The sequence below is a fragment of the Aethalodelphis obliquidens genome, unplaced genomic scaffold (assembly GCF_003676395.1).
Source record: "Aethalodelphis obliquidens isolate GAN/ISIS:26980383/991018 unplaced genomic scaffold, ASM367639v1 scaffold41, whole genome shotgun sequence".
NCBI lineage: Eukaryota > Metazoa > Chordata > Mammalia > Artiodactyla > Delphinidae > Aethalodelphis > Aethalodelphis obliquidens.
Window position 1 is genome coordinate 16509179 of NW_020837985.1, and position 64092 is coordinate 16573270.

The 64092-nt window shown below is 57.3% G+C and overlaps 4 protein-coding genes across 8 annotated transcripts; 3 read left to right on the forward strand and 1 right to left on the reverse strand.

Annotated features, from left to right (window-relative positions):
* Positions 1-2839: 2839 nt before the first annotated feature.
* LY6H (lymphocyte antigen 6 family member H) lies at positions 2840-5305 on the reverse strand. Its single transcript, XM_027132352.1, has 4 exons — positions 5154-5305; positions 4546-4673; positions 3708-3827; positions 2840-3379 (listed from the first exon to the last, which is right to left on the reverse strand). Exons 2-4 carry the CDS (start codon positions 4610-4612, stop codon positions 3144-3146), a joined length of 423 nt encoding a protein of 140 aa, XP_026988153.1. The 5' UTR covers positions 4613-4673; positions 5154-5305; the 3' UTR covers positions 2840-3143.
* A 14234-nt stretch (positions 5306-19539) lies between these two features.
* Positions 19540-22280, forward strand: GPIHBP1 (glycosylphosphatidylinositol anchored high density lipoprotein binding protein 1). 2 transcript variants are annotated; one of them, XM_027078020.1, is made up of 5 exons: positions 19540-20370; positions 20660-20767; positions 20954-21073; positions 21664-21777; positions 21890-22280. In XM_027078020.1, the coding sequence occupies exons 1-5, from the start codon at positions 20319-20321 to the stop codon at positions 22123-22125; spliced, it is 630 nt and encodes a 209-aa protein (XP_026933821.1). In that variant the 5' UTR covers positions 19540-20318; the 3' UTR covers positions 22126-22280. The 2 variants fall into 2 exon arrangements, with proteins under 2 accessions (XP_026933821.1, XP_026933822.1); XM_027078021.1 differs by having other exon boundaries at positions 19541-20370; positions 20690-20767.
* Positions 22281-40052: 17772 nt separating this feature from the next.
* ZFP41 (ZFP41 zinc finger protein) lies at positions 40053-50597 on the forward strand. Its single transcript, XM_027132332.1, has 2 exons — positions 40053-42073; positions 48437-50597. Exon 1 carries the CDS (start codon positions 40671-40673, stop codon positions 41265-41267), a length of 597 nt encoding a protein of 198 aa, XP_026988133.1. The 5' UTR covers positions 40053-40670; the 3' UTR covers positions 41268-42073; positions 48437-50597.
* GLI4 (GLI family zinc finger 4) lies at positions 49902-60106 on the forward strand. Of its 4 annotated transcripts, none has more exons than XM_027132270.1 (4): positions 49902-50015; positions 53605-53763; positions 54454-54555; positions 55238-58737. In XM_027132270.1, the coding sequence occupies exons 2-4, from the start codon at positions 53637-53639 to the stop codon at positions 56167-56169; spliced, it is 1161 nt and encodes a 386-aa protein (XP_026988071.1). In that variant the 5' UTR covers positions 49902-50015; positions 53605-53636; the 3' UTR covers positions 56170-58737. The 4 variants fall into 4 exon arrangements, with proteins under 4 accessions (XP_026988071.1, XP_026988075.1, XP_026988073.1 ...); XM_027132274.1 differs by lacking the exon at positions 49902-50015 and adding an exon at positions 50722-52259; XM_027132272.1 differs by lacking the exon at positions 49902-50015 and adding an exon at positions 50722-51752.
* The last annotated feature ends 3986 nt before the right edge of the window (positions 60107-64092 follow it).

Consider the following 64092-nt stretch of genomic DNA (forward strand, 5'->3'; position numbering starts at 1 on the left):
TCTGCAAAACATACACCGCGGGAAAGACTGTTTCCGTAACACACAAAGGGGTCTTGCAAATCATAAGGAAAGACAAACGCCACAATAGAAGGATGGGCTAAGGATGCCATTGGACAATCACAGAAGAAACGCAAGTGGCTGACAAACACTTGGGACATCTAACCTCATTAATCACTTCTTAAGTAGCCCTCAGAGTAAGATTCTACTGGCCAGACTGGCAAAGAGTCCTAAAGCTGAATAACACCCTCTGGGAGTGATGTGGACGGAGCTGGTGTGACTGCAACTTGACGCGGCCTTTTTTTTTTTAATTTATTTTTGGCTGCGTTGGGTCTTTGTTGCTGCGCGGGCTTTCTCTAGCTGCGGTGAGCGGGGACTACTCTTCGCTGCGGGGTGCAGGTTTTTTATTGCGGTGGCTTCTCTTGTTGCGGAGCACGGGTTCTAGGCACGCGGGCTTCAGTAGTTGTGGCACATGGGCTCAGTAGTTGTGGCTCACAGGCTCTAGGCGCGCGGGCTCGGTAGCTGTGGTGCATGGGCTTAGTTGCTCCGCGGCATGTGGGATCTTCCCAGACCAGGGCTCGAACCCGTGTCCCTTGCATTGGCAGGCGGATTCTTAACCATTGCGCCACCGGGGAAGCCCAACACGGCCTTTTCTGAGCACCTATTTCATTGTTAAGTCTATGTCCTCTCTGGCTCAGCTGCCCCTGTCTCAGAATCGATGTGACAGATAATTGCCTGACCCCATAACCATATGAGGACCAGGACGGTCACGGCAGGACTGCTGATGAAAACCACTGAAGGCACCTCCGCGCCCACTGACAAGGGGAAGCTGAATGAGTCCTGGTCCAAAAGATACTCAGCAGCTGACACTGAAAGGTCCGTCTAGACGCCCTGACCCAGGAAAGTGTCCTTGATGAATGGTTCAGAAAAGGAGGCCATGGCACCCTGGCCTATCAGAGCTATGTGTGTGCCTAGGAGCCGAGCACGTCACACGGACCGTGGGCTTCGATCCTTCTGCAGCAGCTCGCGAAGGCCAGGGCACCCATTCAGCTCTGGCTGCTTGGAAACGGGAGCTGAGGTGTCGAGGCCGGGTTATCTGGGCCATGCTGCCGTAAGCCCCTCCGTCCAATCCTAATCGTGTATCTTAAAAGACCTGGGAGAGGGCTTCCCCGGTGGCGCAGTGGTTGAGAGTCCGCCTGCCAGCGCAGGAGACACGGGTTCATGCCCCGGTCCGGGAAGATCCCACATGCCGTGGAGCGGCTGGACCCGTGAGCCATGGCCGCTGAGCCTGTGTGTCCGGAGCCTGTGCTCCGCAGCGGGAGAGGCCACAACACTGAGAGGCCCGCGTACAGCAAAAAAAAAAAAAAAAAGACCTGGGAGAACTTCACGTCTTTTTGTGTTTTAAACACTTCCCTCAAATAACAAATTTAGCAAAGACTGACGTAAAAGTTGGTTTGAACCCCATGCCCCTGGGGTGGCCCGTCCACATCCTCCCAACACCTCCAGGCCTCCCATTGCTCCCGATCTCCTGGCTCCCGGCCTCCTCCGAATCCCCAAGGTTCTCTGCACGGGTCTTCCAGGTCATCCGCCAGCAGCACCCGGTCCCACGGTCCAAAAGCAGCAGACGCACACTGTGGATAGCACGCTTTACTGAGGTTTGGGTGGGGGGCGGGGGGGTACATCGCAGAGCAGCAGAGCAAACTTAAAATGGAGTGGGAGACCACCCTCCGACAAGTCCCTCGGCCATTTCCACCAGCAGGAAGTTGATACCAGTCTCCAGTGACCCCACTCTCCCCACTGGTTCACTCGCCCAGGACCTCCAGACCCCTCTCCATCACTCCGTAAGAGGAGCCCAGGGAGGAATACCAAGGCTGGCTCTGAGAGGAAGTATCGTTCATTCCAGGGAGTCCAGGACCCAGGAGTGACCTCGGGCTGGGTCAGCCACAGAGGGATGAAGAAGAACTGGCCGAGAAAGCCTGGAGTGGCTGCCGAGCGCCCGTGGTGAGCCTAGGCCACAAGATGAGCCTCGTGGCCAGTGCGTGTGGAGGCTGGGCTGGACTCAGGGGTGCAGGGGCTAACGGAGGGCTCCCTGCTGGAGCAGGAAGGGCCAGGAAAGCAGCAGCAGCCTCAGGTTGACCTCCACAGTCAGCCTCCTCCCACGGGAAGCACCCAGGCCATCTGTGCCATACCATCGCCTGGTCAGGGGACTGGCCCTCAAGACCCTACCCACGGCGGCGCCCAGCTCAGGGTGGAGGCGGGGGCGCGCCTGCTTCTGGGTCTGGGCCCTCGAGGTCCGCGCGTGAGCCTGAAGGGGCCCCGACAGCTCTCAGGGCAGCTGATCACCACCCAGCGGGGAGAGAGCTCTGGAGGCCTACACACGGGCGTGTCTGTATGTTCCCGTGCGCACGCACACGTGGACCTGTGCGGAGCTGCCTGCGCTGGGGCACACCGCTTCAGGGTCTGCTGTGATGCGAACGTGTCAGTGGGGGCATGTGGGGCACCTGTGGGCATGAGCACGTGACGACGTGAGAGCGTGGTGTGGGTGAGAAGTGTGCCCTCTGCGGGCGTAGGTGTGAGTCTGGGCACGGCCCCGTCCCCGGTGTGTGCACACACCGTTGCAAGGCCTCGCCCTCAGGCCCACCCTGTGACTTTGCTCATCTCAACTCTCACCGCCCCTCAGGCTGTTCCCAAACTTTACCAGGCCCACGGTCCCCTGGCAGCTCCATACCACAGCCCCCAGGGGACGAACGCTGCCCTCCCTGCCCCCGCCCCCTGCCCTTTCTCTGCCAGGACCCCCCCCCCCAAAAAAATCCCCACCCAGGCTCAGGCCCGGGTCTCTGGACTCAGAAGTGACTTTACTTCTCCGTAGAGGATGCCCTCACAGCCAGGCCATCGGGCGGGGCCTGGCTCAGCCTGGCTTCCCCTCCGAGGCCCGGGGTCCCAGCCTCCTGCTGGACGCCTGATTCCTGGAGATGTCCTGCTGGCTGGGACTTGGAGCTGGTGGAGAGACAGGGAGGGGCGGGGGCCACAGACTGTGGACAGGCCAAGGCTGCCCCCAGCTTCAGCCAGGCCAGGCTGGGGAGGGGGCAGCCACAGGCTCAGGTCTGGCGGGACGAGTTCAGAAGCTCTGCGGGAGGGAGGGGACCTCAGGGCCCAGCCCAGAGGAGGGTGGGCCCCAGGCCGAGCAGGAGTCCCCCCGCCAGGGCCCAGGAGCTGCGCCCCGCCAGCGCCACCCCGTTGCACAAATCCTTCTCACAGCAGTCCACATCTACTTTCAAGATCCCAGAGTTAATGAAGCCCATCAGATAGTCTGAGAAAAAGTGCCGCTTCACGAAGGCGCAGGACGAGGCACACATCTTGTTCACAGAATGATCCTTCCTGCCTGGGGAGGGGGGAGGGGAGCCTGGGGTTCGAGCCCCACAGGGCCCTTTCTGCCTGGTGCCCAGGACCCAAGCCAGGGACCCTCCAGGTCAGTTCAAGACCCCAGAACAACAGAACTGAGGCTTCGATCTGTCCCCAGCTACATGAAAAGGGCCACTGTCCCCAGCTACATGAAAAGGGCCACAGAAGGGCCAGAGAGGGTCAGGCACCTGCTGACTGTCACACAGCAGGGCAGTGCCCTGCCCCCAGACCCATGCTCTCGTCCGAGGCCAGAGGGACTCTGATGACAGCGCCGACCCCTCCCCACCCCAGGCTGGAGCCTGACTTACTGCTGCTGGGATCTGTGATCCGGACGCTGGCGCACACCGTGTCTGCCGGCGGGCACTGCTTCGGGGTGCAATGACTGGAGTTGGTGGTCAGCGTGCAGTCCTGGCACCACAGGCCATGAGCTGGGCAGGGCACAGAGAGGAGGATGACCAGAGGGACAGGGGTCCAAGCCAGCCAGCCCCTTGCGTCCTCCCCACCTGCCTCGCTGCATGTCCTAGGAGAACCATGCAGCTGTAGGAGGCCGGCACTCCTTGAGCAGGAGTGACCAGGCCAAACTAGCACCCGGAGGACAGGCTGGGACGACCTGTGTGCCTTTGGGCAGGGTGGGGTGAGGGTGCCACCACTGGGACTCCGGAAACCCCTATGCACCCCCCCCGGCCCCACACACACGCACGGTGCGTGCACACACAGCCACAAGTATCACACCTATGGTGCCCTCCTGCACACTCCTACCCCCTCACACACATCCCCCCAGAATCTAGTTGGTTCCGGTGGAGGAAGAACCAAACAGGACTTGATGGGAGGCCAGGTGGGGCTCTGAGAAGAGATGGAACACAAGCAAGCCGGCACTAAGCCGGGAGCAGCCGCTGGACCCGGGCCCAGGAGGAAAAGGACCCCTGCCCTCAGGAGCCAGGAGAGACCCGCGCCGCTGGAGCTGGGGCAGCGCCAGCAGGGGCCACACAGGCGAGCGCTGGGCTGGGGTCGCTGGGCTCCGGAGCGGGTGTGTGTCTGATGGGCATCGTCAGAGAATGGCCGCCCCACACCTGGTTCTCTCCGGAGCTGCCTCATACAGGCTCTCAGGCGACCTGGCCTACCCCCGCCAGCCGCCCCCAGACTCACCGGGGCCAGAGCACAGCAGAGCGGCCAGCAGCACCAGGCCGAGGCCCTTCATGGCCGCAGGCAACATGCTCCAGGCGGGCCTCAGGAAGGCGCGGGGGCTGCAGGCTGGGGTCGTCTGGGGCACAGGCCTGGCAGGGAGAAGCCTCGATCAGGAGACCAAGTCCCGTCCCAGCTCGAAGGACCCTCCCCTTTTCTGGCATCCTAACGCAACCTCCTCCCCGGAATCCAGGGCCAGGGGTCGTCCGGGAGCTCTCAAAGCCCCACCCCCAGCCCATCCCCCAGAGCATCCACCATCACTGCACCCCCCCCCCCCCCACCCCGGGGAAAATAGGTCTGCCCTCTCCGGCAGGGTGACAGCTCGAAAGGCCCGCACCCCACGCTCCGCACCTGTGGGTAGGAGGGTGGGTCGGGAGGCGCGTCTTATCCCTGGGGAGCGATAGGTGCGTCCGGAGAGGAAAAGGCAGGACAAGATGCGAGTGGACAGTACCTGCCAATGGGGGGAAGGGCGGGCGCCTCGCCCCCACCCCACCCCGGGCGGGGGCGGGGGGACCGGGAACCCGGCGCGGAGCCTCCTCCCCTCGTCTCCCCGTGCGAGCCTCAGCTCTCACCGCGGATCTAAGCGTGGAGCGCGGGCCTCAGGTCGGGGGCGCACTCACATCCCTGGGGTGTCGCGACTCCGGGGCTCCGGGAAGCGCGGGCGGCGCGGGGAGAGGTGCCCTTAGGTCTCCCTGTGGAAGGGAAGCCGGGTGCAGCCTTGTCTTTCGGGGAACGCAGCCGCAGACACGGACCCCGCGCGAGGGGCGGGGCGGAGCCGGGGCGGGGGCCGCGCGGGGGGGCGGGGGAGGCTGGAGACTCAAGGACTCAGGCGTCTGGGGCTCAGGGCCAGCGCCGGGTCGCCGTCCCGGGCCGTCCTGGGCCCCTCTGGCCAGCCGGCGCCCGGCTCGCCAGCGCGCGCCAGCCCTCTCCGGCTCGGGCTCCCTCCACCCGTTCCCGGGCGCTCCCTCCACCTCTACCTCCCCCCCCAGGCGTGGGCAGGATCCCTCCCCCCTCTGCTTGGCTGAGAGCCCCTTGGAATTTCTCGGAAGAAGAACGTTTACTGCGAAAGGAAAGGACACGGCACAAAGACGCAGAGAGGGAGGGAGGGAGTAACGGGTGGCAGGTGCTAGCACAGGGCCCTGTTCACAGCCCTTGGGCCCTCCGCTCCCCAGCCCCATCACGGTCTCGATTGTTCGAGGCTATTCTCCTCCCCGGAGCACCCGTGACGACCCCACCAGCAGCGGCAGCCCCAGGGACTGCTGCCTTCAGCCACGCCCACACTCAAGCGGGCGAGTCCCAAATCCTGGTCTGGGCATTCAAGGTCCTCCACTGCCTGCTCTGGCCAGTTTCTCAGCTTTGTCTCTCGTCTTCCGGTCCCACCAGGCGTTAGTCGTGCTGTGCTTTTGCATCTGCTGTCCCCTGTGCCTGGAATCGGTCTCTGCTGGGTGCTGAGTAAACGAAAGCTACCCTGCAAGTGCTGGGGTTGTTCCTTCAGTCCTGCCCTCATTTGTCCAACAAATATTTATGCAGACAGCCCGGGACCACCCACTGGTGTGTGGCTTCAGGTATGCTGCGTGCCCCCCCCCCCCCCCCCCCGTGAACCTCAGTTCCTGCGTCTGTAAAATGAGGGTGTTGCTAGTAACCACGTGGAAGTGTGTGAGGGTTACACGAGACCCACAGGGAGAGAGCTCACCGTGCACCTGGCCCAAGGCGCGTGCCAGCGAGAGGGAAGGCAAGCAGGGGACAGCTGGGCAGCTTGACAGGGGCTACAGAATGGGGTGAGCGGTGAAGCGAGGGCCCTGGGGGTGTGGACAAGGCCTCTCTGATGGAGCCAGTGAGCGTGGAGGAGGAGAGCTGGCAAGCTTCAAGGTAAGAGCGAGCAGGAGTGTTGGGGGAGCAGGGAGGGGAGGGGGGCGGTGGGGATGGCTCAGGCCACAGCAGAGAAAAGGGCTGGATATTGTCCGAAAAGCTCTGGAGCCAGGCAAGGCCTGAGGCTGGGCAGAGTCCACAGCCAGTCATCCTTGTCAGAACTGACACATGCATTTCAGAGTTAACACACAGCCTCCCCATGGGACTGGGGGCAGGGCAGATATCCTGGATGCCCTGCCACGAGGCCAGCCTGTATCCCTTTTGGTCAGCTGGATTCTGACTCCTTGTGCAGGTATAGGGTGGATGTGGGTGGCACTTGGGCAGCGGGGAGGGGGTCCCTGCTGATCACAGCCAACTTACTCCTGGACTAGGAGTCTCTAGTTCTGTCCAAAGTTCTGTCCAGATACTTGGAAGATCCCTGCCAGACCTAAGGCAGGGCAGCCCACCCCAACATCTGGGACAGGTGGTGTGTGGGGCAGGCTCTCAGAGCCCCCAGCGACCCCCTGGTATTCTTGTCCTCGTGCATCCCTTTTTTATTTTATTTTATTTTTTTGCCACTCCGCACAGCTTGTGGGATCTTGGTTCTGCAACCAGGGATCAAACCTGGGCCTTCGGCAGTGAGAACGCAGAGTTTTAACCACCGGACTGCCAGGGAATCATCCCCTCTCCTTGAGCATGGCTGGACTCACTTGTAGTGAAAACAGTGTGGCACAGGTGACAGGATGTCACTTCTGAGGTTGGATTGTTAAGACCGTGGCTCTGATGCGGGCTCTGCCTCTCGCTCTCTCAGATTGCTCACCCTGGGGGAAGCCGGCTGCCGTGTTCGAAGGCAACCCTGTAAAGAGGGGCCGAGGCCTGCGAACAACCACCCAAGGGAGCTTGGAAGTGGACCCCCCACACACACCCAGCTGAGCCCTCAGATGAGATCACAGCCCCAGCCGACAGCTTGACAGCAACCTCGTGAGAGAATGTGAGCCCGAGGTCCCAGCACCTGGGTTCCTGACCCACAGACACTTCGAGAGCATGAACGGTGTTGTTTTAAGCCCCTAAGTTTGGGGGTAATTTGTTATGCAACAAAAGACAGCAGGTGAGTAGGGACTGGATTGGGCATGACAGGGGCAGAAGCCAGGTGTCCAAAGAGCCATGCCCGAGGAGTCTGGGGCCAACGCTGGGGAATGCAGCTCTGGGCCTGCTCCTCAGAGAGCAAAGACTCTGCTCTCCCCATGCTGGGCTTGGTTGCCAGGGGGACAGAGATCCCTAACCGGGCTTCTGAGCTACTCTGCCTTCCTCCCAGTGCACGTGGGATGGTGTCACCCTACCAGGATTTTTGCAAACAAGAATAACAATCAGTCTTGATTAGCAGAAGAAAGAGCAGAATGTGCCCACGTGTGGCCCTGGCCCTTTCAGTCTGGACAGCCCCCCCATGGAGCTGGTGACTGCTGGCCTTGACCTCCCTCCTCCCAGACTGACCTGGCCCAGATGCCCAGATGCTGGCAAGGGTCTCACCCTGCCCAGAGACCCTCTGACAAGTAACCACAGCCTGGGGTGACTATGTGGCTGTGGCCCATCTCATGCTCTCCTCAGGGTCGGGATGATTGCTGGCCAGCTGTCCCCACAGCAGAGCTGCTTCAGGTGGTCAGGACCACGGACAGCGTCAGAGGCTTGCGTTCTTCACCCACCGGCCGCTGCTGCGCATCTGGAGTTCTGAAGCGCACAGAAGCAGGGGACTGGCCTCTGGGTCAGGCCCTGGCAGGAGAGGGGCAAGGTTCAGGTAACACCTGAGCTGTGCTGCAGGGTTTTCTGCCTTGTATTTTGGCCGACGCCATCAGAATCCCTCCAAGCCGTCCAAGATTGTAGGTGTGGCTGTGACCCGACCACCCTCCCTCACAGAGAGGACCAGCCTAGGGTTGACAGGGACATTCACACAGCGAACACTTCCTGCAGTGCTGCTGAACTCGGGGAGAGAGAAAGCCTCTGGGCCCCGAGGACCCCCAGAATAGTGGGGAGAAGCCAACAGGCTGAGCGCTGGGAGCTAAATGGTGGCCCCAGAAAAGGTGTCCACCTCCTAACCCCTAGAATCTGTGAAGGTGACCCTGTTTGGAGAAGGGGTCTTTGAGGGTGGGACTAAGTTAGGGATCTCAAGATGAGGCCGTCCTGGATTTGGAAGGCAGGGCCCATCTCCAATGTCTGGTGTCCTTATAAGATAGAGGAGAGGGACAGACACAGAGAGAGGCCACATGATGGAGGCAGAGACCGCAGGGATGAGGCCACAGCCAGGGACACCTGAAGCCCGCAGAAGCTGGAAGGGGCAGGAAGGGTCCTCCCATGGAACCTCTTGGTTGTTTTAAGCCACAAGAGAGTGATTTGTTGCAGCAGCTGCAGGAAAGCAGTACAGAGTGCGATAGGCGCTGTGAGAGAAGAAGGTGCCCCTCCCCCAGCCCCGGCTGGCCATCCTGAGCTCCGAGTCCCCGGGGACGCCTCCTGGGCTGGGCAGACAGCAGGGCGCTCCTCTCCCACTCACACTCAGATCGTCCGGGAGGGACAGGCAGCTGCCCCCCACCCCGGGATCCAACCAGACCAGTGCAAGGAATGGTGAGCCGCTTGGCCTCATCCTCACACAAAAACACCCCAAGTCACAGGGAGTTGACCCCATGTGGACACTCCTGGGTGTCCCTGCCCTGGGCACTCTTTAGGGGGTCTGTTCTCATACATGCACTCAGGAGGTTTCATCCGTGGCCAGCCCCAGGGACCCCAGACCCCAGGCCCTGTGGCCAATATGACCAAACATCAGACTCAGATGAACCACAAATAGAGGTATGTAACACCTGATGAGCACTACAACCCCCAATAGACGGGGCAGACCCTACAGGACTGACAGGACTGACCCTGAAGGACTAACAAAAACAGAAACAACACTGTCCTGATTGCCGTGACCCTGATTGATTAAATCATTGGCCATTGACAATTGATTCAACCTCCAGCCCCTCTCCCCTCCCCGGACATCTGGGGGTGGGACTGAAAGTTGGAACCCTCTAACCACAAAGTTGATTCTCCTGGCAACCAGCCCCCTCCTTAGGTAACCGAGGGGCTTTCCAAAAGTCACCTCATTAATATGACAAGAAACACCTTTAAGACTCTGGTCACTTAGGAAATTCCAAGAGTTTGGGGAGATTTGTGCCAGGACCAGGTGAAGACCAATATGTTTCCTGTTATCAATCACAATATCACAAGGCTCTACTGTTGTGAACATTTGGACATTTTTATAGTAAGATGTTTGCATTTTCCATAATGTGCACGTGGCGAGGGGCTGGACCCTGTCCCTATATGGCTCAGTGACTGCATGAGAATGATTTTTTAAATTCCCCAAGTTTGTGCCACTAACTAGATTTGTCTTCCTTTAAGTTAATCCGGATCCAGGAGTCCCAAAAGGGGATACTGGGACCGGTCACAGGGGGAAATGGGAGTTTGGGGATAGAAGGACCTGGGTTCAGGTCCCAGCTCTGCTGTAATACAGGTTTGTTTTGTTTTGCTTGTATATCTTTTTACTTTTAGAGGGTTTTTTTTTCTTATTACAAAAGCAATCATTGTTGTCAGCGAATATAGTCTTGACCGCACTATCTTGACCAGGTCTTGAGGCCTTGGCTAGAGATGGTCATTTCCCCTTCTTGAGCAGCCATTTAAGTGCACACCCAACCTCTTTCCTTAAAGCTCTCACACTCCAGGCCACTGTGCACCCACCCTAACCGCCCCACGCCGGGTACCAGGCAGTGAGGAACAGCCCAGTGGTCCAGCTGACCCCCAGCCACAGGCCACACACGCTGCCCCAGCCTGCAGTACCCCGCGCCTGGGTGCAACCCCGTGTGGCCACACTCTAAGTTACAGAGTTCTGCCTTTCTTTCTCCCGGTGTCATCCTGCTGGGTCCCGCTATCAAAAGAAATTTTGCATCTTATAAAACAGACATAGAAGGACCGGGGTCCCAGCTGTGCTGCTCACCAGCTGTGTGACCTTGGGCAATTCTCTGCTCCCCTTGGTTTTCCCATGTAAAGATGGGATCCCTGATGCATGCGGTCAGCACGTGGGCTAAGTGAGAGGATGCAGGTAGAAATCTTAGGAAAACATCAGGCTTCATAAATGCTCAGATGATTTCTCCCCGACACTTTGTCCATATCTGCACCTCCAACCCAGCAGCGGAGGCTGTGCATGGCTAGCGTCATTCTGATTGGACAATGACCGTGAACACCACTAGGCCCCATTTCTTCCCTAATGTCCATCCACCCTTTTCCTGGACAGAATCCAAGTTTTGTCCAAGTGCGCACCTTTCTGTGAAGATGACCTCTGCCCGGGGTAAATCCTTCCTAGTGTCAGCCAGGTGGGGTGAAACATCGGTTGGTAATTAGTTGAGTCAAAGGCTTAGAAAGCAATTCTGGCCAAAGAGGATGTCTGAAGGGAGGGTTTATGGAAAAGGTCCTTCACCGTAAAGGAGAAACTCGGCCGACCCTGCTCTCAGGAGGACAGAGTCGTTTGTGGCAGGTTCATGCTCCCACTGAAGACAAGAAAAGGCAGATAAATCACAGAAACCATCTTTTAAGACACTAGAAACTGGAGAAGCAATAAGGACAAGAGGGACTAAAATTCCCGAGGTGGGAAATCTGTAGACTCGACCGGAAAATTCATCACCGCTGTCTTGGGGCTGCCGGGAGCCTGTGGATCTGGCTCTGGCCAAGGGAGAGGCCACTCCTAGGGGGAGAGGAAACAAGCAGAGCTTCTGGCAATGACGCAGGGCAGGAAGGACAAGACCGGAGAGTCGAGAGGCCTCTAATGTATGGTTGGTCTCACACAAATTTTAGAATCCGTTCATCAATTTCCACACCCAGAAAGTTAAAAACACAATGAAGCACCACTACACACGCACCAGAAGGGCTAAAATTTTTAAAAACTGACAATACCAAGTGTTGGCAAGGTTGTGGAGCAACCGGAACCGTCTTGCAATACTGGAGGAAACACTTTGGGAAGACATTTGGCGATACCGACTGAAGCTAATCGTACGTATATTCCACCTCTGGTACCTGCCCAATGGAAATGAGGGCTTATTTACACCAAAACATGTGTAAAGTGTGTCCAGAGCAGTGTCCTGCATAAAAGCCACAACTGGCCAAATGCCACCAGCATTAGACTAGGCAACGACCCTGGTATTTCTGGACAATGGAACACAGCACAGCAACAAACATGGGAGTGGATGGACTGCCAGTACGTACAGCTGTGTGGGTGATTCACAGAGCAAGGCTGGACAGGAGACGTGGGACACAAAGTAGCTGATGCCATTTACACAGGGTTTAAAAAGGAACAATTTGTGAGGAACTTCAGGGGATAGATTCGGGCAGGAGGGGCACAGGGAGCCTTCCGGGTTTCTGGAATGCTCTGTATCCTGATGTGAGTGGTGGCTACATTGCATATCTATGTATATATATTATATATGTGCTACATATATGTTATATATATATATCTAATTTCATCAATCTGTACACTTAAAGTTTATATACTTAGCCGTATGTAAATTATATCACAATTCTTTTCATGAAGGAAACAAAGAGACATCTATAAGCCTGTTCAAAGCAGTACTATTTGAAACAGCCAAAAATGGAAAATTATCCAAAGCTCGTCCACTGTAGGGTAGATAAATAACTTGTGGTGTATTCACGTGACACAATACTGTGTAGCACTTGAAAGAGGCAAATGATATCCAGCCACAACAATACAGATGAATCTCAGAGGCCTCCTTGAGGAAAAGAAGCCAGACCGGGAAGAGTATGATTCCAATTATACAAACAGGCGCTACGAATCCACGACATCAGACGTCAGTATGCTGCTCACCCTTGGGGGTGACTGAAGGGGACATGACAGGGCCTCCTGAGGTGCTCTTAGTGAACTGTTTTCTGATCTAGAGGCTGATTACATGGATATTTTCACTTTGTAAAAATTCATCAGCATGAATTTGTGATTGGAGCATTTTTCTCTATGTTGGTTATAACTAAAAACAAACAAAATCATGGCATGAAAAATGGGTCCCCTTCTTCTCTGGGTTGTCATGCTTGTATGTGATGTCTGGAACTGCAGCAGCCACCTTGTGAGCTTGAGGGGCGTTATTCCAAAAACTGATGATTACAGAGTGAAGAGATGCAAAAACTCTTGTGCTCTTGAGTCACTGAATTCAAGAGTCATCCTGGGTCGGCAGAGGCCAGGTCTTAGCTGACTGAAGTCACGACAGCCAGCAGAGGTCAGCACCATCAGTTTTCTGGCCCAGTTAGTCTGGTGGCTGATTGTTCGAGGGGCTTCGAGCCCTGTAACGTAGCTCAAGAATGTGCATCAGGCTATTCTTTACCTTTGAAGCAGAACTGGGAGTCTTGGTGACTTATCTGTTGTCTCTGTTATGGTTAAGTTATTTCCCTGGCCTGGTCAAGGGCAAGCACTGTGGCCAGGCTTAGATCACAAAATAGCTTAGGCCTAAAATGGCTTCTCTTATTGATCTTGAGGGGCTGCAGGGTACAGTGGCTTGAAGCAGGATCTTAGTTTCCTGACTGGGGATCAAATCCAGGGCCATGACAGTGAGAGCGCTGAATCCTAGCACTAGACCGAAAGGGCTAGCGGACTTAAAGCGGGGCCTAGGTTCTTGTAGCGGCCTACGGGTCCACGAGGGTCAAAGAAGAACAGCAGTGATCCCGAGCGGTCACCTGGCATGAAGAGCCCACTGAAGGCGAGGCTGGGGCCGCGGAGGCAGCACCACCACGAGGGGCGCGTGGAACCAAGGACCACGGATGTGGTGGCTGCTCTCCATGCACTGGACGCTTGAAGAAGGAGAATGGCAAGTCCCAAATCTCTGACTCATGATGCAGACTGAGAGCCAGGGTTTCGGTGAAAGGAGCTGGTTTCCTGCTTCTGGGGGCTGAGCGCGCCAACGGCGGGGGGCAGCTGCTCACGCAGGTTCTGCTTTACAACAGCCAACACCCACCAAGTCTCAAAGTGAAGTTAGAACGTGGATCAGGACCTGAAGGGTTCCAGGGGCATCCTGAATACCCCCCCCCGAGCCTGCCTTCTGGCCAAAGCAGCCCCCCGACCAGCGTCCGCTGCCCCTTTGAAGACCCTGGGGGAACCATGGAGCACAACAGGGGAGAGGTTTGGAGTTTCAGTGGTGGGTGCTGCCCTTGCACCCAGATGGGTGGAGAAGCGCCAAGGGTTGGACACTGGTTCCCCAGCCCAGAGGAGGGGCGGTCACTGCCGTCCTCAGCACGAGCCCCTTTTGTGCCTTGAGGTCACCCCTTGCCCTGAGAGGTGCATGGTGCCCACCACCTCACTGCTTGATTGGAGTGGGGTCTCCTCGGTCCCCAGTGGGCCTGGTCAAGCTCTGGTTCCAGCTCTGAGAGTGGAACCTGCAACGTGTTTGCCCAGTCGGCCTTGGCAGGGCTCTGGAGAAGGCTCTAGAAGCAGAGGGTGGGAGCACAGGTTCCGAGCGGCGTGACAAGGTGCCTCCCCCAGGCCCGCCCACTCCTGCCTTTACAAGGAAGTGGACCCCGCTGCCCTGCTCTGAGGGAGGGAGACGAGGGACAGGTAGGAGTCCGTTCCTGACCAGCCAGTGTCTGAGGGGCTCACCAGTGCCTGTACCCAGGCCGGGCCTGCTCCGTGGCAGGACAGCACCTTCCTGCGCAGGGTCAACTGTTTTGCGTGCATTAATCCGACCTGAATGGCAGATGGAAAGAGGCTGTGGCCACCTCGTCACCCATGTGCAGAAACAAGGCAGAGAGGTGGAGAGGCCTGCCCAGCTCGAGCTGGGAGCCCCTCTGAACCTCCTTCTTGTTTCACGAGCCAGGACCGTAGGGAGGGTCAGGAGGCGCCTGGAGAGAGTGGTGGGGGGGCAGGTTTCTCAACCGCCCCTCCCCAAACGTGCCCAGACGGAAACCCGTGGGGCGGCCGGACCAGCACCTGCTAGCCTTCACCTGAGGTTCCTCATCTCACCCTCCCGGTGCCTGCTCTAAACTGAGATGTGAGTCTTGAGCCAAGCCTGGGTTTGAATCCCAGAGCCCCAATTCCCTGGGGGTCCTGGTGAGCCCAGAATGAGAAGAGGCACCAGGCTGGGGGAATGAGGAGGGCAGTCCAGGAGGGAGGCAGCTCCAGCAAGAGCAGAGGCGGGGCTTCCCTGGTGGCGCCGAGGCTGGGCGGCTGCCTGCCGATGCAGGGGACGCGGGTTCGCGCCCCGGTCCGGGAAGATCCCACATGCCGCGGAGCGGCTGGGCCCGTGAGCCATGGCCGCTGAGCCTGTGCGTCCGGAGCCTGTGCTCCACAACGGAGAGGCCACAACACTGAGAGGCCCGCGTACAGCAAAAATAAATAAATAAATAAATAAGAGCAGAGGCGGGACCTCGCCTGGGCTGCAGATCAAGGGGACTGACCCCTCCCATCCCAGTCCTGCTTCAAAGTCTGGGCCCTGGAGTCTCTCACCTGCGGCTCAGGGGGCCCAGCTCCATAACAAGACCCCCAGCTCCCTGGGAGCAAGCAGCTCGCTGCCTGAGTTCCACCTTCTCCAGGGCTCTCTGTGTCCCGGCCCCCATCACCCAGAATCCCCTGCCCCATCCCCGCCCCACCGGATCCTGGAGCCACAGCCTCCCACGCAGCGAGCTCCTCAGGCAGTGGGCAGGGCCCTGCACCCCAGCTGCACTCCCTGCCTCGACCCCCCCAAGCTCAGGGCCTCGGCCAGTCCGCCCATCCCTGAGTCTCAGATTCCTCATCCACACGGCCCCCCATGGGCTCCCCCATCCCCTCCTCCCCACTCCCCCCCAGGGGTCTCACCTCGCCCCTCTCCCACCACCCCCTTCCCCAGCAGGACTGCTGGCAAAAGCCTTATACCTGAAGTTCTGCCACCACACCTGCCGGGAGTCCAGGTGGGACGTCCCGGGATGCGGGTCCCACTGCCCTCCCTGTGCGGGAGAAGCGCTGCGGCCGGGAGGGCCCTGAGGGCCCAGCCCACGGCCCGGGGAGGGGCGCCTGCTCGTCCTGGGCCGCAGCCCTGGCTTCTCGCGGGGGCGCGTCCCCGCCGCCAAGTTTGACTTAAGTGACGCCCCCCCGCCAAGTGCAGACCCCCGTCCCGAGCTCAGCCATCAGTGGCTTTCCTTTCTTCCCGGCGTCTTAGGTCCGAGCTTGCGGGGTGGGCAGCGCGGGGCGGGCGCAGTGCAGACGTGAGGTCTTGGCACAGAGTGCCAAGCCCCCCCATCCCCCCTCTTGCCACGCAGCCCCGCCTAGCCCGCGTAACCGCTCCCCGATGCAGGACACAAAGAGCTTCTTCATCCCTTTCTCCGGCTGCAGAGAATCCCTACAAAATTACTTTCAGCAGTAACAGCTCAGCGCAGGGGAGGTGGGTCCCTACTGCCGGGAAATAAATGCCGTGCAGGATGTGCCCCTCGCCGGCGCATTTTCCCCAGGGGGCGCCAACACCAAGGCCTGCAGCCCTAGGCAGGGGTGGGCGAGGCCGACGGTGGGCGGGGCCAGAGCAGCCTCAGCCCAAGCCTGGGTGCTCCGGCCCTCGTGCCGGCGCGGAGGCCGGGGGTCCGTGGTGGTGTCACAGGGCTCACTCGTGGGCGAGAGCGCAGCTCCTGGCACGTGGAGATGTCCCCACATCGCCGTCCGAGAGCTGCACAAGGAAGGAGATGGGAGGAAGTTTGGGTGGAGAATTAAGGAAAAGGGTGGCTTTTCAGGGACTTGTTTTTATTTTCTCAGTGAGAGACACTTGAGTGTGTTTACATGCAGAAGGAGAGAAACCAGTCCACAAATTAAACACAGAATCACCATGCAATCCAGCAATCCCACTTCTGGGCACAGACCCCGAGGAATCGGAAGCAAGGACTGGAAAAGCTGTCTGCACACCCGTGTCCGTAGCGGCATTATTCGCAGTGGCTAACACACGGTGGCGGCCCGGCAGTCCGCGGCAGATGGAGGATAAACACGATGTGGTCTCCACATACAACAGAATATTATTCGGCCTTTGAAAGGGGGGAAATTCTGACAGGAGCTGCAACGTGGATGACCCTCGAGGACTCTACGCAGGGGAGGGGGATGGGGAATGAGTGTTTAATGGGGACAGAGTTTCAGTTTTGCAGATGGACAACAATGTGAATGTCCTTAATGCCGCTGAACTCTACACTTAAAAATGGTTAACGTGGCAAATTTTATATTATGTGTATTTTACCAATTAAAAAAAATTGGGGGGGGGGAAGGAAGAACCAGGAGACAGAAGGGAGGGGAGCTGAAGATACAGGGGAGGAGAAGGAGGCCGGGGATGGGGAGGCCGGAAGAGGGGCCATCCAGAGGTGGGTGACGCTGGGCACAGGGTGGGCAGGGCGGCAACCTCGGGGCCCTTGCCCCCAGAGGCCTGGCTTCTCACAGAAGTGGGGGGGGCGGGTAAGCTGAGGGTGCAGGAGCAGGGCGTGCTGACAGGCACCGTGGGCTGCGGGGGGGTACCACAGGCAGCCCCGCAGCTGGCGCCGGACACCAGGGATCCGTGGTGGGGCTTGGGGGGCAAGGGGAGGTGAGACTCTCCGAGGTTAATGTGGATGGGCCGAGAGTGTCCAAGGGTTAGAGGAAATCAACCTGGGGTGTGGACGTGTGGAGGTGGGACGGGGGCAGCTTGAACAAATGGAGGATGGGGGCCTGGAATCAACAGATGGCTCCTTACACCCTGATGTGTCTCCTCACGGGGTCCCGGGGCGCAGGGGAGTCGCCCCCCGAGACCACCTGGAGCCGGCTCCCTCTGGCCAGCCCACCCGCACGTGCCTGTTTCTCAGTTATGGATTTCAGGAAAGAAAGAGGCTGTGCCGTATCACCGTCCCTGGGAGCTGCCTGCCTGGCCAGTCACTGGGGGGCCATCAGAAGCAGAGAGAGAGCCCACGAGAGACCCCTCATGGCCCTCTGACCACCGGGGAGGACGGTCTGGACTCTGATCTAAGAAGGAAGGCCCTCCCTCTGCTCCCAGAGGCGGAGACAGTTGACTGCACAGAGGGTGGGAAGGAGCCCGGAACAGGGAGGGGGGCAGGAGGGCCGGCGCATCTGCAGCCCACATCTGCCTTCAGAGGCCCCGCTGGCCCGTGGCTGTGCGCTGCCAGGCTGGGCAGATGCCCTTCCCGCACCCACAGCACCAATCTCCACCCCTCAGTCAGAAGCGTTGTCCATCCCTCCCCAGGTCTGGGTCCGGTTCACTGTGGTGACCCCAGAGGCCCAGAGTGTGGGTTCACAGCGCAGACTGGGGCCACACCGCTCCCCAGAGAGAGATCAGGGCTCATATCCTTCCCCTACCACCTCCCCCTCTGCCAGGGCCGGACGGGGTGTGGACGGCCAGTGTGCCCCATCCACGGCCGGCACCAAGGTCTGAGGACAAAGCTGTGCTCCGCCAGCCAGGAGGAACAAGGTGACTCACTCAACTCACTCGGCCAGAGGGGGCCAGGCCTGGCAGGGGGGGACCCACACCCGCTGCACCCACGGACCATTCACGGGAGCCAGCCCGACCGAGCAGGGCAGAGCAGGCAAGGCCGGACCCACACCAGGCAAGGGTCTGCAGGCAGGAAGCTGGGCCCCCAGGCTGCCCAAGAAGAGCGCTGGTGCGCGTGGGCAAGGCTGAGGGAGAAAGCCCTGACGTAGAAGGGCAGAGGCTCTAAAGTGGGCCTCGGGTGCCCACAGGGCCACCTGCCCTCAACCCTGGCCCTTGGGGTCTGAGGGAGCCATGTCCCCACCCGGGGGGGCTTCAGGGGTGGCCCTTGTCACGGAAGCCTGGGGTCAGAGAGCTCCACCAGCAGGCGTGTCTGAGGCCAGAATGTCTGGGGGGGTTGAAGGGGGACCCCACAATCACTCTGACCTGAGGGCTGGGGGCCTCGTGCACTCCTGTGGGCCACCAGCCTTGGCCAGGCCTGGCCATGTGACTGCGTCCTCGTGAGCGGGACCAGCCCCCAGCCCCCTTGCTGGGATGCGGCAGAGGGAGCAGCGCCCACTGTGGGGGAGGAGGGGTGAGGTGCAGCCTGGGGCAGGGGTGGGTGGGGAGGGGGGAGGGGCAGTCAGCGTAGGGCTGAACCTCTGCAGAAATTCCTTGTCGGTAAAGCAGTGATGGTAACATTACCCAGCCCTAGAGTTGTTGAGGACAAGTAAAATGACATTTAATTTTACTTAGTGAATTAAATGTGCTAGTATTATTTGCACCTCGGCCGAGGCGGAGCTGGGCCCGTCTGGGGGGACAGGTGGTGGGTGAAGCCTCCCTGCTCCCTAACAGTTCTGGGAACCCCTGTGGAGCCCTTCCTGGGAGCAGCTCCCGTGGCCCCAGATCAAAGCACCTGCAGGAGGAAGCCAGGTCTGCGGGGGCAGCTGGGTGGGGTGGCCGTGGACACAGGCCTGAGCAATGAAGAGGGCGGGTCCAGGGCCGTGAGCACCAGACTGAGGGAGACCCTGGCTGGAGAGTGATTTTAGCCTCCAGAGGGGGAAGGGCTGGGGGCAGCTGATAACGGAGGCCGGGCAGCTTCCTGCAGAAGCTGAGGATGGCCAGGCCGGCCCAGTGCCCACTGGAAGGCGAGAGTGCACTGGTCCAGAGGAATGGGGGAGGGATGATGACACCTGGTGGCTGACACTTCAGAGAAATGTCATCCAGCTGGCCTGTGGGGACTGTGACGGGAGCCGTCCTACACGCCAGCGGGCACTGGCTCTTGATGGCCACGACCACTGTGAGAGCACTGAAGTCCACAGAACCAGGGAAAAGGGGACTGGGCTCAGGCTCAGGCGGCCTTACCCCAGAGCCAGCTCTCAACCTCTGCTGCAGGTGGTCCCTGAGAATATTCCACCCACTGGGGAAACTCAGGCTGGGCAAATTCAGGGAGTGGGCCACGCAGACAGTGGGCGGGCTCACGTAGACAGTGGGCGGGCTCGCGTCCCTGGCTCCAGGCCCCAATCTAGCGTCCTGCCCCCGCCCCCTCCTTTCCGTGGCCTCCAGGAAGGGGCTTCTCAGCAGTCCCCGAGCACAGTCTGCGTCCCGCAGGGGAGGAATGGGAGAGTGGGGCAGCCCAGGCCCACACACAGCGCAGCACGGGCAGGCTCCTAGAGGCTCCCCAGGAGGCCTCCACCCTGTCCTGGATGGTCGGCGTGGCGCTCTGGAGGGCAGGGGCCTCCAGAGGATAGGGTGTGAGGTGATGGTGGGAAGGCTTCTCTGAGGAGGTAGCGCCTGTGCGGGTGGGACAGCCTCGTGGACGTTGGCAGGAACAGCATCCCAGGCAGAGGGAACAGCCAGGACGAAGCCCCGAGGTGGGAGGGAGGGCAGCCGGCAGCCAGTGGGCGAGCGCAGGGCTGGCGGGACAGGCAGGCCCGGCGGGAGGACTGCAGCTGTGCTTTTCTTTGAAATCCTCTCGACAAGGCCCCCGGAATGCGGATGACGACTCACGGCTGAAGGTGCCTGGACAGTGGTCTGCAGCTGGAGGGCCCGTGAGGCCAGGCTCCTGGGGCTGTGTGGCCTGGGCCCGGGTCCTTGGGGTCCAGACAGGGGGCAGTGGGCTGGCCGGCCCACACTACTGGGCTGAGGCCTCAAGGCCAGGGCAGAGCCACACAGGTGACGGGACGCCCCAAGGCCAACCACAAAGACTTCCTCTCCCCCACCCAGCCCCTAGAGTCAGGGAGGGAAATGACCATCCCTGGCCCAGTGCCTGGCCTGGGGGCCAGTGTGAGGCCCATTGTTTGAGGCTGGAGCTGGGGGGTCCAGGGCCTCCGGGAAGCCCCCGGCAATGTCCTTTGTCCCACTTCCCACAAATCCAGAGGTCCAGCGAGGAGCCGGGTGAGCAGACGCGGCAGCTCCGGCAGGATGAAGGTGCTGGTGGCTGTCCTGCTGGCTCTGCTGCTGTGCGGGCAGCCAGGTACTCGGGGCGAGGGGAGACGCTGCAGCGCGAAGGACAGCATAGTCCAGGCGCACAGGACCCCCAGGATCACCCAGCCTGGGGGCAAGACATGGCTTGGGAAGAAAGAGGGAATGCAGCTGGAGGCCGAGGCCACAGGGAGGTGGATGGGGCTGTCGTGGGTTCCCACGGGTCCCTGAACCTGCAGCCCCGGCCCAGCCAGGCCCTGGGGGCACGGGCTCCCTCCCCACCCACCCCCAGGCTCAGCCGCTCAGAGAGGCAGGCTGTGGGGTGCCCTCTCCTCTCCCAGCCTCAGTTTCCTCTTCTGTGAAATGGACAGGCCATCCTGACGGCTACGGGCCAGCTGCTGTAAAGGGCCAGCACACACCCCCTAGTGTTGCCGGTAAGGAACACACAGGTAAGGAAGCAGGGCCGGGGCTCGGAGACCCAGGCAGTGACCTCACCAGCTTGGGAGGCGGCGGGGAGGACAGAGGGACTGGCAAGGGGGCTGATGGATCGAGGGGTGGGGGCGTGGCACTGGACCCCGAGCATGTGTCCTCTGTGCCCGGGTAGTGGAGGTTTACAGGCGTCCCTGCGCGGCCAGGCAGAGGGCGGACGCAGGAGGTCGAGGATGATGACATGGACGCTGGACCTGAAGGCTATGACGAGGACGACGACGAGGAGGATGACGAGGCCAGCGTGACTGCAGGCAGCAGAGGCACAGGTACCTGCCCACCCCGACCCCACGGTGGGCCACTTGTCCCCCTTTTCCAACACATGCGTGGGCACTGCCGAGGGCCAGGGTCCGCGAGGCTGACGGTGAGGACACGACAGGCAAGGGCCTCCACCTGTGAGCATCCCTCCCCTCGTGGGGGGAGGGGGGAGGAGGGGCCCCTGACACTCAGCACACCCTCACTTCTCACCCTGACCGTGACCCTCAACTGCCATCCAGAGTAGGGAGGCCTAGAGAAGGAGCCATTCCTGGGAGGGACAGTGGTGTCGCGGCAGAGAGGTTAGAGAGAGTTCACCAGGCAGGACAGCAGCACAGCGGAGCCCGGGATGGGGAGACCGGAGAGTCACAGGCCCTGGTGTGGAGTCCTGTTCAGAAAGACATGAGCAGCCTGGCACTGGTGGGGCCGGGCTAGGGGAGGGAAAGGGGCCAGTCCTGAGGCAGGGGCGCAGGGTTCGTGGGGGTCAGCTGAGGATGCGTGAGTGGGACAGGAGCTGGGAAAAGGCCTCCGAGGTGAAGAGGCCGGAGGTGGGGGGCTGGGTGAGCGGGGGCGCGCTGGGGACTGAGCCTGCCCGGCCTCCCAGTGCAGCTGCGGTGCTACTCCTGCCAGTCCCTGCACCGGGATGAGAGCTGCAGACAGATGCAGAGCTGCATCCTCCCCAAGACCTGCAAAACCATCGTCTCCCACTGGAATACTGGTGAGCAGGCCACCCCGGGGCAGCCGGACGGGAGGAGCCCGTCTCCCACGTCTGTGCGGGGCCTCGTCCCTACAGTGTGACGCACTTTCTCCACCACCCCCTTCCCACCCAGAGTCAGGTCCCCGGACCACCTACTCGGGGTGGTGTGCAGACACATGTCAACCCATCAGCAGGACGGTGGATGGATCCCTGACGACCATATCCTGCTGCCAGGCCAGCCTGTGCAACATCCCGCCCTGGCAGGACCCCCAGGGAAGCGGGGCAGGTGGCCCCCAGGGTAGACCCTCAACCATGGCCACCGCCCTCCTGTTCAGCCTCCTCGCCGGCCTTCAGGCAATGGTGTTCTGAGTGGGGGGGGTCCCACCCCCACCCCCACCCCCACCCCCACCCCCAGCCCTGCTTATACCCTGGCTGGTCAGCACTCTGCCCACTGTCTTCCCCTCCCTTCCCCTCCCCTGCCCCCACCCCAGCTTTGGAGAATAAACTGGAAGCGTCTGTAATGATCCAGCCAGCACTGGTTCCTCACAGCCACGTCTGCCTCTCCTCAGTGTCCCCATCTAGCGCCCTGGCCTCCTCTCCCTGCCTGTGTGTGGCACGATGGCCAGCATGTGGGCCTTAGGTCCAGACCTCAGCTGCTCACAGGGTGGGTCCACCCAGCTCCCGCCCCTGGCAGAGAAAACACTCACCATGTGCCTGGGGGGAGACCACCCCAACTTGCTCCCCAACTTCCCACCAACAAAACACCTCCATCCAGGTGATGGGCAGCCCATCTGGGGGAGGAGACTTTGGGAGGAAGGCTTCCTTGGCCTATAGGAGGAAGGGCCCTCCACCCCGGGAGGATGCTGGGATTTGAGGGTGGAGTGGATGAGGGGCTGGAAGAAGAAGAGAAAAGAGAGGGAGGCTGGAGGGGTGGTTGAGATGGGACTTTGCAGCCGATCGCTCAGCCTGGTGGGTGCTGGGGGCATAGGGGCAGTGAATGGGGCGGTCAGGCCACCAGTATCAGGGAGGAGTGACATGGCCTCTGGGCTCCTGAGGAGAAGAGGAGGGGAGCAGTGGGAGGGGGCCGGGTAGGAGAACCTCGGCTTCCCCAGTGTCTGCTCTGGCTAGGCTGGTGTCATTGGCTGCTGGGCACTTGGCCTTCTTGACTGGTGACAGGACAGAGCCCTGGAGTGGGAAGGAGGAGGCCTGGGCCTGGGCCTCAGTTTCCCCATCAGAGCAGTACAGAACAAGGCTTAGAGGACCCCTGATCCCCACCAGCTCAACATCCCCTGGGCTGGGAAGCCCAGAACTCTATCCTGCCTGTCAAGTATCCCAGCAGGCAGAATAGTCTCCCACTTTCCATTCTCCCCTTTCCTTACTAATGGAAACATCAAGGCCTAGCTGGGGATGGGGGGAAAATCCCTTAGGTAGAGATGGCATATCTTTCTCTTCTCCTTCCTCCTTCCTGTGGCTGGAATGATGGCTGGAGCACAGCAGCCACCTTGCACCATGAGGCAGCATACTGAGAATGGCAGGGCAGCATGGAGGAAGGGGCCTGGACCCATTACACCAGCCTTGCACTGCCTAGCTCAGGACCCCTTTACCTAGGAGGGAAATAAATCTCTGCCATCTTGAAGCTAGTTATTTTGGGTTTCTCTGTTTCTTGCATTCTCACACGCTCTCATGCATATGCACGTATTCACACGTACTCCCACTCGCACACACACTTGTGGACACACGTTTGCACACACAGTCCCTAAGAAAGCATAGCAGATAAGAGCCGAGCTCAGGGGTCACACTGCCTGGGTTCAAATGTTAGGCCCACACCCTCCAGCTCCAGCCCCGGGTGAGCCCCTTCGCCTGCAGCTGGGCTTCTTCACCTGCCAAGTGGGAAAGTAGGAGACCCCTCCCCGTAGGTCTGCAGTGAGAACTGACTGAACCGCCGAGGGGGCTGCTTGTACCCATGCCTGGCAGAGAATAAACGCTCAGCAAGCTACTGTTGTCAGGGCAACCCTCACGCCCTGCCCCTGTGTGCCACCTGCGAGTGCAAGCTCATGGGAGACGCCCCACCCGAGTCCTTTACCATCACAAGAAGCCTCGTTAGCCACACCCACCCGCTGCAGAAACACTGGGCGCCATCACCCGCATTCACAGGATTCCCTTCCACCCTCCGCCCTGAAGCCCCCAGAGCTCTGAGAGCACAGACGCCCCACCGTGCACCTCTGGAGCTGACCTCCTTCACGGCCCTTGGCAGCAGGAGGGAGCCAGGTCGGGCTCAGTCTGAAGCCACTGGCTGAAGGGCCTGCCCTGGGCTCCTGCTTTGGCGACAGCCTCTTCTCTGGGCTCCGGGCGCACTGCGTGCAGCTGGGCCCCTGATTCCCGCCCTGGAGAGCAGAAAGCACAGCCCTGACCCCTCACTGGGGCTTTAACATGCCCCTGCCCGAGGGCACAGGAGGAAGCAAGTGGTACCTTGAGCGGGCAGGTCCAGCTGTGGGCGGGGACCTGACGTGCCTGCTGGGCACCCGGTCCCAAAACACCGCCCCTCCCCGCTGCCCAGCCAGCTCCCTGTCCTGGCACCCAACAGTCCATCCGATGGAAGTGACACTTCTGCGCAAGGTCACGCAGCTGGTGGTGGCAGGTCCAGGACCCAGCTGGGGGCTTCCCGCCGACAGCGGCCGCCTTCCCAGGGGGCCACGGGCCAGGCGGGCAGTGGCGCCAGGGCACCTGAGTCAGAGGTTGGAACTGGCTAGATGGCGGCCAAGACCCAGCTGGGTCCCCAGGCCAAGCCCAGCATGAGGTGTCAGCAGACGGTCACAGCCAGGCCTTGTCACAGCGCATCTACGCCTTCCCAGGAGGCTGGCGGAGGGCATACCCATCTGGATCACTGCCCCTGTTCCCCACGGCTGCCGAAACAAATGACCACAAGCTCAGGGGCTTAAAACCACACCCGTGAATTATCTCACGGTTCTGGAGGTCAGAAGGTGTCACGGGGCTGCGTCCCTGTTGGAGGCTGTGACGGTCAGTTTTATGGGTCAGTTTGACGGGGCTAAAAGGGGTGCCCACGTAGCTGGCAAAACATGACTTCTGGTGTTTCTCTGAGAGTGTTTCCAGAAGAGCTTGACATTTGAATGGCGGGCCTGAGAAAGGAAGGTCACCACCCCACAGGTGAGTGGCCACCACCCAGTCCATCCAAGGCCCAGATGGAACAAAAAGTCAGGAAGGACAAGCTCTCTCTCCCTTCTGGAGCTGGGCTGTCCATCCTCTCCCGCCCTCAGACATCGGGCTCCTGGTTCCCAGGTCTTTGGACTCAGAGGGAATTTACCGCACCACTTTCCTGTTCTCGCACTTCCAGAGAGCAGGTTGCAGGGCTCCTCGGCCTCCAGGACCACGTGACCCAATTCCTATAATCAGTCCTCTGTGCGTGTCTGTGTCCTGACCTCCTCTTCGTATAAGGGCACCAGTCAGATTGGCTTGGGGCCACTCTTGTGACCTCATGTACCTTAATCGCCTCTAAAAACCCCATCTCCAAACACAGTCCCGTTCTGAGGTCATGGGGTTAGGACTTCAGCATGTGGATTTGGGGGACACCAATTCAGCCCATTGCAAGGGGCTGAGACAGGGCTCTGTGGGGGGCCCAGACGGGGGCAACAGCCCTGAACTGAATTTAAAGGAGGTGTTTGCCAGGGTGGTGGAGGTGGGGGAGGAGGGCCGGGGGACCTGCAGGCAGACGGGGTGCAGGGTGGGTCGCGGTGGGCAGGGGAGGGCTGGAGCACGGCTCACAACTCCAAGACTCCGCTCCCCAGCCCTGGGCCCCGCCTGCGGCCCTCGTGAGCACAGCTGGTGGCCAGGCAGGGTCGCCCGCTCCTGCTGGCTTCCTCAGCACTCGGCCCGTCTGCTCCTCGGGTGCCTGTGTCCCCCACGAGCCCCATGGCAGCGGCAGCCAAGCTCCGAGCACCAGGTCCTGTGTGCAGACCTTCTCTGTCGGCGGAGGCTGTCCTCGGCCCCCCTGCAAACCCCGCCCCCAGGCGGGCCCCGCCCTGCAGAGGGCATGCACCTGTGGTGACCCTGAGCCTGCCTCACACCTCCAGAGGTTGTGCTGTCGCGGCCTGCGGCTCCCACCTGCCCGCCCCGCTGAGGGCCCCCCATATGGAGGTCTGGGGGCCTCGCCGGAGCCCCTCACCCCAGCCCTCCCCGCTCCCTCTCCTGCCCCGCGTCCCCGCTCTCAGGAGTCCGGAAGTGGGCTTCCAACGGGCCCAGCGCTGGTGAAGGGCCTCTAGCCGCACTGGTCAGGCAGGAGAGGACGCCCGCGGAGCCGGCAGCTCCTCAGACACCCGGCCGCGACGGCAGCAGCCCTGTGAGGTGCCTCCTTCTGGACGAGAGCAGGCGCGTGAGGGCCCCGGGCGGTGGGCCAGCCTCCGGGCCTCGGCGCTCAGGCCTCGGGACCCCCCAGAGCAGGCCCTTCACCCTGGGCCCGTGCAGGCGCTCGGCCCCCCAGAGGGCCCTCCTGGAGAGCCTGATGCTGGAAACTTCCGGAGCCTGGTGGCCCTAGGTGAGGGCTCTGCCCTGCAGCTCAGACGCTGTTGCGGCTTCCCGGCTTTTCCAGTGTGACGTGGATGGGGCCCCGCCCTGCAGAGGCCATGCACCTGTGGTGACCCTGAGTCTGCCTCACAGGAGTGAGATGCCTGCCGGGCCTCCAGGCTGAACTGGCCTCTTCCCGGCTGAGGGACCTTGGCAAGAGGCTCGGCCTCTCTGTGCTCAGTTCTCTCTTCCGAAGAGAAGAAACTGCAGAAACACGGAGCCCATCTCCTAGTATCCCCGTGGAGGCTGGCTGGGTGCCGGCTGCCAGGCACTGGTGCACCACCGACGCCAGGGGTGAACGCCATGGTCACTGCTCTGACCCCGGAGCTGTCCCTGGGGAGTCTGCTCTGACCCCGGAGCTGTCCCTGGGGGGCTGCTCTGACCCCGGAGCTGTCCCTGGGGGGCTGCTCTGACCCCGGAGCTGTCCCTGGGGAGTCTGCTCTGACCCCGGAGCTGTCCCTGGGGGGCTGCTCTGAGCTCCGAGCTGCTGTCCCTTGGGTTGGGAGGGCTCCTCTGGGCCCTGCCCTTTGGCCTTTGGAGGCAGGCTTTCTGTCTCTCCTCCCAACATTGGGTGGACCCACTTGCCCTGCTCCCTTCCAGGTGCCCTGCCCGTGTCCCACCCCCTGGCCCCCATGAGAAGGGAACAAATGGGTTAGTGGGCAGAGGGACCCCTTCTGTGTCCCCACCCAGCCCTGGCGCTGGCAGACAGCTCAGGCAGAATGCTGTGTTCCCTTCTCCTCTGGGCTCAGCCGGGCTGCCAGCTGGACGAGGGGCTGCGGGAGTCCTGTCCCAGTGGGCAGTCCTGGGCATCCCGCCCCAGCTCCTCTAACGTGCTGTTTTCTTTGGGACTTCCTTTCTCTTAGCACAGGAAGCAGATGGCCGTGGTCGCATTTCCCGTCCTTGTTCGCAACCATGAGAACTGGGTGAGGACGAAGCAGTGACCCCAGAGCAGGACATTCCTGAGGACAGAGACTCCCGGCCTTCGGCCTTGGACAGACCCAGCGGCGCCCTCCAATGACCACTGGGGTTTGCAGAAGTCGATGGACTCGGGGACTGGCCAGCAGCGGGAGCTGAGCGAGACTGCCGACTCCTAGGCGCACAGTCTGACCGGAAGGGAAGGGAGTCACAGCGATGTCACTCGAAGACGTCAGGCCTGCACACATCAAGGGCTCCTGCCTGAGAGCGGGTCGCGGGGAGGCCCACTTGGGGGTGCAGAAATGTGTTTCAGTGTCAAGAATGCTGACCAGAGCAGAGCCGCTCTCACCCATGGGACCAGGGTGGCTCTGGGCACCCAGAGGTAGAGAATTGGGGCGGGGGCTATGCTGGAGTAACGTGGAAAAGCCTCCCCTCAGGGTGTCCCCTTGCTCAGCCTCATAATCCTCCCAGAAAATACCCAGGGTACGTGGCAGAGGCGGTGGCACGTGGGCTGTCAGCCCTGCAGAGCAGGCGTCCTGGAGAGGAGCGGCCCCATGAAGCCCCAGCCTCAGCACGTCCTCGGGCAGGAAGCCCCCGAGTGCAGTGGCTGCAGGAAAGCCCTCAGCTCCAGACGGCTTGTGATCCACCAGCTGCAATGAAAGAGAAGCTGTGCAGACGGAACACAGACTCAGCCCAGGGTGAATTTATGCTGAAGGACAGGGGAATGTCAGCTGTGGTCTGGTTTCCCTTGCCCATTCCCGTCCCCATCCTGGCTCAGGTAATGCCTAGCGATTTATCTCCCAGTAAGTCTGTAAGCAGATGAAGGTGGGAAAGGTTATGTAATTTGTGAATGGATGTACTTACCACCCACCCCTCACCATCACGTGTAAGCCTGAGGGGGCGGACCTTAGTTTTTCTAAATAAATTGTGACACACAGCTGAGGAACACGCCAAAAGGTCAGAAGTCAGTGTTGTTTGGAAGAGCCATCGTACTGACCACTCGACTCCTGTGTGTCGGGAACAGCAGTTCTGGACACTGGCTGCCCGCTAGAATCATCCAGGGGTGCTTTAAAAAATCCCAATGATAGATGCCCACTTCCCCACCCCACTGTCAAATTAGCACCCCTGCGGGGGGGCGGGGGAACGCTTTCTTTGCGCTCACAGGTGTTCCCAACGAACAGCTCACGGTGACCACTGCTGCGCCGAGGGGATCTCGCCCTCGGGTGCCGCTCAAGCCTGACTGACCACCAGAGTCACTAACCCTAACCCCCATGGCATTGTTTCACCAGCTCTTGGAGGCCACCTGGAAAAAAAGGTATTTTAAAAGATTCCGAGGGGGTTCTGAGGAAGAGCAGGTTTGGGAACCAATGACACAGAGGGACAAAAACGAATAAGGACGCAACGGTCCTGCCAACCGAGGAACAAAGAGACCAGTGTTCACCAGCACCTGCCTTGCCCCCCAACGGCCGGGCATCTCCCACAGGGGTCTCGTCTGGTCTCACGGAGAACCCCTGAGGTCAAGTTCCTATCTGCACCACGTAGGTGAGAAAATTGAGGCTGTAGGGCTCAGGCAGGGTGGGCTTGGCGGCCAGACCCTCCCTTCCCGCTGAGGTGATCAGCTCAGTCCTTCAGCTCCAGCATCAGGCGGGAAGAAAAAGCCGCTCAGCGAGCCCCACAGTCTCATGGGGTCACATCCCTGGAACGAATCAAATCACACACCTGCGTATGTACGTGTACGTGTGTGTGTGTGTGGTGGTATGTGTACTGGTGTGCGTACGTGTGGGTGTGCGCACATGTGGGTGTATGTAACTCTCAAGTCTCGGCTTCTCACACTGAATCCTGCCCCATCCAGTAGCGTGATCCGAAGACTTTCTGCCCCAGCCTGACCTTCTAGATACTAGGTGTTGGGTCCATCCAGTGAAAAGATTCTTTAAGCTTCTAGAAGGTTTGGACTGGATAGAGAGCATGATGTGAGGCAGCGGTGTGGACAGGCCACATAAGGATCACTTCTGTGGCCTCTCCCAGAGCCGGGACCACCAGGGTGCAGGACAGACCAGCCAGCACATCCCGCCCTGTCCCAGCTCTTCACTTGCAAGTTGCCCTTTCCCAGCAGGGCTGTGCTGAGGGCTTCATTCTCCCGTGCAGCCTGCACACGACCTGCCTGCAGGGGCGGCGCAGCCCTCACCCCCCAGTGGCAGGAAACCAGTGACCATCCCCAGCCCACGACTGGCGGTGCAGCAGGCGTCTGGGTCCAGTGGTGTGACGCTGGGCAAGTCTTAAACTCTGCGAGCCTTAGTTGTTTCCTCCGGAGAGCAGGTTCAGCACCAGTGGCACAGTGAGGCCAGAGGAGGTTATGGAAACGAAGACATTTCACAGCCAAGAGCATGGCCCCGTGTAGCTGCCGTGGCCGAGCTGACCGTGGAGGGTTTGTGTCTATAGCCTTGACTCAACAGTGAAGGGAGGAGGCCTGGGCCTGAGACCTGGGGGCTTCGGGGATGATCGAGGTAAGACCTGAGCTTATTTGGGGGTTTGAGAGAAAGGCTTTTACTAGACTGTGCTGTCTTTACCCAAGATGGCACCCACTGCCCAGGACTCCGGTCAGCAGGGCCCATTCCAAGGCAGTCAGCCTGCTGGGGTCAAAAGCGCCCCGACCCCTGTCTCTGACCCCGGGATGTTCATTCATTCTGGGGGAGAGTAAAGAAGCAAAGAAATAAATATCACAGTCAGAACTTCCCTGGTGGTCCAGTGGTTAAGAATCCGCCTTCCAGTGCAGGGGACATGGGCTCAATCCCTGGTTGGGGAACTAAGATCCCACATGCTATGGGGCAACTAAGCCCGTGCACCACAACTACAGAGCCCACGTGTTCTGGAGACCGTGTGCCACAACTAGAGAGAAGCCCGCGTACCGCAACTAAGACCCGATGCAGCCCAAAATAAATAAATAAGTATTTTTATAAAGAAATAAGTAAATAAATATCATGGTTTTCAGACTGTGGTCACTGCTCTGAAGAGGTCAAGCAGAGGCCGCGGCGGGGGCAGCAACTTTCCACGAGAACTGTGAGCCACACGTCACTTTTAATTTTCCAGTGGCCACATTAAAAAAGAAACAACTGCTTTTATTTAATGCAATATATCCAACATACTATCATTTCAACGTGTAATCAATATTTTTAAAGTACTGAAATATCTTACATTGCTTTTTCTTTGTTTCATATTAATTCTCCCAAATCTGGAGTGTGAGTTTGCACTCACAGCCCACCTCAGTGTGCACCAGCCATGACTCCTCCGAGGCTCAGAGGCTGCTGTGGCTCTGGCCTGGTGCTGGACGGCTCGGGCTGGAGAGGGGGTGGGGTGGGTTTTAGGTAAGGAACAGAGCAGCGCTCACCTCCCCAAGAGGAGGGCTAGCTACAGCCAGGCTGATTGTGCCGGCCCGAGACTGCCCACAGCAGGCCGTCCGCACCTTGTTAGATAAACACTCAGCCAGGGGGGCCGGGCAGGGCAGGCCCAGAGCAAGCAGGGAGAGACAGAAACCCAGTGCCAATGGGGGGGCTACACGGGGGCAGGCAGCACGCTCTGTCCTCATTACCCGGGAGTCCCCACGTTCCTCTGACCCTGACAGCTGTCTGCCCTGGCCCCCCCAGGCCACAGCCAGCCCGGAGGACCCAGGAATGCAAAGGCCTGGGTGCAAAGCCCAGGGGCGATTGTTTCCCCCACTACGCAGCCACTTTGTTCTTCTGTAAAAGAATCGATTCCCATTCCCCTCTCTCATTTTGGACATGGTTACAGACTTCAGAAGGAATATCTGAGCTAAACATATGTAGAAGTATGCTTAGAAGAAACACCCCAAATATCGTCAATTTGAAATAGGAGCAAACAGAAGAAAGGAGGGGGTTAGCTTACTTATAAAAGCAACACAGAGGTTTCCAGTTTCGGGTCTGACGTATAAAATCAACATACATTCACTGAAATACAAACAGTAGAGAAATACATAAGAGCAAAAAGTAAAAAGCCCTCGTCCTGCCCCTATCCTCACCGGAGGTGACCAGTCTCAGATTTAACATTCACCCTTCCAAGGATTTTCTATGTATACGTGTGTGTACGTGTGCATATGAACAGATACACGTGTGTGTTTCTTTCACACAAATAGAATTTTACTAAACATATTACCTTGTGGCTTGGGTTTTTTTCAATTAATAGTAAATGTGTTGTGGAAATTTTCAATTAATTATGAATATTAACTATTTATAATTCATTTTTTCAGATCAGAACGTACAGATTTACCCAGAAATCCAGATTTTTATATGAACGATCCCAAATTTTAAGTTGCCAAATAGTTATTTTTATTTACTCACTGAACAAGCAGTGTTGACTTAAAACAATAAAATAGCCAGTTATTTTACAAGCAAAATGAGTTGACTTGGGAACAGCGACGAATTGCGATTTGGGACCTGCAATCCATGGGGAACCACAGGCAAGTCTGGAGAACAAAGAGAGGAAACTCTTTTATAGAGGAGAAGGGGAGTTGGAAGGGGCTGTTCTAAACAGAGTCCATTGGAGGAAACTGGGAGTTTGAAGGTTAGTGGTTTTTCATTGGCTGAGCTGTTGCCCGGTGGGGAGAAAATCTTCCTTCCTCCTGCTGGGTAGTAAGCGGTAACCTTCTCCTGCTGGGTCTGCAGCTGACGTGGAGTGACAGGATGTGAGAGCTCCCCCTTCTGGCCTCCTGACTCCATTTTAAATGATGTTTCTGTTCATTAAATTTCACAGCAGTATTAAAATAACAACAGAAATCTAACACAAAATATGTCCACAACCCCATTGCTTAATCAAATTACGTTTTCATGCATCCATATGCTTACTTAAGTTTTGAATAGTCACAGTTAATCCTGCATCTCTATTTTAATATTATCGTGTGTCTTTTTTCCACTTCGGCACAACTTTATTTCTCCATTCACCTTCCCTCTCATTTTGCCTCATCTCCATATACCCCATCTGGTAGCCAAAGTTAACAGAGAAGCAAACTACATGCTGCAGGCCAAGTCCGGCCAGCTCCCTGTTTTTGTAAATGAAGATGCAGTGAAACACAGCCACCTTATCTGTTTACATTTTGTCTATGGCTAATTTCACACTTCCAGGGCAAAACTGAATAGCTACACCAGAAGCCATCTGGCCTGAAAAGCCTAAAATATTTACTAGATGGCCCTCCACAGAAAAAGTTTGCTGGCCCCTAGTCTGGTGTGTGGGCTTCCATACATTTCTCCGTTCTCATATGGACATATAGAAACAATACATGAATGTAGGTTTTGTTTTAGCCATTGTTTGCTTTTATAATAAAACTTGCTTTCTTTTTACTTAACAATATCTTGAGGACAGTCATTGTGCGTGTGTGTGTGTGTGTGTGTGTGTGTGTGTGTGTGGTATGATGATTAAGAATACAAGCTCTGGAGTCAGAAGCTTGGCTCTGCACGCACTAGCTCTACGACCTCTGGAAAACTGTCTGACTTCTCTGTTCCCCAATTTATTCAGCCATGTCATGGAGATGTTATAAATCATTGGGTTGCTGTGAGGATTAGACGAAATAACACATGTAAAATGCTTAGAACATTCAATAAACTCTTAGTAAACATCAGCTATTATTGTTCATTCAAAAATATGTATTGAGGAAATTCCACATAGTTGAAGTAATAGCAGCAGCATAAATCTGAATCTTCTAACATTTCCTTCAAAATATCAATAAAGAACAAATAAAACGACAGAAAACTCATGCCTAGGCATAACTATAAGACAGAAAACATCCGAACCTTGAGTTACCTGTAAAACAAGAAGCAAGAAGGGGAATTTAAGATCCTGTGAGACAAAAGAAAGTTTTCAAAAATCAAACATCACACATCCTTTCCCCACTGACGCCCCTCTTCCACAAACAAAAGCCACCAGGTAACGAAACTATGCTTTTCTTCACATTGACACAAGAGGTCCCTCTTGGGCTAGGAATCTTGTAAAACAACCCATACCTCTGTACACAGAAATGCAGGGGTGAGCTCACCATCTCTCTAAAACCACTACACAAAGGGAGAGAAAATGGGGATCAAACAATTCAGCTCATGAAAATTCCCAAAATAACCAATAGCAAAATAGAAGGAAACTGTAACTCCAAACTGAATCAAATATCTGCAAGTATTTGGAGATATGGAAACAAAGGGGAAAAAAAAACTTGAATCAGAACAGAAATGAACAAAAAGCAGGAAGAAATAAGGGAACTCAGGAAACCATAGAAGAAAAATCAATAACCAATCAGAAATGAAGACTGAATGACAAGATGCACAAGGAAGAACAGATTTGAATGAAATTAATAAGGAAGGCAGGAAAATAGCAAAGAGAATTTAAAAATGAAGAAGTAAGAAGTGTTAGAGAGAAAGTGATCAAAATGGAAGAGACAATGTATGGAAAACTGGAATTCCTGAAGAAAATAAAACAATGGAACAGAACCAAGACTTAAAACTATAATCCAAGAAAAGTTTCTGGAAATAAAAGAAGACCTAAATCTACATCTTGAAAGGGATCACGAGGTACCAGGAAAAACATAAGCCACGATGACCAAGTCTGAGACCGCCTAGAAAAACTATGAGATTTTGACGATAAAGAAAAGGTCAAGGTTCCCAGGCAAAAAGGTCAAATATTTTCCAGGAGCAGAAGAATGAGACCAGCATCAAATTTCTCAAAATCCACAACAGCAAGCAAAGCGACAATGGAGCAGAGGTTTCAAAAAAGACAAGAAAGGAAACTGTGAACCAAGGGTTGTGTGGCCACTCACACTGTGATCTTACCTCAAAGGGATCCTGTACCTTTGAGCCCAACATGAGGGATGCACCAGAAGCTTCATCCAACCAAGAGATGACAGGAACTTCAGCAAAAAAGATGGATGGTGTGATCATTTAATGCCCTGACCTTGGATCTAACATAAAAAAAAAGTGAGTGGTGGGACTTCCCTGGCCATCCACTGGTTAAGACTCCACGCTTCCACTACTGTGGCCTGGGTTCCATCCCCAACTGGGGAACTAAGATCCCGCAAGCCGCGTGGCGTGGCCAAAAAAAAAAAGTGAGTGGAAGAATGTACTTTATATGTATTTTCTGACCAAGTAGAAATAATGTAACTTCTAAAATGTGAGGAGGTGGGAGAGAAGGAGGCGGGAAATCTCCCTGATTGTGTATCAGCGACAGTACAAGTTAGGGTAACATTCAATCTAGGTGAGCACAGCTCTTTCCTGCTGAGCCAAGCTTGCCTCCCATGTGCCATTTCGTGTCCTAGAATTCTCTTCTCCCTGTTGGCCCCCCACCCGTGATCCCCACATCAGAACACATGTAGGCGCCCGGGCTACAGCGCCCCACCGAGAAGGAAGCCGATATTCTGGAAGGTGAGCATTCTGAGCACCTGGCAGGGGCCTGGAGCAAAGGATGTTCCAGAAGAGCCTCCAAGTCCCCCAGCTCTCCTCCTCACAGAGGCTGCCCTCATGGAAAGGGGATCCCCCGTCCTCACTCATCCCCCAGTGTTGCTGTACATATTTATAGAGCAGCCGGTGGGGCACGGGGGACGGGTCTCGGTGACAGCAGGGCTTCCTGGCCGGGGAAATGGCCTCTGACCAGACCTTACACACCAATGCTGTTGGCATCACCTGGAGCTCCTGGTGGACCAACTCGGCCACCAAAGAGGGGCTGGAGGGAGCCACCAGGGCCACCAGGAGGCCAAGCTCTGTGTCTCTCCTCAGAGACAGGAGAACACCTTTCTTTCTGCTGTGCTGCTTCTTCTCAGTCGCATTCTCTCTGTCCAGCCATCAGTCCCTCAATAATATTGATTCTGCACCAGTTCTGGGCTGGGCCGTGTTCGGGGTCCTGGGGATACACAGGTGAATAAGGCAGGTGCTGATCCGAGTCATAGGTAGGATGTAATGTGTAGAGACAGACGCACAAGCAGAACAACTCCACATAAAGTTGCAAAGGTAGGACAGAAGCACACACTGAGGGCTGAACTGAGCAGAGTCTTGGAGGACAGGTCAGTCGGGTGCAGGAAGGCGGGAGGGTATGTCAGGTGCAGGGGAGCTCAGGGCCTGAAGCCCAGGCCTTGCAGAAACGTGCACTACTTGCTAGGGTCTCATGGAAGGGCAAGCGGTGGCGAGAGGGTGGCCAGCGGGTCGCTGGAGGGCCAAGGGAAGGGGACTTCTCAAGCCTGTAGGGGGAGCTCTCATGCCCAGCGTGTGTGGGACCAGCATCCCATCCCTTGTGCTGTGGGACCAGCCCCTCCCAACTCCCCCCTTTTCCTTCCTTCTAGATTTGCCTATGGTCCACCATAGCTTGCATTTCCTGAATTGCAATTCCTCTGGCTACTCCCACATAAACTTGCTTTTGCTGGTAAAATACCTGGCTATTATTATATTACTGAAGTTGACAGTAGCAACAAAGAAGGAAGCAGAGTTGAGTTTGGTCTTGAATATTTTGAAATCGAGGTATCTAAAGCTCCTGCAAGGGTGAAGTCCAGGAGAGAGCTGGACAGCAGGGGCTAGAAACAGAGATACGTGGGAGAAGGCTGTATCTAGGTGGCATGAGGGTCAAGTGCCCATTCGTTGCACCACACATAATGAGACCCCACCAGGAAAAGCAAAACCGTGCGCCCCCAAAGACTTGATTTTCTGGCGTGGGAAGGGAAGATGGACATAATAAACACAATAATAAGGAAATTACATAGTATGTTAGAAAGTGGAAACTGCTATGAAAAAAAATGCAGAGAAGGGTGAGGGCCAGAAGGTGGAGAAAGAGGCAGAATGCTGTGGTATTACAGAATGTGACCCCCAACAGTGCAGGCAGCACCCAGGACGTGCTCCTAGCCAGCAGACTACAGCAGAGCTGACAGAAGGCTGCTCCTACCGTTAGGTCATATGAGACGCCACCCCAGCAGACCCGGGCCAGAGGCTCTCCACTGACCCTGAAGGAGCATGAAGAGGGCCACATGGCAGGGAACTGTGGGCAGCCTCCCAACAGCCCAGAAAAAGCTGGCCCTCAGTCACACAGCCACCAGGAAAGGAAGCCTGCTAACAACCACATGAGTGTGGAAGCAGATCCTTCCACAGTCTCGCCTCCAGCCGAAAACACAGCCCGCGGACACCATGACCGCAGCCTTGCCAGACTGAGCAGAGGACCACCTAAGCCTCGTTGGACTCCTGTCCCACAGGAACTGTGATATAACAAACACGTATTGTTTTAAGCTGCTAACCTTGTGATAACCAGGAAACTAATACACACAGGGTAGTCAGTGGTCAGGGGTCCCCTCTAGGAGGTGAGCTCTCAGTAGATGGAAGTGGGAGTTAGCCAACCAGACAGCTGGGGACAAGTGTCCCAGGCAGAGGGAGTGGCCAGTGCAACTGAACGCATGCCACAGCGTGCCTGCTGCCTCTAAGGAACTCAAACAGGTGGTTGGCGGGGAGGGCACGAGTGAGGGAGGGGGCTGGGGTGAGTGGGGGGAGCCACAAGAAGAAGGAAGGGGGTGCGGGGGGAGCGAGGGGGGCTGAAGTGAGTGATGGAGTACAGGAGGAAGGGGGCACAAGAGTAAGGGAACGGGCGCAGAGGTGACTGAGGTGCAGCTAATGGGAGGGTGGCTGCGTGAGGGGGCGTGTGGGACCCCAGCGGAGTGGGAGGAGGTGGCTCGGGGGCGGAGTCCACCGTGGTGCACCACCGAGATGCTGGGGCCTCGCCACCTAGAGCGGCACCGGAAACGGCCGGCTGGGAGCCGGCTCTTCCTGCGGGCACCGAAGGCGAGCGGGCGGGTGGGCCAGCGGGGATCGCCTGAAATGGGAAACCAGCTGAGGGGCGGAGCCCTCCCGGGAGCACCACAGAGAGGCCCGGGCCCTCGCCTCCTAGAGCGACGCCGGAAGGGACGGGGCCAGAGGCGGGCCCTTCCGGCCGGCGCATGGGCGGGGTTGCTCGGCTGTGCAGCTTCTCGGCGCTGGGCAGCTGGGGAGTGGCGGGGCTCGGGGAGGAAGCGTCCCTCCTGGCCCGGGGACCCTGCGAGGGGCGCGCCCGCCCCAGCCTCCATGCAGGAATTCATTGCGTCCCTCTGGCGTCGCGTGGGCCCCCTGCCCAGAGCAACGGCACTCCTTTCTAGGCTCCTGGGCGCCACGGGGAGGAGGGCGAGGCTCGAAGACCAGCTCCGTGCGGATCGAGGTGGAGTCCCCGGGCCCAAGGCTGGCGAAGCTCTGTCAGGCGGCGCCCTCTCCTTGGCTTCGACACCGCTGCGGGCCCACACACTGCTTGGGTGCACGTTTGCCCTTGGATCTCCCACCACTAGTAATCCAGTCTCTCCCTTAGACCCCGGCTTCTGAGGACAAGTGAGGTTACCACGGAGTATCCTGCTGCAGGGGGATACCCAAAGCTTCATGTTACAAGAGGCCTGGCACAGAGAGTGAAGGAGCTACACTGGAGTCGCACAGCAGGTACCAGCACCCCGGCCTTTAGGCCAGGGTTCTCGTCTGCTCTGGCAAGGTGGATTGAGTTTTCTGCATGGCTGTAGCAGTCATCAGGCCTACAGGCCTGTGAAACGAAAAGACCAAGACAATGACCTCAGGTCTGCGCCGCTTTTAATAATTAAATATTTTATTCCTTGGTGTGCACGGGACTTAGAGAAGTGAGTACGTCCAGTCTCTGCCATTAAGCACCTGCCAGCTTGAGTTAGGCAGACAAGACGATTATCTAGAATGTTTCCTGAGCAGCAGTATGTGCAGGCTACAGCCAAGTAACTAGGGATTCAAGGATGAAAAAGACACGATCCTTGCCCTGAAGAGCCCTCGGCTCGTCGGGAGACTGCCACGTCAGTGACAAGCCACACGGGAGTGACAGGAGTCCTGGTGGGGGCACAGTTCTTGGAGCACAGCCGGCAGTTGTCGGGTTCAGGGGGTTCAAGGACCACCCCTCTCCATCAAGTGGGTCAGCACAGAGCCAAGCTGAGTTTGCGCCTTCCCTGGGGAGCCGTGGGCCAGAGGGCTGATATCACTTTCCTGTTGGTTCTTGGTTCTCATCTGTTTCCTACACCTGAGCTCAAACTCCAGCCTGGCTGACTGGGGCCGTGATCCTCTGCCCTGGTTCCGCCTACCTCCCCGGCAGAGATGCTCCCATATTTGTGCATGCTTCCCTCAGCCTAGATGGCCTTCCATCACCCTCAGTTCTGGCTCTCACCTGATGCTACCTCCCAGAAGCTACCTCCAATAGAGCCTTCAGAGAATGACGTTTACCTGAATCCAAGTCAGGTGTATCTAAGCATTTTCATTTAGAAGAAACCAGACTCTCAAACTCTTGTCAAGTTGGGAAGCCTGTCCAGTCATTTTATGCGTTGCCTCTGTGCATGGGAGAGTGGGTGAAAGCCCAAGTACCCCCTTTAACTTAAAGGGAATTCAAAGCATTTGTACCTCAAAACGTATGTCACTTGGGACATTATCACCCAGAGCACCACGTTTTAGGGTGAGACAGCCTGTCAGGAGATGGACCTCCCAGTAGATCGGGTGACCAGCACAGGTCATGGGAGGTCTTCTCAGGGATGATTTGAGGACTCAGAACACGATCTGCTTTCTTTGGAAAGTGTTTTCTCCTAATCTTGTGGAGGATTTCTTTTGCTAGCAGTTAAAGAGCCTGAAGCTTGTCAAGGCTTTATCCTGGAACTGCATTCGTTAGCACTGAGGGAAGAGGCAGGTCAACAAGACTCAGAAATAATACAGAAAAGCAATAGATGAAGGTTCTTAACCAATGAGACGTGAGCCATGCTGGTGATGCTTCTGCAAGCACCTGCCACTGGAACCGACTGATTCCTGTTTGAACTCGTGGTGAAGTTGGAATTCTTTTAGATGGGATTAGAGACAGAGAATGTCGGATTCTTTAGACAGTGCAAGCAAGATCGTAGTTGATTGTTCCCTGGGGTTTTGGCCTTCAGTGGATGAGTTGGCTCCAGTGAAGTGCCACAAGGAGAATGGGAGCCGCGTAAGGGAACCAGGGAGTGGGGTCAGGGAGGACTGCCTGAGAAGGGCCCTCAGAGCAGAGCTCTGAATGAGTGAGGGGCCAGCACCACCAACACCTCCTCTCAGGACCTGTTTCTAGGAGCACCCAGGCGCTGAGGCAGGAAGGAACGTGTGGCAAACCTAAGGATGGCTGCGGGGGTGGGGAAGCACAGGGGCAGCAGTGTGAGGGGAGCCAGTGGGGATTTGGGCAGAGATGTGACGGGGGTTCACTGGCTGCTCTGTGGAGGATGGACCCAGGGGAGGGCCGGGGTGAGGGTGGGAGCGAGTTTCATCCAGCTCAGAATCCAGGCTCCAAGTGATGGGAGGTACCTTCCATGAGGGTCACATGTGGCTCCCGCAGCCTGTAACTCCAAAAGCACGTTGTCTGGCCCCAAATACAAGAAGTGGAGAAGGAGCAAGTAAAGGGCGGGGGGAAACTCCAGTTTGGGGACCACGCGGCAGTCGTTGGTCCATGGTACACATGAGTCCTACTGGACGCAGGTGTGGAGATGCTGGCCCCTGGCAGAGGAATAAGAATTCCTTGGTTGGGACTTCCCTGGTGGCACAGTGATTAAGAATCTGCCTACCAATGCAGGGGACACGGGTTCGAGCCCTGGTCCGGGAAGATCCCACATACCGGAGAGCAATGAAGCCCATGCACCACAACTACTGAGCCTACATTCCAAAACTACTGAAGCCCGCGCGCTTAGAGCCTGTGCTCCACCACAAGAGAAGCCACTTCAGTGAGAAGCCCGTGCACCGCAACGAAGAGTAGCCCCCGCTCGCCACGACTAGAGAAAGCCCACACGCAGCAACAAAGACCCAACGCAGCCAAAAATAAATAAATTAATTAATTAAAGAAGAAGAGAATTCCTCGGTTAGCAACTGAGTAAACGATGATGCCATCGACTGAGATGAGGAAAACTGGGAACAGTGAGGTTGTGGGGGGTGGGTTTCTGGGAAATAAGTGCTCTGTTTGGTCATGTCCAGCCTGAGACTCGTTAGAGGTCCAGGTGGGATACGTGAGCAGGGGAGGGAAGGGGGCCATGTTCCCATGCCTCCCCCACCCCTTCCCTGCCCATCTGCCCCTTCATAACTCAGCACTCAGAGACCTCATGGCTGTGTTCCTCCCAAACACTCGTTTAATCTGATGTTCGTGGTCTTGTTTCTCTCCAGCCTCAGAAGGGTTGTTGGTGCTCTTCTCTTTGTTGCAGTTTCTGTTCCAGAGCTGCAGTTACCAGCTTGGGAAGCACAGCATTGTGTCCTAAAGCAAGACCTTTCTGAAGAAGTGGAGTCACCAGGGGGTTCGTGAGGCTGGAGGACTTTGCTGCTGGCCATTCTCCTTGGCCCTTGCCGGCTTCCAGTGGTCCTTCCTCTCTCCTGGGGACAAGAAGGATGGAAAAGCCCACAGGCAAAAAAAAGAAGGCACAGACCCCAGAGGAAGAAGTGCGTGTTCAGAAGGACACTCCCAAGGAAGATAAAGCATCTAGGAAAAAGAAGCCAAACCAGAGATCCACTTTGGCCAAAAAGCACAGTAAGGAACCCAGCCTGAGTCGTGAGGACGAGGAACACATGTTTGAGGCCTTCAGTGCTACATTTAAAGATGACTTTGAGGGGGTTCCTGTGTTCACTCCCTTCCAGAGGAAGAAGCCCTACGAATGCAGCGAATGTGGGCGCGTCTTCAAGCACAAGACGGATCACGTTCGCCACCAGAGAGTCCACACTGGAGAGAAGCCCTTCCAGTGCGCCCAGTGCGGGAAGACATTCAGGCACAGCTCAGACGTGACCAAGCACCGGAGGATTCACACCGGAGAAAAGCCCTTTAAGTGCAGTGAGTGCGGCAAAGCCTTTAACTGTGGCTCAAATCTCCTAAAACATCAGAAAACCCACACTGGAGAGAAGCCGTACGAATGTAAGGAATGTGGGAAAACCTTTGCCTACAGCTCATGTCTTATTCGCCATCGGAAACGTCACCCACGGAAGAAGCACTGAGTGTGGGCAAGCCATCCAGACTCAGAGCTTGTGCCCGCGAAAACTGTCCTGGCAGGCCTGCCTGGGGCTCCTCCTCCCTGGCGTCTGATCGGGCTGGGGGTCCTGCCGTCACCAGGAAAACCGCCCCAGCCAGGTCAGCAAACACCGGTGTGGCCAGAGACCTTTCTGGTCTAGAGAATCTCCAGGGCAAGACATCATGATAACAAGGCAGCTCCTCACAGCTGTGGCACCAGGGAGGCGAGTGTACAAACTGCTGTCCAGGGGACAGGCTTCAGACCCGAGCACAGTCAGCACCTCCCACTGCCACCTCCGCCTGTGACTCCCATGCTGGCTTCGGCCCTCCCACTGGCTCCTTTGAAGACTGTGCTGCAGACCTTTGGCCCACTGGGTCCCAAGTCCATCTCCATGCAGCCCGGCAGGAGGCCTGTGGCCCTGAGCTGGATGGCAGTGCTTCCGCAGCGAGCACTGGGGACCCCAGTGTCCCCCTGGCTGGCTCTGGTGGCGGTGCTGTGCTTTGTCCTCTGCCTTCCCTCCTCTCTGGAGAACCATTCCTTGAACTTGGCCCCTGCTCCCAGGAACTGGGCTCTCTGTGTGTCCTCCCACATCAGCCATCATCCCAGCTGAGCAGCCTTGACTCACCAGGTGGACCACTCAGGACACTAAATGCTGCCACTGTGGGCGCTTCCTGCCCTGGCTGTGTGAGGCCCCGGGATGTTGACGGCAGCTTGGATGCAGCCTTTGCCTGCCATGCGGCCTTTCAGACACGAGACGGTGGGCCTGCCCCCCAGGGCCAGCTCTCCGTGCAGGTTAGTTCCACTTCTCTGTGCTTGGCCCCCAGCTTCCATCCTACCCCCTTCACATCCACATGCTGTGCCTGCCCTTGGTTTCCCTCCAAGAGTGGTCTGGATGGGCTCCATGTTCTCCTGGGCGAGGGTGTGGTTTGTCCCAGAATTCCAGCACAGTATAAGAGGGGTGAGGTGACTGTTATCCAGGAAGTAATAGGGCTTTTTATCAGGAAAATGTTGACACCTACATTTTCAGCTCTTTAGACCCAGAAAACTAATAATGGCCTTGATCTTGGGGGCCCCTCCATCAGGAGACAGGAGAGAGTGCTCCCAGTGGAAACATCCCTCCAGGTTAAGATTTGTACTCTTGTTCTTTCTAAAAGCTATGACGTTATAACAGCTCTACCTGAGCTCGCACCTCTGCTTCACAGCTCGGCAGGCCCTCCTCCTACCCCGACAGGCAGGCCCCAGGTGTGACCTGTGATCCTGCTCTCACAGTCCCGGAACTGGAGATGTGATGAGGCAAAGTTGTTCAAACAGGTGCCAGGGTCTGGCTCAGGGAAAACACACCTGTGATCCTGGGTGGGGAAAGGTTGCTATAAAGGAGGTCACTGGGACATTTGGCAAACGTTGGGTCTAGACTGTCCACAGGGGAGGTGGGGGGGCACATCAGTGTCAAAGCTCCCTGGTTTGATGGCCTGCAGCCATCCCAGACAACGTCCTTGTCATGAAAGATGCATGCTGAGGTCTTAAGGGCCACAGGGTCATGACATCTGCAGTTTGCTCTCAAAGGCTGAGCAAAGAAGCAATAACAACAATGCAGATTGGCAGGTTGACAAACACTTTCTGTTAAGGGACAGATAATAACTGTTCTTGGCTTTGTAGCCATAAGGTCTCTGCCACAACTCAGCTCAGCCATGACATGCCATAGCAATTACAGCACAGGAACGGCCAATAAGCCTTTATTTACAGAAGCAGGTGGTGGGCCGGATTTGGCCAGTTTCAGATGAAGGGTATGTGACACGTTCCAGGGGTGTCTGCATCTGCTTCGGTTTGGTTTGGTTTTTATTTATGATGGTTTATAATATACCATGATGGATATATTGTTATATGTAAAATATTGTATAAATGTACCGTAAATTACAACACATCACATGTACTATAGAAAAATTCTCATTTTCTATGTTATTATGTTTCCACGTTAATACCAACGGGAAGCATTTTTTGTGGCTGCATAATGATCCATTAAATAAAACGTTGACTTAACCTTCTCCTAACAAAGGCATGTAGGCTGTTTCCAGTTTAGGTCAATAAAAACAAGGCAGTAAACATCTCCACATTTAGGGCCAACAGGACGGGTTGCCAGAAATGAGCTGACGGGGAGATCATTCTGGCAAATTGCCTTCCCCCAGGTTGTGCTGCATAAGTGCCCCAGCAGTGCACAGGTAGCAGGTGGGTTTTAATCTCACCAATTTGATGGGAGAGAAGAAGCATTCTAATCTGGTGTCTTCGAGTTCTAGAGAGGAAGCAGGTGGCAAAGAGCATAGTCTCTGGAGCCAGGGGTTACTGACTCGACCCTCGTGCCTTGGAGATGTGGGACCTTGGGCCCGTCCTTCACCTCCTTGTGCCTATGGTTCCTCAGAGATGACTTGGAGGCATTGACAGTGCTCAGCCTGGTCAGTGACTGTGTGTGACCTCAGTGCCGTGCTGACCCCCAGTTCAGCCGCTGTCAGCTCCGGTCACGTGTTAGTGTCCTTAGTGAGCGGACATTTTTCCACAGGCATGAGAGGCGGCTGTGCAAGCAGACAGCCATCAGTCCCTCTCTCAAGAGAATGAAATCAGCCAGGAAAACAAGAGAGACATGAGAAAATAAATCACACAATCAAACTAAAATCAGTCCACCGTCTTTTTTGCCTCCTGTCATTTTGGTTCAGACAGACAGGCTCATTTCCCATTTCTTCTGAGTTAACCATTATGACACCACATCACCACCAAGCACTGAACCCAAATCTTTCAGATAAATCTGTTTTGATGGGTTTTTTGTTTTTTGGGTTTTTTTTCTATTGCTCTTCAAATGAAACCCAAATTCCAGAAAAAGAAAACCTTCTAAGTAGCCTGAGTCAAAGAAGAAAAACATAGGCTTCCCTGGTGGCGCAGTGGTTAAGAATCCACCTGCCAATGCAGGGGACATGGGTTCGAGCCCTGGTCTGGGAAGATCCCACATGCCACGGAGCAGTAAGTCCGTGCACCACAACTGCTGAACCTCTGTCTAGAGCCCATGAGCCACAACTACTGAGCCCACGCACCACAACTACTGAAGCCCCCTGTGCTCTGCAACAAGAGAAGCCACCACAATGAGAAGCCCGCGCACCGCAACAAAGAGTAGCCCCCGCTCACTGCAGCTAGAGAAAGCCTGCACACAGCAACGAAGACCCAACACAGCCAAGAATAAATAAATTTTTTAAAAGAGAGAAGAAAAAAATATAATGAAAGTTATAAAATACTTAAACCTGGATGATAATGAAAATACAACTTGCCAGAAATTCTGGTGTAACTAAAGCCAAACGGAAATTTGTAGCCTTATGTGACCAGCAGAAGAGCTGGAAATCAACAAGCTAAGCATCCAACTTTAAAAGTGAAAAAAGGCCAACAGAATAAACTCAGAGTAGAATGGAGGCAATAAATTATAGAAATTAATACGACTAATGGGAATGGAGAGCATTTTTAATAAAAGTTGGTGCTCTGACAGGACTATGAAAATTGACATTCCCTGGCAGTGGAATCCAGAAAGAGAGAAGGAAGGAGCAAAGGAGCTCCTTTAGGAGTGAGAAGGAGAGCTCCATTAGGAGTGAGAAGGGGAGGATAATGGCAGATACATCAGAGATTAGAAGGATAAACTGTCGAACCAAGAGATGTGAGAACTCAAATGAAGTGGGTTATAGAAGAAAGATGAGTTACTGAAGCCAACTCGAGGAAATAGCCTGAAGAATCCTCTAACCAGACAGATTGCTTTCATAGATGACATAAATTCAGAGATGCATAGACGACATAAATTGCAGAGGAAAGAACACTCCCAAATTTGTTCTACGAGGCCACCATTACCCTGATACCAAAACAAGACAAAGATACCACTAAAAAAGAAAATTACAGGCAATATCACTGATATTATGCAAAAATCCTCAACAAAATAACTAGCAAACCAAATCCAACAATACATTAAAAGGGTCATACACCATGATCAAGTAGGATTTATCCCAGGGATGCAAGGCTTTTTCAATATTCGCAAATCAATCAGTGTGATACACGACATTAACAAACTGAAGAATAAAAACCATATGGTCATCTCAATAGATTCACAAAAAGCTTTTGATAATATTCAGCACCCATTTATGATTTAAAAAAAAAAAAGAAAACTCTCCAGAAAGTGGGCACAGAGGGAACATACCTCAACTTAATAAAGGCCATATATGACAAACCCACAGCTAACATCATACTTAGTGGTGAAAAGCTGAAAGCATTGCCTCTAAGACCAGGAACAAGACAGGATGTCCACGCTGGCCACTTTTATTCAACATAGTTTTGGAAGTCCTAGCCACGGCAATCAGAGAAGAAAAAGAAATAAAAGGGATCCAAATTGTAAAAGAATAAGTAAAAATGTCACTGTCTGCAGATGACATGATACTATACATGAAAATCCTAAAGATGCCACCAGAAAACTGCTAGAACTCATCAATGAATTTGGTAAAGTTGCACAATAAAAAATTAATACATAGAAATCTGTTGCATTTCTATAACAACAAAAGATCAGAAAGAGAAATTAAGGAAACAGTCCCATTGCCTACATATCAAAAAGAATAAAATACCTAGGAATAAACCTACCTAAGGAGGTGAAAGACCTGTACTCCAAAAACTACAAGATGCTGATGAAAGAAATCAAAACTGACACAAACAGATGGAAAGATATACCATGTTATTGGACTGGAAGAATCAATATTGTCAAAATGACTATACTCCCCAAGGCAATCTACAAATTCAAGGCAATCCCTATCAAATTACCAATGGCATTTTTTGCAGATCTAGAACAAAAAAACCTTAAAATTTGTATGGAAACACAAAAGACCCTGAATAGCCAAAGCAATCTTGAGAAAGAAAAACAGAGCTGGAGGAATCAGGCTCCCTGACTTCAGACTATACTACAGAGCTACAGTCATCAAAACAGTATGGTACTGGCACAAAGACAGACTTATAGATCAATGGAACAAGATAGAAAGCCTAGAGATAAACCTACGCACCTATGGTCAATTAATCAATGCGAAGGAGGCAGGAACATACAATGGAGAAAAGACAGTCTCTTCAATAAGTGGTTCTGGGAAAACTGGACAGCTACATGTAAAAGAATGTAATTAGAACATTTTCTAACACAATATACAAAAATAAACTCAAAATAGATTAAAGACCTAAATGTAAGATCTGATACTATAAAACTCTTAGAAGAAAACATAGGCAGAACGCTCTTTGACATAAACTGCAGCAAGATGTTTTTGAATCCACCTACAGTAATGAAAATAAAAACAAGAATAAACAAATGGGACCTAATCAAATGTAAAAGCTTTTGCACAGCAAAGGAAACCATAAACAAAACAAAAAGACAACCCACGGAATGGGAGAAAATATTTGCAAACGATGCAACTGACAAGGAATTAATCTCCAAAATATAGAAACAGCTCATGTGGCTCAATATCAAAAAACCCAATAAAAAAAAATGGACAGGGCTTCCCTGGTGGCGCAGTGGTTGAGAGTCCGCCTACCAATGCAGGGGACACGGGTTCGTGCCCCAGTCCGGGAAGATCCCACATGCCGTGGAGCGGCTGGGCCCGTGAGCCATGGCCGCTGAGCCTGCATGTCCGGAGCCTGTGCTCCGCAACGGGAGAGGCCACAACAGTGAGAGGCCCGTGTACAGCAAAAAAAAAAAAAAAAAAAATGGACAGAAGACCTAAATAGCCATTTATCCAAAGAAGACATACAGATGGCCAAAAAGCAGATGAAAAATGCTTAACATCACCAATTATTAGAGAAATGCAAATGAAAACTACAATGAGGTTTCACCTCACACTGGTCAGAATGGCCATGATCAAAAAGTCTACAAATAATAAATGCTGGAGAGGGTGTGGAGAAAAGTGAACCCTCCTGCACTGTTGGTGGGAACGTAAATTGGTGCAGCCACTATGGAGAACAGCATGGAGGCTCCTTAAAAAACTACAAATAGAACTACCATACGACCCAGCAATCCCACTATGGGGCATATATCCAGAGAAAACCATAATTTCAAAAGATACATGCACCCCAATATTCATTGCAGCATTATTTACAATAGCCAAGACATGGAAGCAACCTAAATGTCCATTGACAGAGGAAAAGGTAAAGGAGATGTGGTATATATATATACAATGGACTATTAGCCATAAAAAAGAATGAAATAATGCCATTTGCAGCAACGTGGATGGACCTAGAGATTATCATACTAAGTGAAGTAAGTCAGAAAGAGAAAGACAGGTATCATATAATATCACTCATTTGTGGAATCTTAAAAGAAAATGATACAAATGAACTTATGTACAAAACAAAAATAGACTCACAGACTTAGGAAACAAACTTACGGTTACCAAAGGGGAAAGGTGGGGGGGGGGGATAAATTAGGAGGTTGGAATTAACATATACACACTACTATATATAAAAATTGATAATTGACAAGGACATACTGTAGAGCACAGAGAACTCTACTCAATACTCTGTAATGACCTATATGGGAAGAGAAACTGAAAAAGAATATATATATATATACCCACACATATATGTATGTATAACTGAATCACTTTGCTGTACACCTGAAACGAACACAACATTGTAAATCAACTATACTCCAATATAAAATAAAAATCAAAGAACAAAACAGTCTATAGCAAATTAAACCTTAAGGTTAAATGTTAAACGGCATTCTCTTTGAAAACAAGCAGTACAGAGTTTCTGCCATCACTATTAATATTCACGTGGACCTTCCCGGACCAGGGCTTGAACCCGTATTTCCTGTATTGGCAGGCAGATTCTTAACCACTGTGCCACCAGGGAAGTCCCAAGTTTTGAAGCACTTTCCTTGAAATCTTGTTACCACCCAGGGTGGGTTACATGGGTTGAGCCACAGCCCGCGCCCCCTTCCCCACCTTGCTCTCCTCCAGCCCCTGTGGCCGTTATCCCCACCAAGTACCAGCCTCCGCGTGTCCATGTGCCCAGAGCCTGGCCTCATTCACACCGTTGGCATTGCCCAACTGTTGATCATTTCCCAATTATCAACCAGGTGATAATTGCGCTTCTTTATTTATTCAAAAGGTACTTCTGTCCTTTTTCGGCTGTGAAAGCAGATCCGCCCCAAAGCAAGAAGTTCCTGATGAAATATGCGTGAAAAAGAACCTCACAACTAGCAAAACTTCCACGTTCCTGAGCTCCAGGGAGGAACAGAGATCAAGAAGGAAGGGAAGAGAAAGGCCGTGGTAAGAAAGGACACCCCTGCGGTCCACATGGCTAGGCTGCAGGAGGGGCGTGCGGGGACACGGCGCGGAGGGCTGTCACTGCAGCGCGGGCGCTGTCACTACAGGGCAGGCATTGTCACCGCAGGGCAGGTGGCCGGGCAGCAGACACTCCACCCTCGGGCAGTGCCTGCCGTCGGGTCAGGTGGAGGTGGAGGGAAGTGTTCCGTCTGATAGGCCGTGTGAAGGCAGTGAGATGAAAAGGGGAAGCAACCGCAGGGAGACGTCTCGAGATTCTGAGGCGCTCAGCCCCTCCCCCTCAGCCAGGAGTGCTGTAGGACAGGCTCCAGGAGGAAAGAGCTGCAGGCCAAGTCAGAACCTCCTTGGCCTCGGAGCTTGTCCCGGCAAACGCCCTTCAGGGTGTCCCCTCCCCACTGAACACAGGAGAACGGTTAAAGCAGCGACCGCAAAAACACGTCAGGGCACCTGAGTTACCGCGCAGGCTCCCCGCTGCCGGGGCCAGCACGGAGGGCGCTGGGACGGCATGACCTGGCGTCAGAGCGAAGGCACAGAGGACCTTGAACGGGCGTGGGGACACCTGCGGATGTCCCGGGGACGTGACGTCTGTGGTCCTTCGTGCCAGACCCTGTGCTCTGAGGGCAGCTGGCGGTGCGGGCCACGGAGCAGGCGGGGCCGATGGGCTTCAGCCCAGGTCGCCCTCGCCAGTTCCACTGCACCCCTGGGGAGGCTCTGGGCACCAGCATGTCACCTGGGCTTCATTTCTAATGGCCGCTCATGTCTGTCCCCATTTTGGGCACCGAGATGTGATCATTCCTTTCTTCTGCCGGTGAGCTAGACACCAAGACGCGCTGCAGAGTGACACTGGGCTGGCCTGGGCCCTGGGGGCAAGGCCAGGGCTCCGAGTCGCCCTGCTTGCAGTAGAAGCCCCTGGTGTGGGGGCACTTGGGCATTTGCTCTGGAGCAGCACAGACAGAGGTCACGGTGAGGGTGGGGTTTTCAGTAAGCTAAGATGGCGGGGTAAAGGGGGTGTCTCGAGGCCCACGGAAGCAGTGTTGGGACCAGAGAGGGAAATGGCGGGGGACAGGGCGGGAGTGACCCGGGATCCACTGCCTGGGGTCAGGGCTGTGCTCTGAGAGGCAGCCGGTGTCTTCAAGGACCCCTGCCCCGAGCTCGGAGTTCACTGCCTCCTGGCTGCTTGCGCACAAACTCCAGCCACCTGTCAGCAAAGCCGGGAGCCGGAGGTCCTCCCCTTGACCAGAGCCCCTACAGGATCCAGGCCCAGCCACAGGGCGAGGCTGACGCTGCGGACTCCACGGACGGGGATTTCCAAGGCCTGAGGACAGCCGTCCCTCGGGATGAGCTCCCAGCGCCCCGGCCCCACTGCCCACAGCGATCTCGGCACTGGGAGGCCCCGGTGTCAGGTACGTCCGACACAACCTGCGAGCTCCCTGTGGGCCCGCGTGGCCTGTGTCCCCGCAGCCTCACCCACGCAGCATCCTGGTCCTGTTTGCCTTTAGTGTCCTGCCTCTTGGTGTTACTGCGTGTTTGTTTCCTGGAGAGCTTCAGCACTGGGGGTGCTGCTCGTCTCATGACCCCTGGTGGACCGAGGTGGCCATGGGCTACAAACGCCTGTGCACAGCGGGTGGCCTTGGGCCTGTGCTGGGGCGGATGCTTTCCCCAGTCTAGTGTTGCTGACTGTTATTTTTAGTCCTAGAAATGCAACTTTCCAACTAGTCAAATTTGTTGAACTTTTACTTGATTATATTTTCACATCCTTCAGTCCGTGGAAAGCAAGTGTGGTCTACCTTTGGGGTAGATGTTCTCTTTTGTTCTCTCCTCGCTTTCCCGGGGCTTGCTTTTCACGCGGTGTTCTCTTAACCCAGACGGCTGTTGCGCTGGTCCCCACGTTTCTTCCCAGATGCTCTGGGCATCCGTCAGTGCTTCCTTGTCCTGCTGCCTCTGGATCTTGTTTTCTCCTACAATAAACATCTGTTCTGACCTGTTCACTGCATTCAGCTGCTCTCCCCACAGTCAAGAGTCCCCAGGGAGGTGCCACTGCCTCAAGGGAGAGACCATCTCCCAGCTCAAGGTCTGGCCCAGGCCTGCAGAGCCAGAGGCCCAGCTGGTCACTGCCTCTGGATGTGTCTCTTGGGGGCCGCCTCATCTTAACCAAACTTGTAAGAGACCAACACACAAATCAGAAAAGGAATGTGCTAACTTAGGATGGGCATGACCCCTTGCTTCAGCAAAATACCGTGTCCCTCAATAGACACCCCTCTCTGAGCCTGGATACAGGTTCCCCTGCTATCCAAAAGCAGAGCGTTCCTGTGACACCTTCCAAGGCCGAAATGGCATAAAGCGAAGAGGCACTTAGTTACCTTGTTAGGACACGTGTTGCTCACGGCGCACAGGGCAAATCGAGACGAAGCGCAGACGCTCCCAGACGCGGCTCGCAGCCCCGGCAGCCTGGTGCTGAGTGCAGTCCCACAGGAGCTCGGCAGGGGCCGCTCTCGCTGCCTCGGTTGCAGCTGCTGCAGAACAAATGCTGAGCGCTGTTTTCACTTTTTGCCTTTATTCAAAAAAAGCTAAAATCCTGTTTGGCTTTGTTGGAAAACAGGTACTAATGTAGGTCTCTTGTAAAAGCAAAGTGGTGTAAAGAGAACTTTCAAAAAGCAGGGGACATTTTTCCCTGGGAAACAAAGTTAGGCCCTGTCGTTGCTTCATGCCTACAGTGTGACGTGACCTTGCCTGCCCCCAGACCCTGTCAGCACCCCGTTCAGGTCCTGAGCTCTGACGCGCTCTGTCAGTCCTCCCCTCTGTGCCCCTGCTCACTTTGCCTCTGTTAGAGCAGATGTTCTCACGAGGGGCGATTCTGCCCTCAGGAGCGGACGTTGGCAACACCTGGGGACATTTTTTTGGTTGTCCCAACTGAGGGGAGGTACTATTGTCAGTTGCGGGGGGCAGGGAAGCTGTTCAGCGTCCTAAAGAGCCCAGGATGCTGAGGGTGGGGACCCGAGTTAGATCCGTGACTTAGGCGAAGGGCCAAAGAGAAGATTCACGAGGCCGGAGAGAGAAGAGTAAGCGCTGTCGGCTGGAGGCTTCAGAAGCTGGAAAATGAGGAGAAGCAGCTTTCGGCAGAAGCCTACACACTTGACAAGGTGCACGTCCAGGCTGAGAAGGCTGGCAGGGCCTGGGGATGGGGTCGCGGGTAACCCTGACAGTGGGGCAGAGGTGGGAAGAAAAATGGTGATTGGCTAAAAGTCTCCATGGGAGTAATTAGAACCCCTCAGGCCTGTCCACCCTCATGGGAAACAGAAGGCTGCCCCCATCCCTCTGAAACTGAACCAGCGGGACAGACTGAAGACGAGAAAGGGTGAAAGTCCGGCCCACGGCCACCGCTGTCCACCATCGGGGAGGACACATCCAAGGAGAATTAGGTTGTGTGCATTTCCATCACAAGCCCCCTCCTCTCCCCTGCCATCTCCCCGTCTCCCTCCTGCCTGAACCCCGAGGTGTCCTCTTGCCCCGCCCATAGCCCCCGAGGTCACCAAGGCACCGGTCCGCCGGGGACCTAGAGCGTCCCGGAAGTGCGCGAGGCCGGGCGGGCGGGGCGCGGGAGCACTTCCGGCCGGCGGGCGGGCTGGCGGCCACCTCCCGATCGGAAGGTGAGTGGGCGCCGGGCGGCGGTGGTGGCGGCTGCGGGGCACCCTCGGCCCAGCCCGCGCTCGCGCGTTGTCCCCGCAGCCGCCAAGACCTTGGCCTCGGCCGGGCGTGGGGGGCGCGGATGGCGGGACGCAGGGGGCACACTGGCCCCTGACGATCGCGGGTGTTCGTTTGCGGGGCGCCTCCCCACGCGCCCGGAACCCCAGGGACGGGAGCTGTGGTGATGCCCACTTTGCAGATGGAAAAGAGGCTCAGAGCTGCCCCTGGCCCGAGGTCCGTGGCCGGACTCAGCCGGGGCACCCTGCTCTCCGCTGCCAAGCGCCCCGAGTTCGGGCTCTTTCCGGCGGCGCACAGGCTCCAAGCTGGGAGGCGGAGTGGAGGAGGGTTTGCTCCTGGGCCGGTGCCGTTTGTGTCCCCTCTGCCTTCAGCCTGTTGCAGCAGCGTAGACGTTTGCACTGGCGTCCCTTCGTGACCGCCACCTCCCCTCAGAGCCCGGCTAGGGGTGACCGTGCCCTTTCCCAGATATTTAAAATGTGGCATACCCAGATGTCAGCACTGCAGACCCACCGTGTGTCCACTTACCTGGCTGTGGGTGATCCTTCCCATCTTTAGGGGCTGAGGTCGGGGGCTGACCCAGGAGGCCCCCACTGGTGAGGAGCCCTGTGGCGTCTGCCTCCCTGCTTCCTTGAAGCAGGTACTGCCTGCACCGTTATTGGATGTACATTACCTTTCATCCTTCCCCTGCCCCTTTTCACTCCCAGATAAGGCCTCCTACTTCATGGAAGTGTGAAAGAAAAATCCTCATTTTAGACCAACCTATTCCGGCAAACCAGACTAAAGAAAAGTATCTTTGACCCCAGAGGAGGCTCGGAGCACCCTAGGCGGGGCTGGGATGTGAGGGGTCCCAGTCTGCGGCCTCTGAGGGGGGTTTTCCTCTCTGGAAATGTCTCGTTAAGATTTAACCTAGGACGTTCCTGCTCCGGCAGGCAAAGTCAGTTCTTTGCGCTCCCCAGGGCCAGCGGCCCCCAGCTGTGACGGGGGAGGTTTTTCCGGGAGAACCAGCTTTGCTTTTCTCCATGGGCAAGGCCTTGGGTTGGGAGGACATTGCGGGCATTGCTGGGGGGAGAGCTTGGGTTCAGTTCGTGTGGGTGCGCTGGTGCTGTGCACGTGGTAGAACACACCAGGGGCCCCGGTGGCCTCGCACGGTGGGCCCCACAGGTTACCTCCTGGCGCTTAGTTCCTCCCCCGGGGGAGGAGCCTCCAGCTCACCTGTGGCTGATCGGCCCCACCCCGCACATCCCTCTGACCCCCTCATGTCGCCGTGGTTTTCGTTTCCCCGGCTCCCAGGTGTGCAGTCCTCCAGCAGGCCTTGGGGGAAGATGGCAGCCCTGGGGGACAGTCAGGAGCCCCCTCATGTCCTGTCCACTGTCACTTTCGAGTCACCGGAGACACCTGGAGCCTGCCACCGCCACGAGGCCCAGCTTCACCTCCACGGCCATCAACATGGTACTTGCCTCCCTGCACCGTCACTGCGGGCAGGCAGCTCACTGGGCGCTGGGGCTCCTGCACCCTGGTGCTTGGGTCGGGACTCGGGCAGCAGTGCTTGAGGCTAGGGGTCGAGCTGTGTGAGCAGTGGCTCCCTAGAGGACAGTCCCTTGGAGAATGTTTCTTTAGGGGATGAGGGGTGCAAAAAAAGAAGCCTCGATGGCCAGGCCTGTGTGAGAGGAGTCAGTCACCTTATCTCCCTCTCCGAGCCTTTGATCCCACGCCAGGAAAATGGTCTCCAGAGTTCTGGGCAAGCTGGTTTGGGTGGGGACCCCCAGGGACCTGCAGGGATGGAACCATCAGCCTTGCTCCGCCCCCCGGCAGGGTCTGGGGGTGTCCAGGTGTGGAAATAGCCGACAACTGGTCGGGGAGGATGTCCAAGCCCTGCGGTGTGTGGTGCCCCTGGACCCTGCTCACACGCAGCCGTCAGGGAGTCCGGGGTCCCTTCCCTGCCCCATGTCCCACAGGAGGCCTGGCCTCACTCCCCTCACAGTCGAGGACACAAATCAGCTCTTGGTAGCCAGGACGAGGACCCAGGTAGATGTGTTCTGTCCCACTCAGCGAGCCTCCAGAGGGCAACGAGGTGTGTTGGGGGGTACAACCCGTTCTAGAGGAGGGGGAGATGAGCCCCAGCCCCGCTGTGACCCTCAGGCTTCCCCGGCTGCAGCCCTGAGGTGCCCTCCCAGCCACCACAGGAGGAGGATCTCCGGGACGTGGAGGAGGTCCAGGCTGGCAGAGACACCTGCTGGCCAGGTGAGCAAGCGGAACCTGCCGCGGGGCCCCGCCCAGAAGCGCGTTTACCTGCGGCTGCTGCACTCCAGGCTCTGTGCAGCGCCCACCACCGCTGCCAGGCCCCGGGGCCCCACTTGTCCCTGGCTCAGCGCTCACTTCTGTCCCCCACAGCCCCTCCCCCCGTTCAGTCCCGGTCTTGTTGCTGACACTTTCTGGGCTGTGAGAGCAGCGCAGACCCCCATATCCACCTGCCTGTCCGGCTAGAGTGTCCGACTTGGGAACACTGGCCAGCAATCGGGGAGTCGTCCTGGCACCCCTGTGTACTGCCCTTGACCTCCACTTGTCCCCTAAATCGAGCTCTGGTCCCCACCCCCTTCCCCTGGGGCTTCGCTCATCCAGGCCCTCAGCTCCTCGTTTCTCTCCCTCCCCACCCCACCCCCCGCCTCTCTCCCCTAGAGAAGCCCTTGGGGTGTCCTCTGGGGATCCGTGGAGCAGCTCCGGGGCCGTGTGGGCAGCGTCCTCAGGATCAGGGGCTTTTCTGCTTGGCTCTGAGTCTGAATCTCCTGTCAGGTTTCCCCCCTCCACATGCGCGCGCACCCTGTGTGTTCTCACCCTGGTGCTGTCATCTGGAACGGGGCGGGGGTCCCCGCGGACGGACAGCCTGGTGGGCGGCTGAGTGCTCTCCGCCTCTCCCGTTTCTCAGATCCCGAGTTGGAGCGCGAGCGGGCCCCGTCGTCTCCCCAGCCGCACAATCCTGAAGATGAGGTGGACCAGGACACGGGGGTGCTCAGGACCCTTCTGAGGAGCCTTCCCCATAGACCCAGGTGTGGGGACAGCTTGGGGCAGGAGTGCAGCCTGGAGCGGCCGTTAGGCCAGCCGCCGGGGGCCGGGCCCCGCCCCCAGAAGAGAGGCACCTGGCGTGGGCCGCTCGGGCTGCAGGGAGCCTCGGGGACAGAGGGCGGCCCGGGGCGCGCCGACGAGCTGGCGGGCAGCCTCGGCCGGGGCTCGGGCCTCGGGGCCCGGCAGAGTGGCCCGCGGGGCGGGAAGCCGCACAGGTGTGAGGCCTGCGGGAAGAGCTTCCAGTACAACTCGCTGCTGCTGAAGCACCAGCGCATCCACACGGGCGAGAAGCCCTACGCCTGCCACGAGTGCGGCAAGCGCTTCCGCGGCTGGTCGGGCTTCATCCAGCACCACCGCATCCACACGGGCGAGAAGCCCTACGAGTGCGGCCAGTGCGGCCGCGCCTTCAGCCACAGCTCGCACTTCACGCAGCACCTGCGCATCCACAACGGCGAGAAGCCGTACGAGTGCGGCGAGTGCGGCCAGGCCTTCAGCCAGAGCTCCAACCTGGTGCGGCACCAGCGGCTGCACACGGGCGAGAAGCCGTACGCCTGCAGCCAGTGCGGCAAGGCCTTCATCTGGAGCTCGGTGCTCATCGAGCACCAGCGCATCCACACGGGCGAGAAGCCCTACGAGTGCCCCGACTGCGGCAAGGCCTTCCGCGGCCGCTCGCACTTCTTCCGGCACCTGCGGACCCACACGGGCGAGAAGCCCTTCGCCTGCGGCGCCTGCGGCAAAGCCTTCGGCCAGAGCTCCCAGCTCATCCAGCACCAGAGGGTGCACTACCGGGAGTAGCGGGCGCGGGGCCGCGCGTCAGCAGCCTGAGGTCGAGGCGAGTTCCCGCGGAGGGCTCCTGCCTTCGCGCCTCCTGGCTGGCGCAGCCGGCATCTCGTGCGTGTCCCGAATAAAGTCTGTGTACTTGACGGACGCGGGAGGAAGGCCACGTGGCTGCCCCCCATCCCTGAGGGCTCCTGTCGGCAGAGCCCACCGCGTGCCCTAGCGGCCGAGGCCTGCGGGCGTCGTGACTTACCAGAGCCATAGCCAGGGCGGGGTCAGGCACCCCAGGACGGGTGGTTTCCAGATTGGGGTGGGGGGGCCCGGGCTGCCCGCTCTCCCCCTGGGCTGTAGTCTCTGGCGGTTTGGTTTCCTCATGCATCTGGGAGAATGTGTGTGGCATGTTCTCTCTGCAGCAAGCCCTCGGATCTGCTCTGTTTGCCTTCTCACCCTGCCTCTGCACCTACTGGTGGCTGCCTGAGGCCAGCGGGCTTCAGTGGAAGGTGGCCCTGCCCAGCCTTCATAGCTGCCTCCAGCCCCAGGAAGCCGGGGCCCCAGGGGGTTCCCCGCTTGACAGGTCTAGGCGACTGCAGCTGGGCATTGGCTGTAGCCGGCTTCAGATCTGCCATGACTGCCCTGTAGCTCCCCAGCCCCTGTGGTAAAGGGGAGAGCCCAGCTGGGTGGGGCGCCTTCTGTCTGCCTTCCTGCCTGCTCCTTCCTGGACAGCTTTTGGACCCCCACCCCTGCCGCCTGCACCACACACGGAGGAGTTGCCCGGCCCCTCTCCAGGGTATAACTCCGCCTCGCCTCCACATCCTCTTTCCCAGTGACCCCAATGGAGAGCCCTGTGGTTGGGCTGCCCCGCCTCTCCAGGCTACACTCCCAGGGCCCCGAGGCCATCAAGCGCTTTGGACTCCCCCACGAGGGTCAGAACACCTCCTTGAGTCGTCTTTGCTGGTGCACTGTGACACCCTGGAAGATGGGGGACATCGCCTTCTCCCCAGCCCCCTGTCCCTAATACCACGTGGCTATTGGGTATCGTGAAGCTTCCACCTTGGGCAGCCAGGCCGCGGAGCGGGCGAGCAGAGCCCCCAGGGCTTTCCGGGGAGCGGTGGCTCAGCCTGTGCTCCAGAAGGGTCATCCTGCAGCCTCAGCACCAAGGCTGGACTCGGATACCTGCACCACAACCGGACTTAGCGGGCAGCCCCAGAGCAGAGCCTGGCGGTCCTCCACACTGTCCTAGACTGTCCTGGAGGTGGCCCGGCAGACCCTCGGTGACGGGACAGGGACAGGGCGGGAGCTCCCAGGCCACTGAGCAGCAGGCGTGCAAGCTAGGAAGGCTGCCCGGAGGAGGGGAGCGTGGAATCAACCGCCCCCAGCTGCAGCTCCTCGGTGCCAGGAGATAAACTCTCAGCAAAGGCTCTGTGTCCTCCCTTGTCGCGTGCGGCCCGCCGAGATGGGCTGAATGGCATTTGCATTTGCCGGCTTGGGACCGGTTCTCTCTCGAGGGTTCTGTCTGATGCATTCAGCACTTCCCGGGAACCCTGAACGCCTGGCAGGACCGAGACGAGGACTCCTCAGGGCATCTTCTCTGCCCGTTGTGGCTGCCCAGGTTTATCAGTATCTGGCTGCACAGGACGTTATGGTTCTCGACCCCTGACCGCTCCTGGGACGTGGGTACAGCCCGGAGTCTCTGCACTGTCCTCCTGCCTCGTGTCCGGCACAGGCGTCACGCCCCTCCTCCCCCGCCATGGTCATCCTCCGGTTCCAGCTCTGTGCCCCGGCCTGCTCTGGAGCCTCTATCCGCCCTGGGTGCGAGTGTCTCTAGCTCAGCGGCCACTGTCCCTCGCCTCCCGCTGACCCTGTTATCTCCAACCCCATGGGCTGCGCTCCCTCCCACCCGGGCCCGTGTCCTCGGCTCCAGCCAGCCTCATGCTGTTCCCTGAAGTGACCCACTGGTCTCCGGGAGACCAGGGTTAGGGTTGCCCAGGCTGCCCTGATGCCAGCCCAGGCACTTACTGTCCCTCACAGAGCCTGTTTCCTCCTCTGGAAATAGGGGCAGCCGTCTGTTGGCACCGCACAGGGTGATTGGGAGGATGGCCATAGAATCCTTTGCACGCCACCAGGCACACAGCAAAAACCCATAAAAGGGGCTCCTGGAAAGGCTCTGTCGACAACCAGGGACAGGTCAGGAACACTGTTAATGGACAGCCTCAGCAGAAAGCCACCTGGGGCCAGGGCCGGCCACGGCGAGTGTAAACATTGAGGGAGACAGAGTGAGGCACCAGGAAAGCGGTCCCTGTGCATTTCAGAGCCCAGGAAGTGGTCACTTGTGTAGGGGCAGTATCTCCTTTCGGCCCTAGAAGTAAATAAAAGCCCTATAGGAGCTTGAGCCCTAAAGAAAGGTGGCCCTGTGAGGAGCTCCCAGGGCGCCGCACAGGGAAGAGGGTCCAGGAGCTGACAGTCCATCTCGGGCTCTGTGCGGCGCAGAGCGGGCTGCGTGTGCCTGTGAGTCGGGAAATAACGACAAAGCTGGGCCTAAATGTGGACACTTTTCAGTTGGATACAAGGGGTTTTATTTTTACATGATATAAGCAGTGTGGCATGATGGTTAAGAGAATCGACTTTGAAACTTAAAGCCCAACTCTACACTGAAGTGTAAGGTTGGACAAGCTATTAGTCCCCAAATTTGTTTTCTAATTAGGAAAAAGAAAAAGATGTATTAGGGCTCTCCAGAGAAACAGACTCAATTGGAGAGATAGGTAGATAGGTAGGTAGGTATTCTTAGGAATTGGCTCACGAGAATATGGAGGCTGAGAAGTTCTGAGACCTGCAGTCGGGATGCCGGAGACCCAGGAGCGCCGATGGCATAGTTCAGTCTGAAAACCGGCAGGCCCAGGACCCAAGGAAAGCCAGTGTTTCAGTCCAAGTCCAAAGGTAGAGTGAGACTGACGCCCCAGCTCAACAGTCAGACAGGAGTTCCGTATTACTTTGTCTTTTTGTCCTATTCAGTCGTTCAGCTGATTGGCTGGGGCCCACCCACGTTAGGGAGAACAACCTGCTTTACTCAGTCTGCTGCCTCAGATGTTGATCTCACTCAGAATAACGTTTGACCAAATATCTAGACGCCCTGTGGCCCCGTCCAGTTGACGCATAGAATTAACCGTCTCAAGCAAGGATAAGACTGTACTTAATGCCACAGGGTTGGCCTCATTCCTCCTGATACGGATGTGCCCTCTCCCCGTGACGCAGAGCAGAGCTCAAAGCAGCCCCAGACCGATTCGTATCTATTTTCACCACTAGAACGGTAAGGGAAGCGTCCCGGGGAAGGGCTCTGCTGGTTCCTGCTGGGCTCTCGTGCGCTCGCTGTCCGTCCCTGGGCCAAGGGCTGTAATCAGGGAGGTGGCCCAGAGATCGTCATTCAGCCTGATTCAAGGTCACACCCATGGCTGGCTGCAGGATGCTGGGATGAGCAAACAGAACCATAAGGTCCTCTGCACACGTTTTCAGTACCAGTATTGTCCACGCGCTTGTCTTTTTCAGTTGCTATGCAACATTCCATATCGGGCTACCTCAGTATCCCAAGGGTTTCGGACTTTGAGAGACCCCAGATTAATGATGGCCCAGAGGTGGAAGCCAAGACGTGGTCTATGGACTCATCTGCCCTGTGCCGTGTGCCCCAAGCAGGTGGGCAGGAAGGCGGCTCTCCCCACAGCCAGCTTCTAAGGACACTCACTCTACTTCGTAGCCCAGCTCTGCCACTCATTTCTATGCCACCTGGGCAAGGTCCGTATCCTCTCTAAGCTGCATCGGTAAATTGGCGATAGTGATTCTATGGGATACATCACGAGGTTCTGTGAGCGCTAAATTAGACCATCATGTGAAGAACCAGCAGAGCACAGGCCAGAAGCAGAAGTTAACATCCACTTCCCACCTGGAAAATACACATCCTCCCTCATGATAGTTTATTACGCTCATTTATTTCCATCCCATTCATTCAGTAAACCCTTTCGGAGCACCTGCTCTGGGCTGTGCACGTCCCCATCTAGGAGGCTGCTTTTCCACACAGCACGTCACACCCAACTCCGTCCTCGGTGCGCAGCACGGTGGCGGCCTGTGCACTGATGCCCGGTTAAACAGTCACTGGGGTCACCCAAGTGTATCAATGGTCAGATCCCCTGACTTTATCTCTTAAACCCAAGGCTGCAGGCTAAATCAGATCTGGCCGGACTTTTCCAACTCCACTAGGGAAAGTGAGACAAACTGTTCTTCAGGGGTCTCTGAGCTGAAGGAGGGGTTATGCCAGACCCAGACCCCTGAGGAAAGAGTATCAGAGGCTCCTCCTGGGGGCAGAGTTTGCTGAAAAACACAGATTCCCAGGCTCCACACCAGGGAAGACAGATTCAATAGGCCTGGGGTGGAGTCAGGGAATCCGGATTTAGTTCTGACACCCCCACTGAAGTTGACAGTGTGCCAGGCTTGGGAACCTCCGGTATCATCTAGTCCCTCAAAGCAGGTGCATCTGCATAGGCAGTGGTCCAAGCCCCACTCAGACACCACCTGGAGAGGCAACCCGAACTGCTGGACAGCTCTGCCTTGCGCCAGGATCTGCCCTCTCACCGCCAGCTGCTCCCAGCTCTGCCCTCTGGGCCTGTCGTAGCCTGGCTGTACTCACTGGTAGGAAGAACCCTCAGGATCTGAAGGTAGTGGTCAGGCCAGGGTCCATCTCCCCGCTGCGGTTCTTTTCTAAGCACTCAGTTCCCTCAGCTGGTCGCAGGGTTTGTGGACTTGCCTTAGCAATGGACGGTAATGTTCTCACCTCAGTCCAAGCCAGCGTGCGTCATTCCTCCCCAGAGCCCTTCCTACGGCCTTCCTGGCCCTACACGCCCGGTCCCCTTGCTCTTTCCCTCCCAAGGTCTCTGCCTCGCCGACTTCTCCGAGGCCCCATCGGCGGTGCAGCCCAGCACCTCGGACAGCTCCAGGGACGTGCGCACGCCTCCGGGCGCAGGTCCACGGCCCTGAGGCTCTCCGGGTCCCCCGAGCCTCAACCCGGAACTCCGCCCCAGGAGCCCTCCCCCCGGCGGCTCCCCTGGGCGAGTCCCCCCGCGGGGACCCCCGAGAGGGTCCCCTGAGCTTCCTAGAGCTCCCGGAAGTGCCGGCGGCGCGGCGCGGGGCGGGGCTCCCTGTGGGCGCGGCGCGCGCTTCCGGCTCTCCCGCCGGGGCCCGGGGAGCGGTGGGTGAGAGGCCCCGCGGTGCTGGTCGCTGGGCCCTGCAGCCGGGCCGGCGGGGGACGCGGCGTCGCGCCCGGCTCCCTCAGGCCTTCCCTCCCGCCGTCAGCACAACCAGCCAGCCGCGCCCCCTGCCGCTCTCGGTACCATGGCCGGCGGCCTCGACCCCCGGCGCCCGAGCTTCGTCCGTGCGCGAAGAGGGCGCCCCCGGCCTGCTGGGCCCAGGGCCTGGACGGCCACAGGCCAGGTTCCCAAACCATGCTTCTCCCACTCCTTATTTTAGGGAGTCCGCTGGAAGATTTGAAAATCCCGGGAAAGCCCGGGTTTCCCTTTCAGAGAAGCTCATCCTGGAGTGTCCAGGTGCACCTTGCTAAGTCCAGGCCAATGTGCCCTTGGGGAGAGCATCTGGCTCTGGGCACGGCCCCATCTGCACAGCTGGGTTGTGTTTTCCCCAGGACCTCTCCACGGATCAGCACGAATCCTCATCTCACCGATGGCAGCGCTGTCACCCGCTGTGACCTCACCCCCACTCTGCCTGCCGAGGGGACCGGGCCAGGCTCTCCTCTTCCGGAGGCGGGGACCCAGGGACATGGTACACCCCTCTCGAGCCCCAGTCATTGTCCCTTGGGCCACAGATCCTGACCTTAACATCTGTCATTCAGTGTGCAGCCTCCTCGGGCTGTTCCCAGCGCCCCCCCCCCCCCCCCCCCCCCCCCCCGCCCAGCGCTGCTGCCTTGCCACAGGGATCAGCGAGGCCCCGGATCTCAGGGGAAATGGAAGGCTAGTCCTCAAGGAGGACAGGTTTTAACAGAATTCTTTTCTTTTTTTAAAATTTTGTCTTAACTTTAAGAGTTTTTGAGCAAAAATCATTTGGAATCAGAGAGCACCAAACTGGAAGTGGTTAGGAGCGCTCCCAGATTTCTTTTTCTTTAAGAGTGTTTTGGGAGTTTGTGTCCTAACACCCTTCCGCTCCCTGACCTTGATCCCTGCATAACCCCATCCCAGACAGGGGGCCTAATTTCCTTTTTCCCGCCCCGCTGATTTAAATGAGATGATGCGGCCTTTGTCGAAGTCTCTCCGTGCTCTGGTTCAGAGTCTGGTGTCATTTGCTGCCTCCCTTTCTGGTTTCAGACCATGAGGACGGAGTTCAGAGTGAGGAGCAGATTCCGGGCAGAACCGCAGGGTGTCCCGGGGACAAAGGTTCTGAGGTCCGGGCCACAGGTCCAGGGACCTGCCGGGCCGTGCAGAAGCCATCGGGGTTCACAGGGGCGGGCAAGGCTGCCACACAAGGCCTGCGTGCACCAGGCAAGTCCCGAGGAAGCCAGCCTGGTGACCCGCCAGGAAGACCGCGCAGGAGGGAGCCCGGGTAGCTGCGACCCAGCTGGAGGAGCCGCTCAGAATCCAGCAGGCGTGGGGAGCCCCGGCGGGCGAAGCAGCACTGCACCGGGCCGTGCGCCCCGAGGCCGCCCCGTGAGGGGCCCACATCCTGGAGCAGTGGCAGCCTCCAAGCAGGGAAAAGCCTCCCCAGTGCCGCAAGTCGGACCTGGTGAAGCACCAGCGGGTCCACACTGGCGAGAAGCCCTACGCGTGCGGCCACTGCGGGAAGGCCTTCGTGCAGAGCTTTCACTTCACGCCGCACCTGCGGTTCCACAACAGCGAGAAGCCCCTTGCGTGTCAGCAGTGCGGTCAGGCCTTCAGCCAGAGCTCCAGCCTCGTTCAGCACCAGCGGGTCCACACCGGGGAGAAGGCCTACCAGTGCGGCGAGCGCGGCCGCGCCTGCAGGGCCCTGTCGGGCTGCTTCTGGCACCAGCGCGTCCTCACCCGGGAGAACCCTTTCCGCTGACTGGGACCGCAGGGGTCCACCGGGGCCTGTGCCGCGCCAAGCCGACCTTCCACTAGAGGGCGCTGTGGACGCCATGGATGCCTGCCGCGCGCTGCTGGGGGCGCGGGGAGAGCAGCACGCGGACCATCGCTGAAGGTGGCCCCTGCACCCCAGTTAAGATGCCGGCGCTCGCCCCCTCGCCCGCACGCTCCCCCAGCCCTCGCCGCCCCAGGGCCGCCCAGGGAAACAAGTGCGAACAGAGTCCCGGTCGCGGGCGGGACAGAAGGTCGACGCAAGGCGGCCACGCCCTTTCTCTTCCTGGGAGACCTAGCGGCTTTGCTGCTGACAGACACGAAGGGAAATGTAGGGCCTGAGCGCCCCGTGGTCCCCCTAATGGTAGCCCTGGCCGAGGCCTACAGGAGAGCTCAGGCACTAGGGAAGATGGTGTACAGCTGTCAGGCGACCAACGGACTTGCATGTTAAGGGTTATTTTAAAAATAGGATTAATATGCCCAAAAGACATGTACGAACGAACACATGTCCTGAACGAAATATTTGCGGGCTTGTACTACGGGTACTTATCCCCGACCCGAAACAGTCTTGTCCCTTTCATAGAAATGCACGGGGTTAACCGACACTTGGCAGCGAGCACTTTGCGCTCTGAGGCCAGGGCACGCGCGGGGCGCCGCAAGGGGCGGGGCGCCGCAAGGGGCGGGGCGCCGCAAGGGGCGGGGCGCCGCAAGGGGCGGGGCGCCGCAAGGGGCGGGGCGCCGCAAGGGGCGGGGCGCCGCAAGGGGCGGGGCGCCGCAAGGGGCGGGGCGCCGCAAGGGGCGGGGCGCCGCAAGGGGCGGGGCGCCGCAAGGGGCGGGGCGCCGCAAGGGGCGGGGCGCCGCA

Coding starts and splice junctions, on each gene's coding strand:
- GLI4 (XM_027132271.1), top strand. CDS start 53,334: ATGGGCAAGGCCTTGGGTTGGGAGGACATTGCGGGCATTGCTGGGGGG. Junction 53,764..54,453: donor CCTCCACGGCCATCAACATG/GTACTTGCCTCC, acceptor TGTGACCCTCAG/GCTTCCCCGGCTGCAGCCCT. Junction 54,556..55,237: donor CAGAGACACCTGCTGGCCAG/GTGAGCAAGCGG, acceptor CCCGTTTCTCAG/ATCCCGAGTTGGAGCGCGAG.
- LY6H (XM_027132352.1), bottom strand. CDS start 4,612: ATGTTGCCTGCGGCCATGAAGGGCCTCGGCCTGGTGCTGCTGGCCGCT. Junction 3,828..4,545: donor TCTGCTGTGCTCTGGCCCCG/GTGAGTCTGGGG, acceptor TGCCCTGCCCAG/CTCATGGCCTGTGGTGCCAG. Junction 3,380..3,707: donor GATCACAGATCCCAGCAGCA/GTAAGTCAGGCT, acceptor CCCCCTCCCCAG/GCAGGAAGGATCATTCTGTG.
- GPIHBP1 (XM_027078020.1), top strand. CDS start 20,319: ATGAAGGTGCTGGTGGCTGTCCTGCTGGCTCTGCTGCTGTGCGGGCAG. Junction 20,371..20,659: donor GCTGCTGTGCGGGCAGCCAG/GTACTCGGGGCG, acceptor CTCCTCTCCCAG/CCTCAGTTTCCTCTTCTGTG. Junction 20,768..20,953: donor TGCCGGTAAGGAACACACAG/GTAAGGAAGCAG, acceptor CTGCGCGGCCAG/GCAGAGGGCGGACGCAGGAG.
- ZFP41 (XM_027132332.1), top strand. CDS start 40,671: ATGGAAAAGCCCACAGGCAAAAAAAAGAAGGCACAGACCCCAGAGGAA.